At 37.2% G+C, this 72,089-nt stretch overlaps 2 protein-coding genes and 1 pseudogene across 3 annotated transcripts in view; 2 read left to right on the forward strand and 1 right to left on the reverse strand.

Annotated features, from left to right (window-relative positions):
* The first annotated feature begins 16,529 nt into the window (after positions 1–16,529).
* GCNT3 (glucosaminyl (N-acetyl) transferase 3, mucin type) lies at positions 16,530–21,192 on the forward strand. The gene has a single exon (XM_074234272.1). The coding sequence runs from the start codon at positions 16,840–16,842 to the stop codon at positions 18,154–18,156; it is 1,317 nt and encodes a 438-aa protein (XP_074090373.1). The 5' UTR covers positions 16,530–16,839; the 3' UTR covers positions 18,157–21,192.
* On the forward strand, positions 18,171–23,141 carry LOC141522738 (glyceraldehyde-3-phosphate dehydrogenase pseudogene; annotated as a pseudogene).
* A 34,123-nt stretch (positions 23,142–57,264) lies between these two features.
* Positions 57,265–72,089, reverse strand: part of GTF2A2 (general transcription factor IIA subunit 2) — a 14,950-nt gene continuing 125 nt past the window's right edge. The window contains exons 1-5 of one of the 2 annotated variants that reach the window (XM_074234273.1): positions 72,086–72,089; positions 67,019–67,165; positions 64,362–64,493; positions 60,472–60,598; positions 57,265–57,558 (exon numbers count right to left, since the gene is read on the reverse strand). The exon at positions 72,086–72,089 is cut by the window's right edge and continues 125 nt beyond it. In XM_074234273.1, the coding sequence (XP_074090374.1) occupies positions 57,533–57,558; positions 60,472–60,598; positions 64,362–64,493; positions 67,019–67,090 (357 nt within the window). In that variant the 5' untranslated portion in view covers positions 67,091–67,165; positions 72,086–72,089 and the 3' untranslated portion in view covers positions 57,265–57,532. The remainder of the gene's footprint in view (positions 57,559–60,471; positions 60,599–64,361; positions 64,494–67,018; positions 67,166–72,085) is intronic. The other variant, XM_074234274.1, reaches the window with a different exon arrangement.

Raw genomic sequence — 72,089 nt, forward strand, 5'->3', positions numbered from 1 at the left:
CACCTCTTTTGGTTATCCATGGGATATTTTTTGCCTGCCAACCTTGAGGATGCCCAAACTTGCTTGCAGATTGGTGTTAGGAGCATGAGTAAAGGGTTGTCTACCCCAAAATATGCTCTTAGTGGGGTATATTTTTTTTTAGGTTTTTGTAAGGCAGTGGGGTTAAGTGACTTGCCCAAGGCCACACAGCTAGGTGATTATTAAGTGTCTGAGGCCAGATTTGAACTCAGGTACTCTTGACTCCAGGGCCAGTGCTCCATCCACTGTGCCAGCTAGCTGCCCCCTAGGAGGGTATGTTCTGACAAATTAGGATAAATTTGGAAAGAGTAAGCTTAAACAAAAACACATGAATCTTATGTAATTCAGTTTGGCTCAAACATATATACTGGGCAATCAAGAGCAGTGGTTCATAAGCAGGTCTCTAAAAATTTAATTCTGTCTCAAGGCCTTTAGTTCCATCCATATGCAGATGGCCTCCTTCTCAGTATTTCCTTCTAGGAATTCCTTTCTGACTACAGAAAGTTTCTCTTAAAAGATACAGCTTGCCTCTGAAGTTATTACCTATCTGAATCAACCCACATTTTACTTCCCCCTCCCCTTTGCTCCCCCATCCCTGTCCTATCAAGGAAGCTACAGGGAACTGGCCCAGGCCCTCATACTTTAGCTCTTTCACAATTTAATTTGTAGCTCTAGCTATAAATTTGAAAGAAATTATCAATCCTGTAAATATGTAAATATCAATCCTGTAAGTATGTATATAATTGACAAAATTCCAAATCTAACAGAAAAGATTCTTTTCAGCACTGATAAAGTGTCTCTAACATGTGTGTATGTGTCTGTATTGTGTATAGTCATCCTCCTCTGCTGTCCTGCAAAGGGGAACACTTTCTCCTCATTGACTGTTCTTTTCGTAGCTAGAGAATAGGCTATCAGATTCCTCAGAAAAGTGGTGAGGTACTGGGTCTATACCCTGAAGAGATGATGAAAAAGGGTAAAAACATCACTTGTACAAAAATATTCATAGCAGCCCTGTTTGTGGTGGCAAAGAATTGGAAATCAAGTAAATGTCCTTCAATTGGGGAATGGCTTAGCAAACTGTGATATATTATACATACACACACACACACACACACACACACACACACACACACACACACACACACATATATATATATATATATATGTCATGGAACACTATTGTTCTATTAGAAACCAGGAGGGATGGGAATTCAAGGAAGTCTGGAGGGATTTGCATGAACTGATGCTGAGTGAGATGAGCAGAACCAGAAAAACACTGTACACCCTAACAGCAACATGGGGGTGATGATCAACCTTGATGGACTTGCTTGTTCCATCAGTGCAACAATCAGGAACAATTTTGAGCTGTTTGCAATGGAGAATACCATCTGTATCCAGATAAAGAGCCATGGAGTTTGAACAAAGTTCAAGGACTATTCCCTTTAATTTAGGGGAAAAAACCAGATATCTTTATGGTCTGATCTTATCTCTTATACTTTTTGTTTCTTCCTTAAGGATATGATTTCTCTGTCATCACACTCAATTTGGACCAATGTACAACAAGGAAATAAAGTAAAGACTGACAGATTACTTTCCATGGGGGTGGGGGGTAGGGAAGTAAGTTTTGGGGAAAAATTGTAAAACTCAAATAAAATCTTTAATAAAAGAAAAAAAAGAAAAGTGGTGAGGTTCCAATTTGTAAAGATTTGCCTGAAAGTCACTTTTTTGGAAAGGGAGAGCACTATTCCTTGCTCTAGCCTGAACCTCAATAATGAGGATTTTTTTCTGTACCCACCCCGACCCCCTTTTTTCTTCTTCTCATGGTTTTTTCCCCCTCAAAAAAAAAAAGGAAAGAAAATTTTGCTATCAGTGCAATACAATTTCTGTGTAATCTAAAGTCCATTCTATCCTGGGCACTGGACCAAGAACAGGAAAAGGTATAAATTAATTAACTTTGTTGTTTTTAAAACCATGAAAGTTAATATCAAACATTGATCACTGCAAATGTATCTTGTTAAAATTTATATATATATATATATATATATATATATATATGTATATGTATAATGTATATAAAATTTCTATGCCTAAATCTTAGAGGAATGTTCTTACCATATAATTGAGCAAACTAAGTCTGGTTTGTGGCTTTTTTTTTTTTGTAAGTTTTGTATTTGGAAGATTTTTACAGATTTTTTTAATAATGGGTTAAAAACATCTGCAAAGGATTTGTAATATCTATCTATGAGGAATATTTGAATTGTGATGAGGAAGAATGTACTGTGATAAGTAAAATCATGTACTGTTAATAAAGTCTATAAAGCTGTTAAAGAACAGTTTTAAATAAGTCAATGAACTTGGTCAAGAATAATAGGTACTAAAAATCAGAAAAAGAAAAAATTCAGTGGTGCAATGCAGTCTGAAATATAATTAAACAGTATATTGAGGGGAAATGCAAGTTGAGTAGTCTGAAAAATGAGTTTGAAAGACTTAGGAAAATAACAATGTTACAAGGAAAAATTAAAAGGTATAGAGATTTTATTTTTAACCATATGTGAAATATATAAAATTTATGGAAAATGGTAAAGCATGTAGACAGAGTCTGTGAGCAGATTTGACTTTGTATAAATAATAAGTTTGATTTTGGATCTTTGAAAAATTGATTTAAAAATCAATGAAAAAGAGAAAAGATAGATAATAGATAAGTTGTCAATCATGAGTCAAGTGATAAATTATGGAATTTCTCCTATGACTATGTACTAAATTGAGATGTGTTATTAAATGTGATTGGGGTAATTTGAAAATTTAACCTTGACTGTCCATTTTGCAATCTCTGGCATGAATTGGCTGAAAAATTATAAATTTCATAATAAGAAATATTTGTGATGTATAACATTTGTGTCATACATAACAATAAAATATTTAAATCAGAAATTGAGATTTTGTGTGATTCTAGTTGGAATATAGATTTAAGTGCATGATTTCTTATAAAACAATAGGATTCCATAGTATTCATGTACCATAACTTGTTTAGCCATTCCCCAATTGATGAGCATCCCCTCAATTTCCAATTCTTTGCCACTACAAAAAAGAGCTGTTATGAATATTTTGGAACATGTAGGACTTTTTCCTTTTTGCTATAATTTCTTCTGGGTATAGACGTAGAACTGGAATTTCTGGGTCAAAGGGTATCAACAGTTTTATTGTTCTTCAGATATAGTTCCATATTCCTCTCCAGAAAGGTTGGATTTATTGACAACTCCACCAGCAAAGCATCAATGTCCCAATCCTCCCACAACCTCCCTAACATTGATCATCTTCCCTTTTCCTCATCTTGGTCAATCTGATAGGTGTGAGGTGATACCTCATTGTTGTTTTAATTTGCATTTCTCTAATCAATAATGATTTGGAGCATTTTTTCACATGATTATTATATATATAGCTTTAATTTCTTCTTTTGAAAACTGTCTCTTTATTTCCTTTGACCATTTATCAACTAGGGAATGACTTGGGACCTTATAAATTTGATGCAATTCCTCTATATATTTTAGAAATGAGATCTTCATCAGAACTCCTAGTTGTGAAGATTGTTTCCCAGCTTTCTGCTTTCCTTCTAATTTTGGCAGCATTGATTTGATTAATGCAAAAACTTTTAAATTTAATATAGTCTGAATCTTTCATTTTTCAGTTTATAATGGACTCTTTTCTTGTTTGGTCATAAATTTATCCTCTTTCCATAGATCTGATAGAGTATTTCTTAGTCTATTAATTTATCTATGGTATCATTCTTTATGTCTAAATCCTGTAGCCATTTTGACCTTATTTTGCTATAGGGTGTAAGATGTAGATCTATGCCTAGTTTTTGCTATACTATTTTCCAGTTTTCCCAACAATTTTTGTCAAATAGTGAGTTCTTATCCCAGAAGCTGATGTCTTTGGGTTTGTTGAACAGTAGATTGCTGTATTCATTTACTGCAACTTCTTTAGAACCTATCCCAATCCAGTGACCCATTACTCTATTTCTTAACCAGTACCAGTCAGCTTTGATGAGTGCCATTTTATAGTGTAGTTTTAGAACTGGTAGAACTAGGCTACCTTCCTTTACATTTTTTTCAACAGTTCCCTTGCTATTCTTGCCCTTTTGTTGCTCCAGATGAATTTTATTACTCTTTTTTCTAGCTCAGTAAAATGGTTATTTGGTAGTTTGGTATGGCACTGAAAAAGTAATTCAATTTGGGTAGAATTGTCGTTTTTTTCATTATATTAGCTTGACCTAACCCATGAGCATTTGGAATATCTGTGATGGAAAATAGCATCTGTATCCAGAGAGAGAACTGTGGAACTTGAACAAAAACCAAGACTATTACCTTTAATTTAAAAAAACTGTTATCTCATTATGTAATTTTGCTATCTCTTATATTTTATTTTTTTTCCTTAAGGATATGATTTCTTTCTCAGCACAATCAACTTAGATCAGTGTACACTATGGAAACAATGTAAAGACTGACAGAGCCTTCTGAGGGGGTGGGGGGAGGGAAGCGAGATTAAGGAAAAAACTGTAAAATTCAAAAATAAATAAATAAATAAATATACATTAAAAAAAAAGAATATAATGCTCCTTGAGGGACAGCTAATCTCATTTTGGTATTTATATCCCAGCCCCTTAATAGACAACTAATAAGCACTTAATATTTAATTTCTCATTATTTCATTGATAAGCCAGTGCTGTCCAAAAGCAGCAATTCCATCCAGCTTTACATCCAAAGATGGAGTAGCAAAAATCACTCTTTCACCTGCTCTCCGAGACTGGTTTTCCCTCATCATAATGTCAACAATGTACAAGAATTCCAATGAGGTGAAAGGAATTTTTCATTGAGTGTCTCAGGTATATGTCTTCAGAGAAGGAAGTGATCTCTTCAGAGAACTAGAAAGGAAAGTACAGAATCCTCACCCCTATTTTCTAGGCTCTTGTGATTAAAGACAAAAAATATGTCAAAGGACTGAAGAAAAAAACATGCTGGAATGAAAGAAGGGTATGGCCCAAATTGTGATGCCAAAGTATAATCAAAGGGTTACTCTGAGATCCAGCCAGAGTTAATTGGGTGTAAAGGGCATCAGGATGGGGGTGGTTGTTACCCAGTCAGGTGGAGAGGACACACAAGAGTATGTCAGATTATACTGTGCAGGAAAAGTGGACAACAGTTTGTCTCACACAAAATCTCTGGTAAAAAATATCATTTAAATTGATAGATGATGGATTTAGGGGATAAAATAAAATGTATTTTTTGGATATGGCCAATTAGGGGGATTGTTTTGTTTGACTATGCACATGAATTTTAAGGGTCTCCTTTTTCTTTTTGTTTCTAATGACAGTGCAGTTGGGGGGGCAGGAAGGAGAGAAAATAAATCCTTGTGAACTTGGAGTAAAACAATTACAATTTTAAAAAGGAAAATAGTATCCTATTTTAAGGTCAACACATCTAGGCATGCTCCCCTGCCCTACTCCCCAACTCACATGTCACAGACCCTCAACATCATCCCCCAATTTAATTCAACAAGCAAGCACTTCAAATATGCTAGGCACTATTCTAAACACTGGAAATACCAAGAAATGCAAAGACTCAAGTACCAACAGAGACCTATTTATGTCTTGGTTCCTCAAGGAGCTTACATCCTATTGGGCGGAAAGAGGCAATGCATATAGAGATAAAGAAATAAGGATTTGGGAGCAGAAGAAACCACTAACAATCAGAAAGACCTCAAAGGAAGTAGCACTTTAATTAAACCTAGAAGGGAACTAGGGGTTTTAGGTTGTAGGAGTCACACAGAAGGCTCAACAAGAGTCAACCAGAAGTCTGAGCAGCAATCCAAAGTCAGAAGAAGCTGTCAACACAAAATAAGTTATATTATACTATGGACCCTTCTTGTAACTTGGGATAGTAGCTTGGCAGGGGGATATCATTGGTGAGAAGGACTCATCCAAGTGTAGAGCATATACACTATGTCCACTGGTTCATAAGTTCTCTCCTTAGCCCTCCACTCCTATCAGTCTACTGGGTATTGGAGGTAGCCTTACCAACTCCATGAGTGCCGGACCTCAAACATTGTATTATTCTCATCCAAATGTGATTAGTATTGGGGGGGGGGGGGAATAAAATAAAATATTAAATCAAATGTGATTAGCAAAAATGGCAGAGAATTTCCTGGCTCTAGGTAGGACTCTTTAAAAAAAAAAATTACATTTATTTAAGGTAATGGGGCTAAAAGTGACTTGGCCAAAGTCATACAACTAGGCAATTATTAAGTGTCTGAGGCTGAATCTGAACCCAGGACCTCCTGACTGCAGGGCTGGTGCTCTATCCACTGTGCCACCTAGCTGCCCCTCTAGGTAGGATTCTTTTTTTTTTAAGGTTTTTTTGCAAGGCAAATGGGGTTAAGAGGCTTGCCCAAAGCCACACAGTTAGGTAATTATTAAGTGTCTGAGACCGGATTTGAACCCAGGTACTCCTGACTCCAAGGCCGGTGCTTTATCCACTACTCCACCTAGCTGCCCCTCTAGGTAGGATTCTTACCAAAAAGATCTGACACATACCAAGCAAATACCTTGCAAGACTGGACAGCCTTGTCAGCATTGAGCTGAGAAATGAGTAACTTCTAGTGAAACACTTGATACATGGATCTACATGCTGAATTACTCATGAAAGTCTGGCTATATTTAATAAAGGGGATGAAGTTTGCTTATGTTTGTCGAATAAAACTTCTACTGTTATTGTCCAATATTTCAAAAGAACAGTATGAAATACTTGGGAATGAAATGACAGTATTATCCTTTGGGCCTGGAGTCAGAAAGATTCTAGCCTCAAACACTCAGCTGTGTCACCCTGGGAAAGTCACTTAGCCCATTTGTGTCCATTTCCTCATCTGTAAAATGAACTGGAGAAGAAAATGGCAAACCACTCTAGTATTTCTACCAAGAAAACTCCAAATGGGATCACAAAGAGTTGGACACAACCAAAGAATAACAGCAGCTCAAGAAATTAAATCAGACATCTCACAAAAGATAGGAACCCCCTACATGGATTCCCTTTTGAATTATGATTATATGTCCCAGATATTCCATTTCTTCTTCCTTAAACTGATGTTTCTCCAACATGGCAAATAGTTGTTGTTGATTCAGGAAGCCAGTGAAGAACTAATTCAATGTGCCCTTCAGGGTTCCAGAAACAATAGATGACAACATCAGTCTAGCAGGTCTTGAAATATAAAGTTAGATAACTTCAGAAAACCCAGAGGGGCTTTGCACAAATTCACTGATATTGAACTGATTAAGAAGATTAAGAACTGATCTTAACCAAAAGGCTGAGAACATTGTACACATTATAATCAACTATGATAGACCTAGCTCCTCCTCTCATCAGTTCAGTGACCAAGGACAATTCTAAAAGACTTATGATGGAAAATGCTGTCCACATTCAGAGAAAAGATTATGGAATATGAATGTAGACCAAAGCATACCATTTTCATGCTTTAAAACTTGCTAATTTTTTTCCTTTTTTCATTTTTCCCCTTTAGTTTTGATTCTTCTTTTATTACATGACTAATATGGAAATATATTAAACATGATACATATATTATCTATAACAGATAACTCACTATCATGGGAAGGGAGGGAATGAAGAAAAATGCTGAATTCAAAAGTTTACAAAAAGATGAGTGTTGAAAACTATCTTTGCATGTAATTGAAGAAATAAAATAAAATAAAATAACATTTAAAAACAGAAACAAATAACTAGATAGCCATGAAAATTATGCTGATTCTGGATGACTCACCTCCATTTTTTACCTTTCATTTTTCAGAACAGATTATATTCTACCTGGAAGTTCAATTCAATGAACAAAACTAAGCCTTCCAGATAATCCTTCAGCTCAAGTATCAACAATAAATTTCCCCAGATGGTGATATTAATGAGAGTGTATGTGTAAACATAAGGGATATTTGCGCAGGGTATGATTCTGCTTTTGACTCCTCTCAGACTCAGGGCAACATATCATAACAAGGTGAATCCTTACCTGGAAATCCAGGTTAGTTTAGTCCTGAAATGTGATATCAACTAGGGAACCATATTAGAGTTGACACTGAAAGAAAGATCACAGAGTCAGAAAATTTTCTTCAGAATAAGAAGATTGACTCAGCAGTGGCAGGCAGTCCAACATGGAAAAGGAATGTCACTATATCTGCTACCAACTGGGTGGCATTGTATTTCTAGAAGAAGGTACAGTCTGTGTTAGAATCCAGTGTTACCACTATCCAGGGACAGAGGGTATCAGTAGAGGTTTCAAGAAGCCTATATGCTATCCTGCAAGATCTTTGACCTGAGCATATAGATCAAAAAATTTGGCACAAAGACATATGTTATTTCATAGTGATCATGTGTAAAGTTTGGGATTTTTTTAGCATATATCAAAATTAATGTACGAGTTCCCTGCTGTCCACTTCTGAACTTTCTTTGCTCTCTTCTGGGTATTTTATCAACTCTTTTCTTTCTTTTCATTCTTTTAAGGGAAGATCATTATTAATTTCTCATGCCTAGAATTTCCATCTTCTTGAGTTAACATATTTCCAATTTGGTAATGAGCTAGTTCTGGCAAAGATAAGAGAGGGTAGCTTAGGCTAGCTGTATATGCTCTGCTGGGACATAATTTCAATCAACAAGTAATCATTGTCAGAGGCAACTAGGTGGTCCAAAGGATAGAGTGCCTGGCTTGGAGTTCAAATCTGGACGCAAATACTTACTTGGTCAAGTCACTTCATCCTGTTTCCTTATCTATAAAATGAATTGGGTGTGTTTGTGGGGGTGCTGTTTCTTATGAGATAGGGGTAGTTTCAGTTGGAGGCAGGAAAATCCTGCCAGGTAGAACCTTTTTTTTTTTATTTTTTTAAATTTATTTGTCTTCATCCATATGTACATGTATATTTCCAAGATACAAAATTTCCCTCCACCCTTCCTTTCCACCCCACCTCCCCTCAGCAGGGAACAATCAGATTAGCATTTTACATACATATTTTGTTAAACATGTTTACAAATTTGTAATTTTTGGCAAGAGGAATTAGGATTAAGGGAAAGAGATACCTAAGAGGTAATTTTTATAAAGTGTTTATCAGATTCTAAATGGTTGCTTTTTTTTCCTGGGTGTTTTGTTTTGTTTTGTTTTTCTTCCTCTAGTTGAGGATAATATAGTCCATAATCAGTCAAATACAGTTGTCCTAGTTCTCTGGACTGCCACAAGGAACTTCTTCCATCAAGGTTGTTCATCTAATAATGTTGCTGTTGATGTGTACATTGTTCTCTTGGTTTTACTCCCTTCATTCAGCATCAGATCCTGGAATAGTATTCATGTACCATAACTTGTTTAGCCATTCCCCAAATGATGGGCATCCCCTCAATTTTCAATTCTTTGCCACTACAAAAAGAGTTGCTTTGAATATTTTGGAACATGTAGGACTTTTAGGATTTTTTATAATTCCTTCTGGATTTAGACCTAGAATTAGAATTTCTGGGTCAAAGGGTATGAACAGTTTCATTGCTCTTTGGGCATAGTTCCATATTGCTCTCCAGAAAGATTGGATCCGTTCATAACTTCACCAGCAATGCATCAATGGCCCAGTCCTCCCACAACCTCTCCAATATTGATCATCTTCCCTTTTTCTCATCTTGGCTAATCTAATAGGTATGAGATAATGTTTCATTGTTGTTTTAATTCTGCCAGGTAGAATCTTACAAAGGCTCCTTAGGAATGGGATATAGGGAACCCTATTGATAGAGATCCATAAAAGGTTTTCATTGCACAAAAACAGAAAACTAACAAATGGCATACTTTCTTTTTCCAGTGGTTTCAACCCAAACCCTGGCCAATATTGCTCTTCTCCCTCCCTAGTGATGGTCTCCCCATCAGCAATCTCTCAACAGATCCCTCTTCTCAAAGGGGTTGATGTTCCACAGTTTTTATCGCTAACTCATGAGATAGTTGGAGTCTTTCTACCCACAAAAGTTTGTATTCAGCAGGCACTGTAAATAATACTCACTCTACTTTTCTTGGTATATCTTGTCCTGTTTATTTCAGGCACCAGAATTGCCAGTTGCTGCTTTTCTTTGCAAAAGCTAAATGCTGGAGAATTCAAAAAGCTTACATTATAGCTTGACTCACAAGATTTTCAAAAGCAACACATATCATACAGGTGAACACAAGAAGCAGGCACTTGACAAAGCCCCTCAAGCAGTCAGTCCTTAGGACTACCACATTCTGCCATGGAAAAGTCTCTTGATTACCACTCAATCAGTTCTAAAACCACAGGTTTAAAAGACACTTTAACTAAATCCACCCAAATTTCTGGGTCTTGGTTTTATCTACTGACCATACACAACCATGCAGTGTGAATTAGACAGATGTCCTCCTTATAGCTAAAGAAGCAACTGCTGTCTTCCTGCCCCTGAAGCACAACTGCCTTGACTCTCCCATCATGATAATAGGTATTTATTTTGATTTTCATATGTGAAACCAAAAATGTCAGTTCCCCAGGTTGACACGAGATTACATTTAAGACCAATTAAGAGGTTTGGAGGAAGTTAACTATGCTTTGGGGATGGGAGTGTGCATGAACCAAACTCTAGTAAATTGTAGTTCACTGTATCTAATTCTTCATGACCCTTACATTTGGGGTTTTCTTAGCAAAGACACTTGAGTGGTTTGCCATTCTCTTCTTCAACTCATTTGATAGAATGAGGAAACAGACAAACGCAGTTAAGTGACTTGTCCAGGGACACACAATTGTACCAGCCAGTTAGTAAACAAAATGCTGTATTAGTTCAACAAATCCATAAATGGAGTCATGGAATGGAGATTGGTTCCCAAAGATACAAGTCCACACAATATAGGTTTTACTGAAGAGAGACCTGCACAAGACATTGTTTACTGTCCTTTCCTTACTCACCTGAATGTTCAACACTTTGGGCTGGGCTTAAACTGTGTCTTGAGGGAAAGGGCATATTTAGAGAGAAGGGGGAAATTTTCTTCATTTAAATACAAGAGTTTCTATTTTCTGTTTTCTTTTTATTGCTGATTGGGGAAAAGCACAGGAAGGAGAAAATTTTTTTTAATTGGAAATAAAATAGTTTTGAATGCATTATTTCCATTTATTTACTTTATTTCTTATGTTTCTTTCCATGCCAAACTGAAGACATCATTCATATTGAATAGAGGATATGGTTTTACTGAGTATGAAGGCTCACATGGATCTCAAAAGATTATGAACCGGTATCATAGAGCATAAAAAATTAGGAAGAAAGCAAAGGTGAGAAAAGAGTTTTGTTCAATTAAACGAGGACAGTTGTATAAAAAATTGGTGAGAATTGGACTATCTTATCACAGTCTCGTGTGTGTACAAAGTTCAAATTAGGTACAGTGTTTGAAACTTTCTGGCAGGCCTATAGTTAAATGGGGAAGGAATCCACAAAACAGGGAAAGATTACTGGATTCTTTCTCTATCAGTCTTGTACTTTTTCATTCCTTTGATCTTATACTGACCATCTCCTGCTAGAGTCAGGCTAGTCTAACCTCTAATATATTCAGAAGCTTCAAGCTTCGAGGAACTAAGCTGGAAAAACAACAATGAAAAAGAAAACAAATACTATGGCATAATCTGCAGGCTACAATTTTAAGCTAAAGGAAAAATTACTTGGGGGGGAGTGAATGTCATTTGAGGAAACAGATAGTCCTGAGTCCAGGCCCAAGGCTAAAGGAGTTGGGTTCAACTCTTGCTTCAGATAGTATGTGTGGGACCTAAGGCAAGCCACTTAACTGCTAAGGTCTCAGGTTTCTTCATCTACAAAATGGGAATAATACAATAGAACCTTCTAGGTAAGGAGGTTTTGGACCTAAGGAAGAGAAAAAAAGCAGAATTAAGTTAAAAGCATATTTTTATTGATCGTCTACTAAAGCTAACCTGCGAGGAGAAAACTTCAGCCATATGGGCCAGAACTTTTGCAATAGAATGGACTTGACTTTGATTTAAATATTCCTATCACATCACCAAAGGCTCATCCAATCATAGAAGGGTACAATCCTTAATGAAGGATGGGGCAGGGGCCAGATCTAGAAGAGGCAGAGGGAACCTGGGAAGAAGAGGAGGGAAGAGGCACGGGAAGAAGTTGAGGAGGAGGAGGAGGAGGAGGAGGAGGAGGAGGAGGAGGAGGAGGAGGAGGAGGAGGAGGGAGATATTCAACTCAAAGGTATACCTGGAGGATCTATTGATGACTTTATAAACTGATGTTTGCAAATGTTAATTGTCTTAATTACCTTGAGATACTTTGTTATCTCGCTGTTTAGTAATTTGATCTAAAGGAGGATATTATATGAAACGGGAAATTTTCAACCAATTGTTACAGAAATATAAGATTAAGACAAATCTTTGACTTTACTTAACCTTATTTGTCTCCTTTCCTCATCTGTAAAATGATCTGGAGTCGGAAATGACAAACCATCTTTGCCAGAAAACTCCATATCGGGTTATGAAGAAACAGACGATGGAAAAAGTCTTTAGTACAGTGCCTATAATTGTTAGGTAAATATTAGCTATTGTTAATAAGGATCTCATAGTATAGATATAAAAGATGCATATAGCAGAAACTAAATCTCTTCTCTGAGGGAAGGCTCAAAGATGAACAGGGCCATTTCAGATTCAGAAGAATCCCAAGACTTGCCCAAGATCATACAGATACTAAGTAACCTAATTGGAACTCAGGCTGGGATCCCAATCCAATCCACTCTTTCCAATCTCTCTCTCTCTCTCTCTCTCTCTCTCTCTCTCCCTCTCTCTCATTTATAAGGCAATGAGGTTAAGTGGCTCACTCAAGGTCAAACAGCTAGATAGTCATTAAGTGCCTGAGGTCACATTTGAACGCAGATCCTCCTGACTCCAGAGTCAGTGCTCTATCCAACTGTGCCACCTAGCTGCCCCTATATGTTTCTTTAACATCATTGTGACTTAATTTTCTGATTGATTAAATTGGGGATAATATTTCAATTGTCTACCTCTTAAGATTACTATGACATAAAGCTCTGGAAATGCAATGGTGATGATGACAATATTTGTCTTTTGTTCTCAAAGAAGACCATGACATCAGGGAGGTGATGCCATGATAAATACTTGAATTGGATTTGAGGAAGGGGGTGCTGTGCTAAGGCATCAACCTCACCTTCTCCTTGGAGCCATTTGGGTACAGGTCCAGTAGCCAGATAGGAATCATGGCCCTAAATTTGAGAAAGGGTTAAATGACTTGTCCAAGGTCACACAGCTAGTAAGCCTCAAGTGTCTGAGGCTGGATTGGATCTCAGGATCTCCTGACTGCAAGACTGGTACTCTAGTCACTGGACCACCTAGCTGGACACAGAGTTTGTGGAATATTTACTTTGTAAAGTGAACATACCTGTGTATATCATTTTAGTCCCCATTATAAAACCTGTCTGTGGGTTTTTTTTTTTTACTAAAGTTTTGTTTTGTTTTGAAACAGAAGGTAGAGTTCAAGCCAGGTAGTCTGAACCAGCTTTCATTCATTTTTAAAAACCTAAGCAACTTTACCAAGTTCACCAGGTTTTTCTTCCTCACTGCCCAGACTTCATTCCTTTTTCACTAGAGAGAGCACATCTTCATGACCCTCCTGAGTCCAGCTACTCCTCTCTGCAGGAACAGTAAAAGGACATTATAATTCTCATAATTCTCACACCTGCTATCACTACCCATTGCCAGGCACCATGGGATAGGTTTTTGAAGAGAAGTTTCCTAGACAATGTATGAAGTTCTGACCTACTAAGAAAACAAGGTAAAAAAAGGTAGCGATAAGGTGACCTTACCAAAAGAGAGGGAATTCATTAGAAATAAAGTGGGATTTGGTTTGTCTTCTTTGACTTTTGATTTTTTATTACCCTTGGATACTGGGAAGATGTTTTTGAAAAAGAGTACACTGACAAAAAAAAATAAAAATTAAAGACTAAAGGGTTGTGTGTGTGTGTGTGTGTGTGTGTGTGTGTGTGTGTGTAGAAATCACAGTTGAAAACATTCTTGTATTACAGTCTCAACAAATGGGATGCCCAGAGAAAGTATTGAATGAAATGGTGAGAATGTTAAGGGTCACTGTTGTTGCTCACTTCCTGGCAGAGAGGTCATTGATTCAAGGTGCAGAAGAAAAATATTTTGGGCCATAACCAATGTGTGGACTTATTTTGCTTAATAAATGTTTGATATAAAACTGTGTTTTTCCTTTTTTACAGTGAGGGAGAAATTGGGGGGGTGGGGAGTAGGGAGGAGAGGAAGAGACAGCTAATGAAGATAGTTTTAATGTAGAGAATTATGAATGTAGCCTTAATTCTGTTAAGATAAAATTGATTGGGGCGGCTAGGTGGCATAGTGGATAAAGCACCGGCCTTGGAGTCAGGAGCACCTGGGTTCAAACCAGGTCTCAGACACTTAATAATTACCTAGCTGTGTGGCCTTGGGCAAGCCACTTAACCCCATTTGCCTTGCAAAAACCTAAAAAAAAAAAAGATAAAGTTGATTGTAGAGGGCTGTTTGCCCCTGAGACTTAAGCTGACCTTGATTGTTGATTGTATCCTGTTGCCCCTTGACCCTGTTGTTTTGTATCTTGTCCCTCATTTTCCCCTTCATTATAACCTTGGCCTTAGATGCTGGCTTGGCAGGAAATGACATGTTGAATTTGGGTTGTCTTGCACCTTGGGACAGGAAGGACCAGCCTATAGCTTGCCATTGGAAGATACCTGGTCCAAGATGTAAGACCCCATTTTAAACAAACATTCCAGAGAGCTGTAAATTCCTTCACCTTTTCAGTGGCCTGAAATCTTCTGTCTTCAATCTATAAATCTTTAATAATCAGCAACAGTATTAACCCCCCTCTAAAAAGTTGTTGAATTATTTTTTTTCAAGATTCACAGAAAAGAATAAAAGGAAGTTTAAGAGGAAACAGATAAGCAAGACAGCTTTGAAAATAATATGTATTTTTAAAAAATTCAAACTGCATGTAATAGAGATTCAGTTTCAAATAATCTTTTTTTCCCCTGTTCTTTGAATGTGAAAAATGTTTTTCCTTTTTCAGAGTTTTTCAGTTTCAGGCAATTATTAACTGAATTATTTAATTGTTCAATAATTGAATACTTCAATTATTAAATATTCAAAAAATTAAAATACAAAAGTCAACTATGGTTGACTGACAGAGTTCATTCAGGTGCTTTAGGTAATTAGTCATCATTTTGAAAAACATCCAGACTACCCACTACTTTTAGGAAAGTTATTTAACCAGCTCAGAAGATCCTCTTTTCTATATAATTCCTCTCATACAGTTGTGACTGTAAATAAGTAAGAACCCCAGGGTGATTTGCATAAACTTTCCTAGTGACTAAGGCTGGTGGGGCAGGGACTAAGGGCAGACAGAAAGAGAGGGATCACTGTAGAGTCCTGAGGACCTTTTTTATTATAGAGGCATGACTGGTTAGAGGATACCTGGCAAGAATGAAAATGAAAAAAAAAAGTGTGGATCCCATGGATAAAGTTAAGCTCTTGGGAGAGTAAGTTTATTCTGCAAGGAGTGGCTAAGAGATCACATTTTGAGAAAACCCTGGAGATAATCTAGGAACAGGTGGGAATTGAGAAGAAAAGGAATCATTAACTTGTTTAGGATGATAATCACCAGAAAGTCTTAGGGGAGGGGACTACCCCCATAAATACCTTCTGATTACTGGGCAACAAAGCATAGGGATTGAATGTGTCTCACTGGAACCAAACTGATTTACTTTAGGGGGAGGATTTTGTGTATTTCAAGGAAGACCAAAAAAAAAGAAAGCAAAAGGTCATTTAGGCTAATGTTTCATTGTTAATATTCTATTAAACTTTTTCTGTACCTTCAGCACATGTCTGTATGTAGGAGGAAAGTTAAATCTTACTGGGGACAAGATAGCAATCCAACATACCCAATTTTTCAAATACTTGTATGGGGCAAGAGGGAGGGGGGCAAAGGGAGAAGAGGGAGGGAGTGTGAGGAATGTGACAATTCTAAAAATGGACCTGAGTCCCTTGATGCAGGGCATCTCTGATCAAAGGGCGTAATTACATTTTTAAATATGGATGACTGAACTTATGACTATACATTACCCAAATGATTGAAGGAAAAAAAAAAACTGGAGGCAACTGTGTTTGTCCCAATGTTTTAAGAATTAAACATTTTAAAAGATTTCTAAACTGAACTAATTTCTAAAACTGAACATGGGACAAAAGGAGAAATTTCTTTGGACTTTGCCTGATTGATTTACCAGAAATTCTAGGTTACAATCTGATAAGATAAAACTATGCAATGGAAGAGGGAGGAGGAAGAGAAGAGTGAAGAATGAGGGGGTGGGGACTTCCTCTTGCTAATTACATTTATGCTTTACTAGGTAACACAGATCTGGCATTCAGCTTTTGTCCCTTGAAGAAGATGGAGGTGATGCCAAGTACTAATTCCAGGCAATGTAAATGCTTAGAGACCATTGAATTGCCCAGCCTATACCTAAATCTCCCATGGATCAACAACACAAGGGATGTTTGAAGCTTGCTTCGAGAATATTTGCCCACAAGAGAAAAGTATAAAAAAGGAAGCTCTCCTTGTCACTGGCTGGAAATAAGATTTGTTGCACTCAGAATCTGATCAGCGTTTGTGCTTCAGAGAATATTACTACCTTCTAGGGACTCAGTTTTCTGATCATTGACTTCATTTTCCCATAATGTTTATAAAGAAAAGGTACTTCTGCCAAAATCAGTATCTGTGGGCTTTTGTATGTCTCTTGTTTTTGGTCACAGCTGTTCTGAAACTGTCTAACAACTGGGAATGTGACTTCAGTGATTTGGGGATAGAGTCCCAGGACCCCTGGAAGGAATCCTGCAAGAATGAGCTCTATCAGACCCTGAAACTGCCAGCCAAGAACCCCATCAACTGCTCTCTGATCACCAGAGGGAACCCGGATGCTGTGGCCCAGGCAGCCTTGATCAATTTGGAGAAGAAACTCAAAAGGGAACCTCTGACTGAGGCTCATTATCTCAACATGACTCAAGATTGTGACCACTTTAGAATGAGTCAGAGATTCATTCAGTTTCCACTGAGTAAGGAGGAGGAAGACTTCCCCATTGCATATTCAATGGTGATCCACGAGAAGATTGAAAACTTTGAGAGACTTCTGAGGGCTGTATATGCCCCCCAGAATGTCTACTGCATCCACGTGGATAAGAAGTCTCCAGAAACCTTCAAAGAGGCAGTCAAAGCCATTAGCTCATGCTTCCCAAATGTCTTTGTGGCCAAAAATCTGGTTCAAGTGGTGTATGCTTCCTGGTCCAGAGTCCAAGCTGACTTGAACTGCATGGAGGAGTTGCTCCAGAGTTCTATGCCCTGGAAATATCTTTTGAATACCTGTGGAACTGATTTTCCCATAAAGACCAATGCTGAGATGGTGAGGTCTCTCAAAGTGTTGAATGGCAAGAATAGTATGGAATCTGAAATCCCCTCTATCTACAAAAGAGGGCGCTGGAAATATCATTATGAGGTCAAGAATCAGATATTTCAGACTAAAAAGTTAAAAGAGCCTCCACCCCATGGCTTGCCCATGTTCGTGGGGAATGCTTATTTTGTGGCTTCCCGAGCTTTTGTCCAACATCTCTTTAAGAGCCCGGAGGCTCAACAGTTGATAGAGTGGGTGAAGGACACCTATAGCCCTGATGAACATCTCTGGGCCACTCTCCAAAGAATGCCATGGATGCCTAATTCTGTACCCTACCATGAAAAGTACCATATTTCCGACCTGAATGCCATCGTCCGGTTTGTGAAGTGGCAAGGCATGGATGGGGATATCAACAAGGGGGCCCCCTATCCCCTATGCACTGGAATCTACCAGCGGGGAGTCTGTGTGTATGGGGCTGGGGACCTGCACTTTATGCTGCGAAGTCATCATCTGCTGGCCAACAAGTTTGACCCGAAAGTAGATGACAATGCCCTCCAGTGCCTGGAAGAATATCTGAGGTATAAAGCCATCTATGGGAGAGAGCTCTGAGAGAGAAAAATGCGATGCTAAGAGACTCCTTCAAGCGTAAAGAGCCTCTTAATACAATGTGAGTCAGCTGGGGAGAAATAGAACCCTGAAATTTTGTGGCACTCCCAAAGAGGAGAGTTGTTTCAGATCAGCATTTAGACTCCATGGTAAGCAGGACTGATTCCAAGAAATAATTTCTGCACTATATGATTGCTGATTAAGCTATTTCTATTTTAATCACCTGTGTGTGTGTGTGTGTGTGTGTGTGTGTGTGTGTGTGTGTGTGTGTGTGTGTGTGTGTGTGTAGGGGGGGTTTAGGAGCAGAATGTAGGGGGAGGAAGATTTGCACATGAGTTATTTCCTGGTCACTGTCCTCACCCAAATTTTCCCCAGGGGAAGATACTCTCAAGGAAGAGACATTTCTTGGGTTACTGGACTCCCTTTAGGACCGAGATAGGTCAAACAAAATTTGAATGGAGATCAGACTCAGTTACTGGCTTTGTCACCTTGGATTGGTGAAAAGAACGCTAGATTGTTGGAATGCAACAGTCCGAGTTTGAGTCTTGGTTCCAACACTTAATAGTTTTGTAACTAATAAATGACACCCTTTCTGAGCCACACGTTCTTGAGTTGTGAAATGGGGTTAATAATCCTCGCAGCTTTCCCTGCCTCAGAGGGATATTGTGAGCCAAGTGTTTTGGAAAGTCGAACAGAAAGTAAATGCAAGGACAGTCCTTCTAGGAAATCATTCCTTTCCAAACTCACCAAGGGGGCCCCCTATCCCCTATGCACTGGAATCTACCAGCAGGGAGTCTGTGTGTATGGTAGGGAGTCCTCAGACAGGGGAAGGGAAAACTCGATCCAAGATGTGGTACATGGAAAAAATTTCCCCTGTCTCTTGCCAGTCACAGAAAGCATTTCCTAATCACATAGTCTTCCCCTATCAGTCTGACAAAAAAGATAAAAGAAACAAAAGACCTACTTGGAGAAATTCCCCTCAAGTTAGACTTTAGGCTTTATTATTCTGAAATCCTTGAATTTTTGTTCTTTCCAGTCAGTCCAGGTGTGCAGGCACTTGAGAGAGAGAGACAGAGACAGAGAGAGAGAGAGAGAGAGAGAGACAGAGAGAGAGAGAGAGAGAGGGAGAGAGAGAGAGAGACAGAGAGAGACAGAGAGACAGAGAGAGAGAGAGAGAGTCAGAGACAGAGAGACAGACACAGGGACAGAAACAAAAAGAGACAGACAGACAGAGACAGAGAGAACTCATTCTTTGGGAATTGAGGTGCCTACTTGGCTCTTTTCTATGTTTACATAGCCAGTTGTATATGTCTACTCTATAGGGGAAGAGAGTTCCTTGAAGTTTGGGACTAGATTTCTTAATCAAAACATGAAAGTTTGAGATTGAAGGTCTTTTCAACTGGTATCTATTTATTTTGGTGGGCATCTGAAATGCTGCTTCATAACTATAGAATTGTCTTTCTCCTGTGGAGATAATAGTTTACATATATTTATTTTATTAAGACACCCAGAGAAATAATTTTTTTCTGAAGTGTCAGATGATATTAAAGGTATATTGGTTTCAAATCCTTCCTTAGGAATTTATTAATTTTCTTACTGGGCAGATCATTTAACCTTATCTGTTTCCTCTTCTAAAACAGGGGAAAACAACAGCTCCTACCTCAAAAGATTGATGTGGGGATCAAATGGGATAATACATGTAGATCACATATATATAAATATTTGTAAATCACTTTACAAATTTTAACATATAATATAAATGTCAATTATTGTTTCTACTAGTAATAGTTAGGCCTTTGGAAGATAATATTAATGTTGTAACATGTAAAATTTATTTTGAATTTTGTTTATGGGTATATGTTTTCTTTCCTACAGTGTCAATTTTTCTAAAAATTTGTATGCTTTTTCTATATTGAAAATTATATTCACATTGATTAAAATCATAATTGTGGAGATATTCTTATTTTCACTTTGAAATGATTTTCCATTTGGTAGTGACTCCTACCCCTTTAGTTTTAAGCTTTTCTTTCCCTTTCATGTATCCCTTAACTTGTCCCCCAATTTCTCTCCCCCACCACCTTCTGTCAAGTGCAATGAATTTTCCTATTAAAAATAACCATGCAATGAATCTTTCTGTAAATGTATCATTGCATTAACCACCCCTCTCCTCTCCCTCTCCTCCAACCCAATTTATTTGCTTGTAATATTAGGGAAGAGGGGAAAACTAGTTCTAGAATCAGGAGGACCTGATTTGAAATTCTGTTTTTGACACATACTAGCTGTGTGAGCTGGTTAAGTCATATAGCTTCTTGGGGTCTCAAGTAACTACACTAGAATATACATTGCAGAGTTCAAATTAGGTAAAACTGGGACTCCTGTGTCAGTGAAATCAAAAGTCGAGCAAAAATAAATAATGAATTAATGAATAAGAATTTATAATGGGCATTTTAAACTGGGGCCCAACTGGGGCAAAGATGATTCCCATTAGAGTAGTCATGGACATCAACAAGAACATGAACTCCAAAATGGCATACTCTGGTAGACCTTTAAAGTCAGGAAGATTGAATGGAATCCCATCTCCAACATTCACTAGCCCTGTGACCCTGAACAAGAAATTTAGCCTCTCTCAGCCTTAGTTTCATCACCTGTAAAATGGCAATGAAAATAACAGTGAAGAAATACTTCACAAGGGGGGTTGGGAAGATCAAATGAGATGGTGAATGCAAAGTGTTATATCCATTGTAAAGTACCATATTAATGTGAACTCTTATTAAAGGGGTGTGTGGGTGCAACCTAATAACTGAGAATGTGACTTCAGAAGCCCTGGAAGTGGAGTATATGCACCCTGGAAGGAATACTTACAGGATGAACTCTACCAGATCTTGGGGATCCTTTTACCAAGATCTAAGTTTTATATTGCCTGAGTACAGAGTGTTACCTAGCTGTGAAAATGTTGATATGAAATAAACCAGACTTACCCAAGTCATTTGTATTTTAATATTTTCAATTAAAAATAAGAGAAAACATCAAAATGTTTTTTGTAGTTATTTTCGGTGAACAGGTCCCACAAATTTTTCAAATGAACTTAAATCTAGAAAGTAAAAAAGAAATGCCTGTTTTTCATACAGACAGCTACCAAATCTGTATACACAGACCTAATTTCTCTCCTGCTCCTTAACTATTGGCTGCTTGGATTTCTCTTTTTAGATTTGTAATCTGCATCTCAAATTTAACTGGTCCAAAAAGAGAACTCATTGATGTTACTATCCCCCTCTCCCTCCCAAGTAACACTTCTTCCTCCAAACTTTCCTATTTCTGTTGATTCTCATTCACCCCATCAACCAGGTTTGCAATTTCAGTTATCCTTGACTCTTGGTTCTCTCTTTCCCTCCATATTCAATCCATTGACAAAGCTTGTCCAGTCTACTTCTATAATCTCCCTTCTGTCTATTCATAAAGCCCCCATTCTGCATCAGGCCATCATCATCATCTCTTGTTGAACTTTGTAATCATCTCCTAATTGGTCTCCCTGCTTCTCTCTCCTCTCCCATCTATTCTCCACATAACTGTCTAAATAAATTTCTGGTTATTTCACTCTCCTGCTCAAAAACCCTTCTATAGTTCCCTATTTTTCCAAGAAAAAAATGCAAATTCCTGAACCTGGTCTTTATTCAAAGCCTTTATGTTGAAGCTGAGAATGGAAAGTTGGTGATCAATGAAAAAATCATTGCCATCTTCCAGGAGTGGAATCCCACAAATATTAAATAGGGAGCCCTGTTGGGCTAAAGTACAGTATATTGTAGAGTCCATTGCTATCTTTACTACCATGGACAAGATTGGGACTCACTTGAATGGTGGAGCCAAAAAGGTCATTTTCTTTACTCTTTCTGATGATGTCCTAATGTTCATGATGGGAGTGAACTATGAGAAATATGATCTTTTCTTTAGTATTTCCTTAGGACTGTCAGTAATATCTTCTGTACTACCAATTGCCTGCCCCACTTGGTAAAGGTTATTGATGACAACTTCAGCATCATAGAAGAACTCATAACTATAATCCATTCCATTACTGCTAACCAGAATTCCTTTGACAATTTGTGGCATGATGGGTGTAGAGCTGCCCAAAATATCATCTCTCCTTCCACAGGTGCTAAGGCTATAAGCAAGGTCATATCTGAGCTGAATAGGAAGCTCACAGGCATGACCTTCAGAATTCCTACTCCCATTGTCTCTGCTGTGAATCTGACCTGCTGCTTGGAGAAACCTGCCAAGTATGCTAATATCAAGAAAGGGGTGAAGCAAACCTCAGTAGTATCCTTGAATGGAATCTTGGGCTACACAGGGATCCAGGTTATATCCCATTCTTCTACCTTTAATGCTGGCACTGGTGTTGCCCTCAATGTCTGTTTTGTCAAGTTCATTTCCTGGTATGACAATAAGTGATTAAAGCAATCATGAACTATATGGCCTCCAAAGAGTAAAGTGGAAAGCTAATCATCCCCAGCCAAAAAGGGAGTTCCACCACTGGAGAGCCCACATCCCTAAATTATGTTTCTATAGAGGAGATCTCATGCCCCATTCATGTCCTTGTCCCAAAGAACCTCTGTAGTCAGAGGGAGAAGCCTAGAGTCCTGTATTGTGGTTCATTAATAAAACCTTCAAATCCAGGGCAAAAGAAAAAAGAAAGAAAGTAGCCTCCCCCATCTCTTTCACACATGCATATCCCCACACATATTTAGTCTTACTCACATCCAATAACACCACAAAGATTAAGGTGAGACACAGTCATCTTTGAATGTCCTTATGTATTTATTTTTGGGGTGGGGTTGAAATGGAAGACATCTCTTAGTGGCATATGGTCCCTGAGGGGCACGAAACACTGGATCCATGAAGAGTTTTACATTTAATAGTCAATTACCATTATTTTATGCTTCAGTTTGGGGTGTAATATCTCAATCTCTTTGCATTTTTATTTTTGCTTTTTAGACAAGTTACTGTCTTACTAATAGAAATGTACACATATATGTTCACATTTACATATATGCATATTTTATATATACAGCATACATTTCTACAATACTCATACTATATCTACACATAGACATTATATACATGCTATATACACAACATACACAATATATAGACACATGCACTATGCATACATATCTACATACTATATACAAATGAACACTAAATGTTTATGTATGTTTACACATCCTCTATACTCTATATACATATACTAAATATACTATATATGGTCACACACTATACTTATATACATGTATATCTTTACATATAAACATACACATATACATTCACTATTTAACCTGGGTCTGTATGACCTTGGCAAGCCACCAGATCTCACAGAGTTTGGGGCCTTTTCAGGAATATCAGGAAGTGAGTAGTAGAGGAGCTACCAAGTGGGTATTGCCTTGGCAGTTACAGTACATAATAAAAAAGTACATATTACATATCTATTATATGACTATACAACTGAACAAAGTCTAAAGAGAAGCAGTCCAAACCCTCAAGGAATTTGCATTCTAACTGGGAAGACACCATGAACACATCAGAGCATCTCCAAAGTCTTAGTGTGGGACTAAATTCTGATTAATGCTATACAACCTATTTATAGGGGTTTAGAAAACAAACCAAAGAGATTGAAAACAACTGTGTAAGGGCCTAGCAGCTGAAGGGATCAGGAAAAAGTTAACATAAAGTTAGTGCTTGAGCTCAATTTTGAAGCAAAAGAGGGGTTCTAGGGGAGGCTTAGGTGGTGCAGTGGATAGAGCACCAGCCCTGGAGTCAGGAGTACCTGAATTCAAATCCGACCTCAGACACTTAATAATTACCTAGCTGTGTGGCCTCAGGCAAGCCACTTAACCCCCTTGCCTTGCACAAACCTAAAAAAAAAAGAGGAGTTCCAAGAGGGAGGGAGAAAGGAAGGAGCATATTTCCTCAAACTGAAGTGGGAGATAGAAGTTTGTAAGGAAGACCAGTTTGATCTATATGCAAGGAGGGAAGTAATGACTGATAAGTTAGGAAAGGAAGACTGGGACCAGGTTGTGAATGTTAAAGAGAGGAAGATTTTATTTGATCCTGTAGGTAATAGGAAACTTGCGGAGCAGGGGAGAGAAATAACCAGCACTGCCATGAAGATCACCACTTTGATGTTTATTTGGAGTAGAGAATGACTCAAGGCAGGGAGAGCAATTAGGAGATGATTTTAACAGTCTAGGTGAGAGGTGATGTGTTTGTAACAAGCTGACGGCTGTATGAGCAGAGAAAGGAATCAATGCGTGAAATACAGAAGTAGAAACCTGAGAAGCAAATCGTTGGATTTGTCAGGGACAGAGTAAGGAATAGAAGGTGATGGCAATGTCGAGAATGTGGGTGACAAGGAAGAATGGACTATCTTCAATAGAAGTAGAGAAATTCAGAGAAGGAGTGGGTTTGGGGAGAAAGATGAGTTCTGTTTTGGACATAATGAAGATGGGATGACTACAGGAAGCTAAATTTTCAAAATGTCCAATAAACAGTATAAGATGTAGAACTTTTGTAGCTCAGAGGAAAGATTAGCTCTACATTATCTATCATCTATCTACCTATCCATCTCTCTGTTTCTATCTCTGTCTCTGTCTGTCTCTCTGTCTCTGTCTCTCTGTCTCTCTATCTCTCTGTCTCTCTCTCTGTCTCTCTCTCTGTCTCTTTCTCTGTCTGTCTCTCTTTCGCTCTCCCCCCTACCTTTATATCTGGGATCCATCTGAATAAAATGTTACTGATAAGATTTCCAAGTAGAGAGGAGTTAAGAGACAATAGACGAGGGTCCAGATCAGATCTTTAGGGTATGTTATTCTTGTTTTTGTGGATATTTTATTGTTGTTTTTGTTACTGCTCCTGTTGCTGCTGCTGTGGTTCTTGTTTGAGTTGATATGAAACCCAAGTTGTGGTCAGACACATAGGAAGAGAACCGAGAGAGAATGCCATCTTCACCACCTAGAGAGGAGAGAGTAACCAGGAAGAGATGGTCAATTGTGTTAGATGCTGCTTAGAAGTCAAAAAGAGTAACAACTGTGAAAAGACTTAGATTTGGCAATTAACAGATTATTGAGAACTAAGGAGACAGCAGTCTCAGCTGAATGATGAAACTGCAAAGGGCATGGAAGAGAAAAGACCTTGCCAAATTGACTTACATCGCAATGCTGATATTTGAAATGGAAATGTCAGTAGATGCAACTGAGTCCGGGGTCCACATCTGGCCACAGGACTCAGATGGCTGGAGGGGGTGGTGGCGAAGAAAATGAGGCTGGTGGACTTCACATAGATTCACTTGCAAATCATAGTGTGTGGTATTCTTCAAGAACAAAGGACAAATCACATTGCAGCAACTAGGATAGAAAGGCAGATTTAGAGTTAGCAAGACCTGACTTTGGCCCTGGGCAAGTCATTTAATGTCTTGCCTCAGTTTCCTCCTCTATAAAATGGAGATTATTATAACACCTTCCTAGAAAAATCATTATGGTGAAATTCAAATAAAATAACCTATCAAGTGCTTTACAAATCTAAAATAACACCCCTTAAAACCTTAAAATATAAATGTTAGCTGCTATTACTTTAGGGCTTCATCTTTCATCCTAATATACATAATAAATAAATGTTGTTGAATGGAATTATATGACATTTTCATATCAGAATTATTAAATCCCTAGCTCATTCTCTCTATCTCTTAAGAGGTCTTACTATTTATTTAATCATGAACCTATGGTTTTTTTCCTTCCTATACAATATATCTTTTCTTTACTCTCCTCTTAGAGTACTCTGGTAAATGAATCAAGGGAGTGACTACATGTATTTTCTCCACATTATCTCCATTTTCTCCATTATGGACCATTTCACAGCATGTCCACAATTTCATTCATAATTCCTCTCAATGTTATCTTGGACTGAATATTTTTTTCTGATGCAAAAATAAACAAAGAAGAAAAGAAAAAGTGTCTCATAGTGGACTAACATAAAATAAAGGACTGGAACTCAAAGAACTAGGTTTTAAAAACAAAAACTCTCCAAGTCTGGGTCACACAATCTCAACACTTTACATTAGATCTTAATAATCCCTTTTAAGGTACTTTCCATTTCCTGGTGGTTCAGCATAGCCCTCGTTCCTTTTTTTTTTTCAGTTGTATGTAAAGATAATTTTCAACATTCAGCATTCAACATAAGGTTTTCTTCCTTCCTCCCACCCTAGGAGAGTAAGTAATCTGATATAGGTTATACATGAACAGTCAAGTTACATATATTTCCATATCAGTCCTGCTGTGAAAGAAGATTTAGAACAAAAAGGGAAAAAAAACTACAAGAATGGAAAAGAAAAAATTTAAAAGGTTAAAATAGTATATTTGGTCTGCATTCAGATTCCATAGTTCTTTCTCTGGATGGGGATGACATTTTCCATCACAAATCTTTTAGAATTGACTTTGATTGCTGTGTTGCTGAGAGTAGCTAAAAAAAGGGAAAGGACCCACAAGTAAAAAAAAATATTCATAGCAGCTCCTTTTGTAGTGGTAAAGAACTGGAAATTGAGGGGATGCCCATCAATAAGGGAATGACTGAACAAATTGTGGTATGTGAATATAATGGAATATTATTGCTCTATATGAAATAAGTGGGGAGATTTCAGAAAAACGTGGAAAGGCTTACATGAACTGATGCTGAGTGAAGTGAGCAGAACCAGAAGAACACTGTACACCTTAATAGCAACATTATGTGATTATCAATTATGATAGACTTAACTCTTTTCATTAATACAGTGATCCCGAACTTCATTTTTCTGGCACTTGGAAGAAATTAGAAGTTGTGATAGGAGGAGGGAAGAATATTTTGAGATTAATTGGGATTATCTGGTTGATCTCTCACCTCTTTACTCTTATGTAACATGACGATATCACAGAATTACTCAGCTCATGATTAAGTCCATTGAAATGTTTACATTCACCACACCTCTTGCAAACTTCACAGGAGGGTCACCAGAATAATGCTTTTGTTGTCTAGTCCTGTCAGACTCTTCATGGGACTACAGGGTTTTCTTGGCAAAGATACTGGAGTGATTTGCCATTTCCGTCTCCAGCTCATATGACAGAGAAGAAAACTAAGGCAAACAAGGTTAAATGTCTTGCCTAGGGTAACACAGCTAGTAAGTGTCTGAGGCCAGATTTGAACTCATGAAGATGAGTCTTCCACTGCTCCCAAGTGGAATGGGGGCACACCCCCTTTCAAAATTTTCAAGAGGAGGCTTTATGAACACTTGATCATGTTGTTATAGTGAGAATTCCTCACGAATATTAGTTGGAGTAGATGACCACTGGGTCTCTTCTGCCTCTCAAATTCTGGGATTCTTTGTTGGGTGGGAAAAGTTGAGCCCCATGCTCAGGGTCTCCTGACATAATCTGTTTTCCCCTCTATTTCTTGGAATATCACATGCTAATTTAGGTTGGATTCTCTTGAAAACTTTAGTGAACACAGCACCTCTTAGATGGAGCAATTTTACTCCTTAGTTGCAAACTGCTATGTTTAAACACTATATACTTTCAATTAAGTAGGAAAGTAAGCAGGTCCAAACTGTTCAGGACTAATCCCTATGCCAGGTTAGGAATACAAGTGAAGTAGAAGACAACATAGCCTCTGGACTCAAAGAATTAATAATCTAGGGGAAATCAAGCACAACTAATAGAAATATGAAATAATTAGAAAGAAAACCTAAAGGGATTCTAAGTATGTGATGAGTGATAAACTATAGGAATAACAGGTGTTCTGAAAAGGGAGCTATGAGTGATTCTCAGAGTGTCAAGGAAACATTTTGGGGAGAGGCATGATTTGAGATGGACATTAAAAGATAAGGTTTGGCAGCACAGAAAGAATATCAAAAGACCAGATTTCAAATCTTGGTTTTGACACTTGGGCATTAAATCATCCTGGGGACCAGTTTCTTCATCTCTAAAAGACATAGGGAGGGGAGGGGAAGGATGGACTAGTTTGACTTTTAAAGCCCTTTTAGCACTAAATCTATGATCTTATGGTTTATGTATGGGTAGCTCAGTAGATAGAGCACTAGAGAAAAAGTCAAGAAGACAAGTTCATGTCCTGTCTCAGATACTAACTCCATATTGGGAACTTTTTAACTTCTTCTGGCATGAGTTTCTCTCTTATTCTTTTTTAATTAATTTTTTTATGTTTTCTCCAATTACATATAAAAACAATTTTTAACATTTGTTCTCAAAGGTTTTTTTTGAGTTCCAAATTTCTTCCCTCCCTCCTTTCCCTTCTGCCACATACCCCCCATTGGGAAGACAAGCAGATTGTCTCCACACTATCCTAGTTGAGTCAGAGTGAAAGGAGAGAGAAAATAGAGTACATGGTAGTGGAGAAGGGAGTTGCGATCAGCAATGGCAATGGTGGAAAAATGTGGAAGTAACTTTTGCGATGGACTTATCATAAAGAATGTGATCCACCCGCGACAGAGTTGGTGGTGTTGGAACAAAGACTCAAGCACATTTATTATTATTATTATTATTATTTTGGTGGGGGGTGCGGGGCAAATGGGGCTGAGTGGCCTGCCTGGGGCCACATAGCAGGGTGATCTTTGGGTGTCTGAGGCCGGATTTGGACCCAGGTGCTCCTGGCTCAAGGGCCAATGATCTGTCCGCCACCCAGCCACCCCTACTATTATTACTATTTTATTTTATTTTGGATCTTTTTTCTGTTTATTTTTTTTGGCTTTTGCAGGGCAGTGGGGTTCGGGTGGCTTGCATGTCACATGGCTGGGTGATTGTTGGGTGTACAGGGCTGGATGTGGGCTTGGGTGCTCATGGCTCCAAGGCTGGTGCTCCATCTATTGCGCCACCTGGCCATACCTACAATCATTACTACTATTTTTTTTAATTTTAATTTTTTCTCTCCCCTTTACTTTATCGCTCAAGCAAGTCTATATTTATGGGGGGAGGGGGTATTTCATTTACTCTTAAACAAGAATATTTTATTAATGTATAAAAAACATTATTTGTACAAAATGAAAATAAATATTAAATAAAAAAAACTGTCCTTCCTAAAAACAAATTTAGGAATCTCCCTATTAGTCCTGCTGCTTCCTTCAGTCATTAGTGCTTTCTTTGCCAGTTCGAGTCTCTACTAAAGGGCAGTTTTTGATTGTTTGCTACCTGCCACCCCTTCCTAGTTATTCCAAAGCCCCTTAAAGCAAACCAAAAAAAATTAAGGATGACATCCGTTATTCCTTTCCCTGGAAACAGAACCTATAAACTAGGTTTGTAAAATGAGATTAGGATTTTAAAGTAAATTCATAGAAATTATTAAATAAACTCATAATTACAGACCAATGTCACTGAGAAGAACTTTATCTGAGACTCGATGGAAGGAAGCCAGGGAAGCCAAAGAAATGAGGAAGCAGAGAATTCCAGGCATGGGTACAGCTAATGAAAAGGTATTCAGAGGTGCAGCTGGCTAGTCTGGTGGATAGAGCACCAGCCCCCTGGAATCAGGAGAACCTGAACTCAAATCTGGCCTCAGATATTTAACACTTACTATTGTGTGACCTTGGGCAAGTCACTTTACCCTGATTCCCTCACATCCAGGGTCATCTCCTATCATCCTGATTCATATTTGGCCACTGGATCCAGGTGGCTCTGGAGGAGAAAGTGAGGCTGAGCACTTAGGACAGCCCCTCCCCCCCAACTCAAATCAAATTCTGTGCTTGTCATGGCATCACCTCCCTAATATCATGGACTTCTTTGAATATGAAGGACAAACATCAATCACCACTTTGGAGTTCTTTCACTTTACTTTACAAATCTCCATTTTCATTTCCTTTCACCTTTCCTCTAGAGTATGCTCCATATTGCCACATCTAGTTTTGTCCTTTCTTCTTGGTACTGAGTGTTCCAAAAATACTGCTTCCTTCTTCTTCTTCTTCCCCATTTTTCTCAACAAGAGAAAAACTCCCTTGATTAGAAGATTATAGTCAAGATTTAAGAGGAAAGTAAACTTACTAAATTGGTTTGCACTGATGAATTCATGATTCAAATATTTAATCTTTCGATAGGTATGTAATCTTGAAGAGGTGGATTCTCTTTTCCTTAAGTGGAAACAATGTCCAAAGGCCCCACCCCCACCCCACCCCATTCAGTTTATGCTTATTTTACTTCTGAAGGTATTGAAACTATCTTTAAGAATCAATTATCGGGGTGGCTAGGTGGCGCAGGGGATAAAGCACCAGCCCTGGAGTCAGGAGTACCTGGGTTCAAATCCAGTCTCAGACACTTAATAATTACCTAGCTGTGTGGCCTTGGGCAAGCCACTTAACCCCATTGCCTTGCAAAAACCTAAAAAAACAAACAAACAAACAAACAGTTATCTCTGGCTACTAAGGCTCAGGACATAGACATAATTTCCTGCTTACTTTGTATAAAAACACCTCCCCTACCTGCCTTCTGTATACTGTCTACCAGATGAATCTTCTTAATCAAACTTGGGAATATTTGGAACAATTAAATAAGGAAGAAGCAGTAGAGTCTGTGATGATCCTTACCCTCTTCCTACTGTTCTTTCCCTGTTACAACTAAAGAAAACATCTTTTACTAACTATGGAATGATTAGGAATGTTTAATTTCATGATAGTCTCTGACTGGAGCCACAGGATCAGCAGGGGTCTTACACTTCCAATAGCACATATCACAGCCCATTCATGCCTTCATATTCTATATGACTTATCTCTGCTTTCCAAAAAAAAAAAAAAACCTGTTCACAGTAGTTCCACCAAAGGTGGTTAAGGAGTTTCATCTATTTCTTCGAACATAATAACAAAAATGATAGTCCAAGTTTCAAAAAGGCAAGTTCTTATTTCAGAGAGAAGTTTGGTGCCATTAACAATTTCATGTAGTTTCTCAAAAGTTATCCAATTCCCTATCCTCTTCCTGTTCTCTTCTAGGTCCTGTTCATGTCCAGCTGTCTTGTCTAGCTACTTTATGTATACATATCCCCTAATTCAAGAAGTTCTCTTTGGATTTTAAACAAAACAATGTTTGTTAAACCAAACCAATTTCAGATTGGTAGACTATCAAGCAGTCTATTGGAGGAGAGGGAAAGAAGTTATTGGTGGACAAAGGGGGAATTTGCTTATCAGTAAAAAAAAGATTCTATCTTATAATTTTGAGGTTGGTCTATGGAAGTAGCTTTTCTAATAGATACACATGTAGTCACAAGGAGATTCCTTTAAGAAAGTAGCTTCTGGGCAGCTAGGTGGCGTAGTGGATAAAGCACTGGCCCTGGACTCAGGAGTACCTGGGTTCAAATCCAATCTCAGACACTTAATAATTACCTAGCTGTGTGGCCTTGGGCAAGCCACTTAACCCTGTTTGCCTTGCAAAAACCTAAAAATAAAAAAAAGTAGCTTCTTTTTATATGCTGCTAAGTATTTTTCTTTTATTTTCTTTTAAAATTTATTTTTAATTAACAAGCATTGATTTTCTTTCTTTTCCATCTCTACACAGTTAATGGGACAAGATTTGAGGGAATCTTTAACAAATATTCATAGTCAAGTAAAACAGATTGTCACATTGACCATTTGCAAAATTTGTGTCTCATTCAGCATCTCAAGTCCATTTTCTCTCTAAATTATTACAATGAATAATAGCTCAGATTAAAGCTAGAGGAGTAATCACATTAATTATAAATGACCAAAATTCATTTACCTAATGCTTTCTCATTATGAAAGTTTTTATCCACATTTATCTAACTTGATACTGCCTATATTTTTAATTGATATTTTATTTTTCCAAATACATGTTATGAAAGGTTTTTTCAACATTCACCCATATGTATATGTATATTTTTAAGTTACAAAATTTCCTTCCACCCTTCCTTCCCACCTCCTCCCCTCAGCTGCGAACAGTATTTTTGATTAGTCATTTTAGGTATGAGGAATTAGGATTAAGGGAAAGAGATGCATAAGAGATAATTTTTATAAAGTGTACATCAGATTCTGAAGGGTTTTTTTGTTGGGTTTTTTTTTGTTTTATTTTTCTTCCTCTGGGTGGGAATAGCATTGTCCAAAGCTGATCTAATAGGGTTGTCCTAGCTCTCTGAACTGATTAGTCATTTTAGGTTATGAGGAATTAGGATTAAGGGAAAGAGATACATAAGAGATAATTTTTATAAAGTGTACATCAGATGCTGAAGGATATTTTTTGCTTTTGTTTTGTTTTGTTTTTCTTCCCCTGGGTGGGAATAGCATTATCTAAAGCTGGTCTAATAGCTCTCTGGTCCTAGCTCTCTGAACTGTTGAGAGGATCTGCTTCTATCAAGGTTGTTCATCTCACAATGTTGTTGTTAATGTGTTCGTTGTTCTCTTGGTTCTGCTCCCTTCAGTCAGCATCAGATCCTGTAGCTTATCTGACCAATTATGGTTTCTTATAGAGCAATAATATTCCATAGTATTCATGTACCATAACTTGTTTAGCCATTCCCCAATTGATGGGCATCCCCTCAATTTTTCAATTCTTTGCCACTACAAATACAGCTGCTGTGAATATTAGGGAACATATGGGACTTTTCCCATTTTTTATGATTTCTTCTGGATATAGACCTAGAATTGGAATTGCATAGTTTTATTGCTCTTTGGGCATAGTTCCATATTGCTCTCCAGAAAGGTTGGATTCATTGACAACTCCACCAGCAAAGCATTAATGTTCCAATCCTTCCACAACCTCTCCAACATTGATCATCTTCCCTTTTTGTCATTTTAGCCAATCTGATACATGTGAGGTGGTACCTCATAGCTGCTTTAATTTGCATTTCTCTAATCAATAATGATTTGAAGCATTTTTTCATATGATTATATTTAGTTTTAATTTCTTCATTTGAAAACTGTCTATTCATATACTTTAACTATTTATCAATTGAGGAATGACATGTAACCTTATAAATGTGATGCAATTCTCTCTATATATTTTAGAAATGAGACCTTTATCAGAATGTCTAGTTCTGATAGTGAAGATTGTTTCCCAGCTTTCTGCTTTCCTTCTAATTTTGGCAGCATTGATTTGATTAGTGTAAAACTTTTTTTAATTTAATATAGTCAAAATCATTCATTTTTCAGTTTATAATGTACTATACTTCTTGTTTGGTCATAAATTTGTCCCCTTTCTATAGATCTGATAGAGTATTTCTTGTTCTATTAATTTATCTATGATGTCACTGTTTAAATCTAAATCCTGTACCCATTTTGACTTTATTTTGGTATAGGGTGTGAGATGTGAATCTATGCCTAGTTTTTGCCATACTATTTTCCAGTTTTCCCCAATGATTTTTGTCAGATAGTGAGTTCTTATCCCAGAAGCTGATGTTTTTGGGTTTGCAAAACTGGAGATTGTTGTAGTCATTTACTGCAGTTTCTTTTGAACCTATGCTAATGCACTGATCTATTACTCTATTTCTTAACCAGTACCAGGCAGTTTTGATGCCTATCACTTTATAGTATAGTTTTAGATCTGGTAGAGCTAGGCCACCTTTCTGAACATTTTTTTTCCCCATAGTTCTATCACTATTCTTGACCTTTTGTTGCTCCAGATGAATTTTGTTACCATTTTTTCTAGCTCGGTAAAATAGTTATTTGGTAGTTTGATTAGTATGGCACTGAATAAGTATTTTATATAATTTATAAATATATAATATATAGATATATAATTTATATATATAATTATATTTTATAAATAAGTAATTTAATTTGGGAAGTATGAGCATTTTTCCAATTATTTAGATCTGACTTTATTTGGGTGAGAAGTGCTTTATAATTGTGTTCATACAGTTTCTGGGTTTATCTTGGGAGTTAGATGCCCAAATATTTAATGTTGTCTATAGTTACTTTATTTTAATTTTTTTTAGGTTTTTTTTTGCAAGGCAAATGGGGTTAAGTGGCTTGCCCAAAGTCTCACACTAGGTAATCGATTAAGTGTCTGAGACCGGATTTGAACCCAGGTACTCCTGACTCTAGGGCCAGTATTTTATCCACTATGCCACCTAGCTGCCTCTATACACCACCTAGCTGCCCCTTATAGTTACTTTAAATGGAATTTCTCTTTCTGTCTCTTTCTCTTGTGCTTTGTTGTTCATATATAGAAATGATCATGATTTATGTGGGTTTATTTTACATCATGCTATGTTGTTGATTTTGTTAATTGTTTCAAGGTGTATTTTAGATGATTTTCTCAGTTTCTCTAGCTATATCATAATATCATTTGTAAAGAATGAAAGCTTTGCTTCCTTATTGCCAATTCTGATTCCTTCAACTTCTTTTTTTCTCTTATTTCTAAAAGTTATTGAATAGTATTGATAATAATGGGCACCCTAGTTTCACAAGAAAAGAGCTTCAAAAAAAGAAAGGAAGGAAGGAAGGAAGGAAGGAACAAACAAACAAAGAAAAGAAGGCAGCTTCTATTTATATGGTTTGAAGAAGATTTTATATGCCCAAAGATTTTATCAATGCTGTTTTTATTTTTCTTAGTATTGTTGTTTTTTCTACCTTTGGATTATATTAAGCAACCCAAATTCTGATATGGCAGATAAAGTAGAGAAACTGTTTTAGAAAAGAGTAGAAAGGATGTTGGGAGTGGGGCAGGGAGATGGTAAAGGTGAGGATAATAGAGTTCTTTCTGAATCTTGCAGTAATATAATTCATTTTACTTTTCTGTAACAAAACACTTGATCTAGAATAGTCCTGGACATTATGTAGTACAAGTCTCATAGGGAAAAGGAACAAACATTTATTTGAGAGGGTTTTCCAAATATGCTTTGCATAAATTCACTAGATGGTACAGTCGGTAGAGCATCAGCCCTGAAGTCAGGAAGACCTGAGTTCGAATCCAACTTCAGATAATTACTAGCTGTGTGATTTTGGACAAGTTATTTAACTCTCTGATTGCTTCACATCCAGGACTATCTCCAAACATCCTGATTCACATCTGATCATTGGACCCAGATGGTTCTGAGGGAGAAAAAGTGAGTCTCAAAGGGAGGCCTGGTGACTTAGTCCTGCACCACCACCACCACCACCACCACCACCACCACCACCCCCACTCAAATTCATATACATATCATCTCTTTGATGTCATGGTCTTCTCTGAAAATGAAGAACAAACATCATCATCATTTAATCCTCACAACAATCCAGGGAGGCAAGTACTCTTATTAACCTATTTTATATTTGAGGAAATTGAGACAGATAGAGAATGGTTGGGTGACTTGCCCAGGGTCACACAGCTAATAAGTGTCTGCAACTGGATTTGAATTCAGATCTTTTGGATTCCAGGCCCAGCATTCTAATTCCTGCAATGACTCACTGTTGCCTAGCTGCCTCCCTTGTTAATGGATAAAAAAAATCAAGTTTGAAGACATTAAATAATATGATCCAAAGTCAATAGCAGAACCAGGATTTGAATTCTCTACTTCCAAAGTCAAGGCTCTTTCCAGTAGACCACCCTGTTTCTCATACCATAGTATGGCTTCTTCTGTTGAAAAAGTTAAAGGGCGGCTAGGTGGAGCAATGGATAGAGCACCAGCCCTAGAGTCAGGAGTACCTGGGTTCAAATTTGACCTCAGACACTTAATAATTACCTAGCTGTGTGGCCCACTTAACCCCATTTGCCTTGCAAAATCCTAAAAAAAAAAAGTTGAGAACTAAGTTTGTATCATCACTAAAAATGGCATATTTTCTATTCTGCATAGACAACTGGATATTCACTGCCTTGATAGTGAAAACAGTATAATTTGCCCATTTGATCTAGGACCAAACCTATAAAGAGTAGCTAGGTAGTCCCATAGGGCACAGAGTATTGGGACTAGGAAGACCTGAGTTCAAATTTGGCCTCAAACATCTATTAGCTGTATGACCCTGGGCAAGTCACTTAACTGTGATTACCTCATTTTCCTCATTGGCAAAATGATCTGGTGAACCACCAAGAAATCCCCAAATGGGCTGAAATGACTTAACCCTCTAAGAATTTTATTGGCTCATTGCTGACTGTTTAGAAGCCTTTAGAAGAAAAGAGATGTAGAGGATGTAGGGGTGGACTAGTGACTCCAAGCCCCCCACTCCTCATTGTACTGTTGAGGATATCTAACCCTCAGAACAGTTCATCCAGAGTTAACTTTTGTCCCAGGTCACAAAGGGAATAAATAAGATGAGGAGATTGTGATCAATACATTCTGACTCTGAATCTAGTGCTCCAAGCTGCACTGCCCTATTCTCCTTGCTTTTGTGTTTGTTTGTTTATTTTTTAGTGAGGCAATTGGGGTTGACTTGCTCAGGATCACACTGCTAGTAAATTTCAGAGACTGGATCTGAACTCAGGTCCTCTTGAATTCAGACCCAGTGCACTATTCACTGAGCTATCTACCTTTATCTTTGTTTTTTAGATAGGAAAATGAGGTCAGGAGCTGCTCAGTGTTATATGTTAGCTATACAGGCTCTAGTTTTGAACTTTAAAATCTCAGTAGCTGCCTAGACTTTCATTCCAGTTTTGTCACTCACCAGATTATGATTTTAGAGTCATAAACTCCTCACCTGTAATGATAATTGAATGATTTCTAAGATCCTTCTGATTATGAAAACCATTTTCATAGGAGGGATAAGTAAGACATTGATGAAATCGAGATCACAAATGTTTTTTTCCTGTTCTTTCTTGTCATTTTAGAAGTTTCTCTTTGACAACTCCTGAGTCAGAAACCTCAGATTCAGGACTCATAGCAGGCTTAAACTATAACATTGTTGACAATTCCCACCTCAAGAATCTGACCCAATAAATTTTGTCCAATGTGAGTCAGTCCCAGGTCCCAGGTTCCCAGTCCAATGGGTCTAGGCATATGTAGTGTTTACTAAGGGCATGGCTATTGATATACATTTCTGTTGCTGCTGCCAAATCATTAATTAGAATATGATAGAAAAATTAATGCAAAATTTCCCTCTTATTGGACCTGTGATCCAATAAACTTAACTTATTTTTACTTCTTGTCTGTTGACTCCAAGAAAGCAAAATTGTGCTATATTTATAAAGAAGACTTCCTCCCAGGTAAGAACTATTATCTGAGTTCAATGTTTCTCTGAAATCACTTGTTTGATATATGATTTTACCACTTTGAGCACTGGAGCAGTTTGGATCATTCTCATTTCATCAAAAAGGAAACTAGACCAGCTTCACAATTTTATCTGAGGGGTTGGAAACTCAGAATCTTCTTAGTCCTGCAAGTACAGTATCTTAGGAAACAAGTAGGAAACAAGAGGCACTCTCAAATTTACTTTCTAAGAAAAAAATTTAGTTGGGGGAAGGTAACAAAATGGAAAGAGTTGCCTAGAGTCAAGAAGAACTGGCTTAAAATCTGGTCTCAGATATTCTCTAGCTTGTGACTCTGGACAAGGCATTTAATCTTATTTACCTCAGATTCCTCCTCTAAAATGAGTTGGAGAAGGAAATGGCAAACAATTCCAGTATCTTTGCCAAGAAAACCCAAGATGGGGTCATGAAGGAACAGACATGACTGAACAACAGAGAGACCACAAGAAAATATTTTTAACTTTGCTATACAAAGTCAAGAGATGGGGAAAGACTCTTGAGGCAGGTAGTAGTGTGAAATCAAAGAATTAAGGTTCGGCTGCTTTTGTCTTTCTCTGTTCTAATACATTCTCTAAACAGCTTTCAAAATGCTCTTCTTAAAGGCACCCATACCCACTTCAACAAACTCCCATCAGCGTTCTCCTATGACCTTCAGGATCAAATATAAAATCTTTTTGACTTTGAAAGTCTTTCCTGAGCTGGATAGCACAGTGGATAGAAAACCAGTCCTGAAATAAGAAGGATTTGAGTTCAAATTTGACTGCACATATTTACTACTATTTGACCCTGGACAAGTCACTTAACCTGAATTGAATAAAAAAATAATAATCTGGTATCTTCCTACTTAATGAGTCTTCCTATATTTATTCCCCTTCATGTGATTTGTAATCCAGTGATATTGCCCTCCTTGTTGCTTGCTGTTATCACACAAGATATTCTATCTGACTGCATTTCCATGGGTTATCACCCATGCCTAGAGCCTCTCCCTCCTCTTTTCTTCTTTCTGGCTTTCTTCAAATTTTAACTAAAATCCCATCTTTTGCAAAAAAAAAATCTTTCCTGGTTCCTCCTTTTGAGATTGTCTCCAAGTTGTCCTATTTCTATCTTATTTCTAGGTAATTATTTGGAGTAGCTAGATGGTGCAGTGGGTAGAGTACTGGCCCTGAAGTCAGGGGGACCTGAGTTCACATTCAGCCTTTGACACACTTACCAGTTCTGTGTGTCCTTGGATAAGTCACTTATTCCTGATTGCCTTGCATCCAGGGCCAAATCAAGTCATCCTGATCCATATCTGGCCACTGGACTCAGATGGCTCTGTAGGAGAAAGTGAGGCTAATGACTTAGCCCCCCCCTCACTTAAATCCATCTCATGTGCTTGCCATAGTATCACCTCCCTGATATCATGGTCTTCTTGGAGAATGAAGGAAAAAAAAACAACAAAGTAATTATTTACATCTTTCCATGACCATTGGATTGGGAGCTCCTTAAGGATAAGAATTGTTTTTGCCTTTGCCTTTCCATGTGCTTAATCACTGTCTCTGGCACATAGTAGGATTTTAATAAATGCTCCATGACTTGTCTTCCATTTTTTCTCCAAAAATTATTCAATGGTGATTGGCATTTGTGATAGCAATAACATCTTCTCCATATAGGCTAGTTTTACAAATGCTGGTCAGTTCTCTGACAAGTGTTTTTGTTTAGTCATTTCAGTCCTGTCCAACTCTTCATGGCCCAATTTGGGATTTTTTTTTGCAAAGATACTGAAGTGGTTTGCCATTTTCTTTTCTAGTTTATTTTACAAATGAGAAAACTGAGGCAGAGTCTGCTAGGTGGCCAGTGGATAGAGCACCACCCCTGAAGTCAGGAGGACCTGAGTTCAAATTTGATCTCAGATGCTTAATAATTACCTAGCTATGTGATTTTGGGCAAGTCACTTAACCTCATTTCCTTGCAAAAAATCCCCCCAAAACTGAGGCAAACAGAGTTAAGTGACCTGCCCAGGGTCTCACACAGCTAGTAAGTGTCTGAGGCTGAATTTGAACATAGGTCTATCTTGACTCAAGACCCAGGTTCTCTATTCACTAAGCCACCCTTCCCTGTCAAGTAGTCTAGGCTAATTTTCCCCTTAAACAGGTAATAAAAATGTCCCAAACAGGCGATAAAAATGTCATTAGACCAGATAATTTAGGTTCAAATTATTGTCTTCCTGATACACCTCAGGTTTGATAGTCTGATATTGAAGCTTACTTAACTGAGCATATTGAGTTAACTTTTCATCTTTGCCAAATATCTTTCTTAATGTTACTGTTCAGTAAGTTTCTTAATTTAAAAGGCTATAGTGTCTATAAGTGTCTCATTTCATTTCCTGGTCCTGTATAGTTGTCACATCAAAACATTTAGAGAGCGATAACTTGCCCCAGGTCCAACCTCTTACTTTGCTCCTTCAGTTCCCTTCCTTCTTAGGCAATATTGGGAATTTCCATTCCCTGACCCTGGCTAGATGCAGCATGGTGAGGCAGTGAGAGCCCTGGTGTGGGAGTCAGGAAGCCTAGATTCCAATCTCCACTCTGACTCATGCCCAACTATGTGATCTTGGCCAAGTCACTTGCCTTGTTTAGGCCTCAAGTTCTTTTTTTTTTGCAAGGCAAATGGGGCTAAGTGCCCTACCCAAGGCCACACAGCTAGGTAATTATTAAGTGTCTGAGGCCGGATTTGAATTCAGGTGCTCCTGACTCCAGGGCCGGTGCTCTATCCATTGTGCCACCTAGCCACCCCCTAGGCCTCAAGTTCTTAATCTGTAAAATGGGAGTAATATTATGTAGACTATTAACTTTGTTGTTACATGGAAAGTCAGCAGTTTATAAATTGAAAAGTGTCATATAAATACAAATTATTAGTGGAGAGATGGCAAAAAGAGAACAGATCTTAGAGTAGGAAGCCCTTGGTTTGGCTCTTAGCTCAGATACTAGTGGGGTGTGTGTCTGGACACGTCATTTTGGATCTCAGTTTCCCCTTCTGTAAAGTAACAGCATTAATACTAAAAATCCCTGAATATCATGAAGGAAATACTTTTTAAACCTAAAGGTGCTAGACAAATATAAGTTTTTGTTATCCAGCCACCAAAATCACAAACAGAAATACCCATCAAACAGAATTAAGAGCTCAATAGCTCAATCCTTCAGCTTTGGTCTTTCACATCATTAGGGTTATAGGTACAGGTCATTTAGCCTGGCTAGTAAGAATTGGAAAATGTATGTTGATTTTTATCTTCACTTGAGATTTGGCATGAAAGGGTGGGGTAAGTGCTGATTTGGAATCAGAGACTAACTTTGTCACTAGAGATAAAATCATCCCCTCTCAGGTCTTGTGTGTCTTTATCTATAAAATGATAGGTTTGAACTAGAAGATCTCCAAGGATTATAATGGCATGTAAATATCTGTAAGTGAGCCAGTCACACTCTGGGAGGCTTGACACTAAGTCAAAAGAGGTAGATTTTCTCTCTTTCCCCCATTTTGGTCTTAAGATAATATTTGATCAGTTGACTAGACTAAAAAGAAAATATAAATGGCATTTCAGATAGAATTCTGAATTTATTTCTTCATTTTCTCAAGAGAAATGTGGAGTAGCAAAAAGAACAATGAACCTTGAGAGTCTCAAAGGGTTGACTCCTGACTCTGCCACATTCTGAGACCCCAGATAAATCGATTAAGTTCTCTGCTTCAGGTATAATATGCACTGGTAGCATTTAAGTACTTCACTGGATAGAGGGCTGCATTGGAGTCAGCATGTCTCCATCTGACTGGCTATGTGACCTTGGAGAAGTCATTCTACTTCTGTGTCTCAGTTTCCTCATCTATAAAAATGGAGATTAATAATAGCACCTCCCTCAGAAGATTGTTGTGAAGACTAAATGAGATATCAAATGCAAAGTGCTATATAAACTTTAAAAAACTCTATTAATGCTAGTTAGGTATTAGTTTATAATTATTATTGTTGTTACCTACTTTGGAGGGTTGCTGTAAAGGTTTTGATGAGCTAATGTATGTGGGGTTTTTTTGTTGGTTTGGTTTTTTTTTTAGGTTTTTTGCAAGGCAATGGGGTTAAGTGGCTTGCCTAAGGTCACACAGCTAGGTAATTATTAAGCATCTGCAGTCACATTTGAACTCAGGTCCTCCTGACTCCAAGGCTTTATCCACTGCACCACCTAGCCGCTCCTTAATGTATGTGTTTTACAACAAATATAAATTGTTCTTTTTAAGCATTAGTTGTTTCTCCTTTCCATACATTCAAAACTTATTTGATTTTATTTTTAAATTATTTTTATTTATTTCATTAAATATTTCTCAGTTAATATGTAAAAAAAATTTAACAATAATTTAAAAAATTTTTGAATTCCAAATTCTCTCCCTCTCTCCTGCTCTTCCTCCATTTTTAAGAAGGCAAACAACTTAATATTGATTATGCATGTGAAATCCTGTAAAATATATTTCTATATTAGGCATGCTGCAAAAAAAACACTAACAAAATAAGACAATAAAAATAAGTTGTTTTTTTTTTAAATGTATGTTTTAACCAACATTCAGAGTTCATCAATCTTCTCTCTGGAGGCAGGTAGCATTTTTCATTATGAGATCTTTGGAATTCGACCCTGACTTTAACTGGGAGCTTTTGGTGGGGCAGATCAATGGGGAGTATCTCAAACTATAAACTGCCCTATCCTCTCTTTAAAACAAGTGGGTCTGGTAATCCCAAAAATGTTTGGGGTAACACCTACCTGTGTGGAGACTAGAAAGCAATACTTGCAATTCAGTTTCAACCCTTTAATGCTGCTAATTATAAATGATGCCAGGAAATGTCAGAATATGACAGCCACTCTCATCCTATCATCCCCGCACCCAACACCTCCACCCAGTCAAAAGAAGAAAAAAGACTCGGGTTTGGCAGGTTATTGGAATGCAGTGAACATATTAGGCATTCACTATTGTTGTGCCATACAAAGCAATCAACATCATTTTAGATCAAATGGCAAACCTTCAATCAAGGAAATCAATCTGGGTTGGTTAGCTTCCTCCTCAGCCCCCCTCAAATCCAATTCATGTGCTTGTCATGGGATCACCTCCCTGATGTCATGTCTTCTTCAAGAACAAAGAACAAACATCATTAGTTTTTGTGAAGTCAAGTAAGAGATTAATCAAGGGTCAATTCTGAATAGCTTTGGAGGACAGGAGTCAGGAAGATTCAATCAATCTGAGTTCAAATCTGAACTCAGACACTTACTTTTGACTGGTCTTGGGCAAGTCACTTAACCCTTTCTGCCTTGTTTCCTCATCTGTATAATAGATCAGAGAAGGAAATGACAAACCACTCCAGTATCTTTACCAAGAAAACCCCAAATGGGACCACAAAGAATCAGGTATAACTGAAATGATTAAACAACAACTTAATGAGCTTTAAATATGAAACAGAGAACTTAATACTGTTCTTGGAGCTTTTGTATGTATATGGTGGAGGGGAGGATGACAAGATCAGATTTACCTTTTTAAAAAACCACCTTGATAGTTGAGTGGAGGATGGATTGACTGGAATTGGAAGAAATGAAGAAGAAAGCTATTGCAAAAATTCAAGTGAGAGGGGTTGAGGGTTTGGATTATGTGATTATGTGGCAATGTGAATGGAGAATAGAGGATATATAGGAGAGATGTTTTCAACTTTTTTGTTTTTGTAAGGCAAACGGGGTTAAGTGGCTTTCCCAAGGCCACACAGCTAAGTAATTATTAAGTGTCTGAGACCAGATTTGAACCTAGGTACTCCTGACTCCAGGGCTGGTATTTTATCCACTACGCCACCTAGCCACCCCAAGAGATGTTTTCAAGGAAGAACCACAATTGTCAACAGATTGGCTACACAGAGAAGCAATTCTCAATTTATTTTGGTCTCAGGACCACTTTACATTCATGAAAATTATTGAATTAATATATTTATTAATATTGACATATTAGAAATTAAAATATCTTAGTATTATCATGAAAATGTTTTTTGAATTCATGGACCCCTTAAAAGATCTTAGGAATCCCTAAACCACACTTTGAGAACCACCAACATGGTAATGAATCAGAGGCACATGAAGAATCAGAGGCACATAAAAAGTTAAGGAGTAACTTGAGCCAGTGTCAGAGATAGGATTGGAATCCAAGTCATCCTGACCAGTCACACAACTCTTATCTACTACTACTACTCTATAATTACATCATCATTGTTCCATTATTTCAGATATTCTTTTTTTTTTTTTTGCAAGGCAATGGGGTTAAGTGTGCCCAAGGTCACACAGCTAGGAATTTATTAAGTGTCTGAGGCCGGATTTGTACTCAGGTATTCCTGACTCCAGGGTTGGTGTTCTATCCACTGTGCCACCTAGCCACCCCTATTTCAGATATTCTTACAGATGGCACAGTGGATAGAGCACTGACCTTGGAGTCAGAAAGACAGGGGTTCGAATCCAGCCTCAGACACTTATTATCTGGGTGACCTTGGGCACATTACTTAACCCTGCTTCCCTCACATCCAGGGCCATCTCCAGTCATCCTGATTTACATTTGATCACTGAACTTAGATGGCCCCTGAGGAAAAAGTGAGGCTGGTGACAGCACAGTCTCCCCTCACTCAAATCCAATTCCCACGCTTGTCATGGCATCATCTCTCTGATGTCACAATCTTCTTGGAGAATTCAGGACAAACATTATACCACTATTAGTCTAGCTCTAGAATGGATGGAATGAATTTTAATTAAAAAATATACTAAGAAGGGGCCGCTAGGTGGTGTAAGTGGATAAAGCACCGGCCCTGGAGTCAGGAGTACCTGGGTTCAAATCTGGTCTCAGACATTTAATAATTACCTAGCTGTGTGGCCTTGGGCAAGCCACTTAATCCCGTTTGCCTTGCAAAAAAAAAAACCTAAAAAAAATATACTAAGGGCAGCTATGTGGCATAGTAGATAGAGAACCAGACCTGGATCTGAGTTCAAATCCAACCTGAGACACTTAAAACTTTCTTAGCTGTGTGACCTTGGGCAAGTCATTTAATCCTAATGCCTTACCAAGAAAAAATAAATAAATGAAAAAATTAATATGTATTTATAAAAAATATATACTGATCATTGCATGGCTATTTTGATCCACTAAGTTATAGGGTGCAGGCATCTTACCATCAAGCTGGGGAGAAAAAGTTGGGGGGGGGGGTTGATGACAATCTTCAGATAAATACTCAGCTTTGGAGAAAGTTTCCCAGCCTTAGTAGGCATAATTGATGCCATATACTAATTATTGCCTAATTGCCTGGATCTTCCTGGGTAAGGAAAGACAAGACATTCCCTTATATCCTCTCCACCAGTCATCTCTTTTCCAATATGCTTTCCACCTAGCTACTGCAGCCTAAACACCTGGGGAGGTCTCTACTCTGAGGCTACACTTTTACAGATACAGATAACATTCTGTAAAAACCTATTCCTTAAAGATGAACAAATTCCCCCATCCACTGAATTGTGAATTCAGAGCTGTCATTCTCTGTGCCCATTACCCTCCCACATTCATATTCACTTCAATGGAACCTTACTTTGTCTTCCATGTTCCACTTCAATGCTACTCACCCCTTCCACTGAATCCTTTGGATAGCTTGCTCCAGTTCCCACTCCTTCCACCTTGGGCTCCCTGAGACCTGGTTTTCTCCTGATGACACTGTCCCTGGCCATTCTTTCCAACAGGGGTTGGAATACTCTTATTTTCCGTTTTTCTACTTCCACATCCCTCTTCTATCCTTATTATCACTCAATAACCTTGCCTCCTTTGAGGTTCCCTCAATTTATAGCTACAAACCAATCAAAATTCTGGCAGCTCTGCCAACTTCCAGGCCATTCTTCTTTGCTCTTTCCTGGTTCTCCTTCTATCTGACTGTTCTTCAGCCTCCTTTGCTAGATCTTTACCAAGTCACATTCACTAATATTGGGAATGCTCTGCCCTAGGCCCTCTTTTCTTATCTTTTGATAATATTTCCATTGATGATTTCATTATCTCCCTTGGATTAATTTATTGCCTCAAAGTTGCTGATTCTTTGATCTATTTATCCAGCTCTGACCTCTCTCCTGACTTCCAGTTTCCTATCTCCAACTGTCTATTGGCATCTTAAAGTAAATGTCCTTTCTATAGGTTAAACTCACCATGTGCCAAACTAAACTTGTCATACACCTTTTTGCCCTCACCAAGTCTTCCCTTCTTCCTAACTTTCATCTTACTATCAAAGGTACCTTGATCCTCCCAGTCACCCAAGCTCACAACCTACCCCACTGGGGAGGCCAAATCCTCCAAAATTCAGTTCCATCATTTTAACATGCTCCCCATCTCTGACACTGCCATCACCCTTGTTCAGTCCTTCATTACCTCATACCTGGATTATTGCAGTAGCTTTTCAGTAGATCTCTCTCTCTGTGAAAAACTTCTCCCCACTCCAGCCCATTCTTCATTTCAGCTGTCAAATTGGTCTTAAAACACATATCCGACCAAGTCAACTCCCTTATCCAGTGATTCTTTAAATGCTTGAGGATCAAAAATAAAATCCTCTCTTGGCATTCAAAGCACTTCATAACATTGAGGTGGCACAGTGGATAGAGGGCTGGGCCCGATCAGGAAGACCTGAGTTCAGATCTGCCTTCAGACACTCTGTGACCCCCGAGTAAGTCACTTAACCTCTATTTTCCTCATCTGATAGATGGGCATAATAATATCACTTATCTCGCAGGATTGGTGTGAGTTAATATTTGTAAAGAGACTGGCACTATATAAATGCTTATTCCCTCCCCTTATAACTTAATCCCCACCCTCCCTCCACTTTTCTAGTCTTCTGGAATTTTACTTTCTCTCAATCCCCCCCCCCCCCCAAAACCTTCATACTCTTTGATTCAGGGACACTGGCATCCTTGCTATCATCCACACAGGAATTTTCACTGGTTATTCCTCATTCCTGGAATTCTTCCTCCTCATCTCTCCCTCCCAGCTTCTCTGGTGTCCTTCCAGTCCCCAGATAAAAATCTCACTCTCTACAGGAAGCCTTGCAATTCTTTTTAATCCTAGTGCTTTCCAGCTGGTCATTATCTTCAAGTTATCCCATATACATATATCTATAGATAGAGATATACATAGCTTGTTTGTACATAGTTATTTACATGATATCTTCTCCATGAGACCCTGAGTTCCTTGAAAGCATGGAATTTACATTTCTAATCCTTAGTGTTTGGCAGAGCCTGAAATAGCATGTGCCTAATGAATTCTAGTTGATTTGATTTAAAGGGCTCCACATATTGAGGGAATGCATTAAATCTTCTATGCATTAGTCAGTTTAGAAAATGGGGACCTGTTAATTTAGCAGGAGAAATTGTTCTTAAAAATTGGCCAGTTTGAATTACTTGAATGATTTTTCCCTCTTCTCTAGCTTTCAATTAGGAGCCAAGTTCTGCTAACCCTGCTCCTAGATTCACTTGTATCAGTCCCATTCCATTCTCATATCTTTCCTATTCCATACTTGGACTATTAAAATAGTCCTAAACTAGTCTCTCCAAACTTCAAAATCTTCTAATATTTAGAAGAGATTAATCGTCCTGATGCACAATAGAGTAGAAAGAGTTTTAGATTTCAAGGATGACCTCAGTTTGAATCCTGTCACAGATCCTTATGACTTTGTGACCCCATGGGAGTCATTTCACTGATCTCAGTCTGTTTCCTCACATGTAAAATGGTGGTAATAAGTGAAGTATCTGTTTCACAAGGTTGTGAGGATCAAATTCAGTAAGACATGTAAAGTACTTTATTGATCTTAAAGCATTATAGAATATTAGCTATTTCCTTTTCCTTTTTTAATTTTCTCTTCCTTCCTCTTTCCTTCTTCCCTCCCTTTCTCTTCCTCCCTCCCTCCTTCCCTTCCTTCCTTTCCTTTCCTTTCTCTTCCTTCCTTCCTTCCTTCCTTCCTTCCTTCCTTCCTTCCTTCCTTCCTTCCTTCCTTCCTTCCTTCTTGGCAATCAGGATTGTGAGACTTGTCCAGGGTCACAGGGTCTATTGGCATCTTAGGGTAAGTGTCTTAGGTCATATTTGAACTCAGGTCCTCCTGACTCCAGGGCTAATGCTTTCTCTACTTCAACATCTAGTATAATCCTGCGGAAAAAAAGAACATCTGATTCAGAGCCAAGAGACTTGGGATTGAATCCCAGGTCTGCTACTATACAAACTTGGGAAGTCACTTAATCTCTCAAGGCTTCAATATCATCTTTTGTTAAAATAACCCAGTTCTATCAGATGGACCCATTTAGATCTAAATCCTATAGCTCTTACTGAAAGTCTACAAATTAACCTATCATTGAAGGCTCTTTATGTTCTGATCTCTTTCCAATTTTATTACTCATTACTCCCCCCACTTCTAGCTAAACTTTATTACTTTTTCTTCAAACACATGCCATACTTTCCAACTCCACACCTTTGGTCATATTTTTTCCTCTTCCTTGTTTGTTCTTTGATTTTGAAGAGGACCAATGACATCATGGACAATGTCTTGCCCAGTGAGTGAATTGGATTTAAGTGAGGCAGAATTTGCATAGTCGGTAGCCTCATTTTCTCTTCCAGAGTCATCATTGAAGGACAAAGTCAAGACAAAAGCCTAAGATGCAGTGGATAACCCTGACATCTTCAAAATCTGATCAAGCTGTAAATTTCCATAGTGCCTCCTTCAGCAACCTTCATGACCATTGAAACAAATTGTTCTCATGTGTCCATTGTGCTGGGGGAAGTCTTTGCATCCTTTGGGGTAGATATCCCTTAACTCATCCAGTAGTCTTGAGAGCTGTTGATTATTCTCAACAGTGTACTGGGTGTGATCACTATGCATGCTTCTTAGAAGCCAAAGGTGAGAATTGGTTGAAAGATGGACACCACATGTGTATGAGCAACTCTGAAAAGGGTTTAGCAAGCCCTCATAATGGAGGTATTAGTCTTTCTGGAATACCCTACACACCATTGTATTTAGATGGATACCCCATAGAGTGTGTGTTATATCTGGGACAGATAGTACAAATGTCTAATAGTTCATTAAGGGTATTGATTTTCTGGGGTCTGTTGATTTTCTGAGGGATGGAAGGAAAAATGAAAGTAAAGAAGAAAGAAGAGGGAGGGTAGAAGAGAAAGAGGGAAGGAGGGAAAGAAGGGTGGGAAAAGAAGGAAATGAGGGAGGGAGAAAGGGAAAAAAATGAAAGGAAAAGAGGGAAGGGAAAAGAAGAGGGAAGAATGGAGGGAAGGAGGAGAAAAAAAGAAAAGTTAGGGTGGGAAGGGAAGGGAAGAAGGAAAGGAAGGAAATGAGTATTTATTGAGGACTTACTATGTCCCAGGTACCATGCTAAGCATTTACAAATTTTATATCATTTGATCCTCACAATAACCCTGGGAGATTGATCCCCATTTTACAACTGAGGAAACTGAGTCAGAGGTTGTGACCTTGTAACCAAAGCTAAATTTGAACTCAAGTCTTCCTGACTCCAGACCCATTGCTCTATCCACAGCACCACCTAAAGACAGGTCTAACATTTGTAGAAAAGTGCCAAAATGTGTTTGTCAGATAGCATGACTGTCAGAGGTCAGAGTAGGCAAACAAGAACTCTTTGAGAAGGCTTCTTTAAGGTGAGGTTACTCTAAGATGAGTGAAATCTGTATGAGCAGAGCATGGACAAATAAATTAATAAATCTAATATATCTAGGGAAATCTTCACTAAAATGTTTATCTCAATGCTTCATCAAGAAACAGAGATGATCCTGACAAGTACAGCTGTTTGGTCATGAAACAAAAGAAAAGACAAAATAATCTTTTAGTGTTTGTTGTATGACCCCTTTTTTCCTGTCTACATCAGTTAACAAAGGCATCCTGGTCAAAGAGAGTTAAGAATCACCAAATTCTTAAACTACCTGAGAAAACTCTTTTAACTACAATTCCTCTAAATATGAGATATTTGTCCAGTGACAAAAGTGATGTTATATTGGAGAAACCGAACTACATCAATATTGACATTCTCCCATAAATGATACCAGAAGATAAAAGAATGACTCACAAGTCCTCCTAGAGAGGCAAATAAAGGAGTTTGGCAAAGTTGAATTCATTATGCACCCAAAGAAATATCATTTTATGGGACCCTTGATCTGCTTTCTTTATTATTCATAACAAGCACAAACAATGTATGTGAGAGAGGCTGCTATAATTACCAGTATCTGGTGAAGAGATAACAATATCTTACAAGAATCAAAATACTTGTTTATTCAAGGGTAAAGTTGGTTAGGGAAGGACATCACAGAATATGTTGACATGCAATGGGGTCTATGCCTAGGGAGCCACAAACAGAATCTGAATCAGGATTTGCACTGTATGAGCCTAAAAGAGGCAGCACAGATCCTCTTCAGTGAGGCAGGTGTATGGACTGTCTTACCCAGTAGTTTTTCTGATGGTTAAAATAAAAATCAGCAGTGCTAAATATCTTACACACATACATGAAATGTATCATTTAGACTACGGAAAATATGCAGTTAATAAAGGGTCTATAAACATAACATTGATGACATACAGAAAAAGAACAGGCATGCACATATTGTATGCACTCAACCCAGTTTATGAGGGATTGTGCAATCTGAGGTGAGACATAGCTCATTGCTGCCTCACCTCTCATCTTTCCCTGTAATTGAGGCTAAAATATGTATATTAAGCTGTTTTTGTCTATCAAAATGATTGGAATCATATAGAAATTACATATATGACAGATCAATGAAAAATATTAATATTTATTTTATCATTTTTAAATTTTTTTGTGATGTTAGGGGAGGTTCTGCCTCCTCTGCTTCCCCTGATCACAAGTCCCCAATGTTGAATTATATGATTTTGGATTAAAAAAATGAAAAATAAAAATTTGTTGACTACTCAGAATTGTTTCAACTGATAAGAATATTTTCTTCAAAAAGAGTCAGTAGGTGCTGTTTGGATAGGCAAATCACAAAAAAGATGAAAATGAGATCTTAATGAAAAAGGTTACTGACATGAGAAGCATCTCTTTTTAAAAAATAGTATTTTATTATTTTCCATTACATAGTTTTCAACATTCATTTTTTAAAAGATTTTGACTTTCAATTTTTTCTCCCTCCCTCCTTTCCCTTTCCCAAGACAGCAAGCAATCTATTACAGGTTATACATGTACAATCATGTTAAACACACTTCCATATTAATCAAGTTGTGGAAGAATTAGAACAAAAGAGAAAAACCACAAGAAAGTAAAAGCAAGAAACAAAAAAGTGAAAATAGTGTGCTTCTATTAGTATCCAGATTCCATAGTTCTTATGAGAAGAATTTCTATGCCTGCTTTTGGCAGATGACAAACTAGTTGAAAAGGTCAAACCCATTATCAAATTAGAAGGGTAAGGATGAGAAGTTCCAACAGAGTGGCAGCAAGTTGACCTATTCAAACAATCTGTTGTCTCTAAAAGAAACAAGAAGTGGATCAAGGTTAAAAACATTGACTATACACCATTTCTTATAGAAAGGAGGGCACAAGAACACAAATTTCACCTCAGGCAGCAAACATTTGATTTCCTCTCCAGATAGAGGCAAAGTGATCAAAAGGAACACGAGTTTATAGTTAAACTTTTAGCACTCCTGAATCACCTTCTACTCCTCACACTAGCAAGGTCAAAATTCCATTAATGAAATAATGGAGCACTCAAAAGGACAATTCTTGAGTCTCTTCCAAATATTCAGAATTGAGAATATGGATAAATGTACCCAAAAGACTTTAGTGGATTTACTAGGGAAGAAAATATTTAACTAAAGACTATTTGACTGAGGGAGAATGGGACGGGAAGTGTAAAGAAAATAAAGAAGAAATGTTTATGCTTGAGTTTAAGGTTCTCTATAGAGCTACACTTCTAAAATTGGTTACTGCATTTACCTTTGTTATTCATTTGACACAAATATACCAAAAGCAAAGGCATTTATGGAAATGGCATTAACATGTATATTCACCCCCCCTCCACAAATCTGGGTAGTCTCCTCCAGATGTATAGTGTAATGGAAAGAATGGGCACAGTCTACTCATAGTGAGACATCTATCTGGAGAACCAACATGGCCAAGGCAATTCAATCTACTACCTGTAAATTCTAAATATCTTTTCTCATCTCATGATGGTTTCATGTTGCCTCCCCTGGTTACAGCATCGATGCTAGGTAGGATAATGCTCAGCTTGGCTCTAGGGCCTGCTCCTCTCTGCAGCTCATCATGTAACTGGCCAGTGCTAGCTAACTCTCTCTGACAGAATTCCTCCTATCTCAACTGACTCCAGAGCTGGCAAGCTTACTTTGTTAAAGGCCCCCAGAGGATATGGCCGATCTGTCAGCCAGTAAATGTCTTTCTATTTTATAATCCATGAAGTGTTTTGAGGAACTTCTTCACACCTCCTAAAGGAATCAAAAAAAAAAAGAGTAAAAATTTCTTTATATTTCCTTTATGCCCCCCCTTCCACCCTCATCTCCCCCCTCCTTTACACTCTCCCTCAAATTTTTGCTCTCCCCAGTAAATCCATTGATAGCTTTTGGGCACTTTTATCCCTACTTTCAATTCTGGATTTTGGGAGACACTTAAGCATTGTCCTTTTGAATGGCTCCCTCATGCTTTGATAGTCTTAACAAAGTTCTTCTGATACGGATCTTACATAATACAGTAAATTAGGTCCTTTTTTGAGGCTCCAGGTAACATGGCTGCCTTGGTGAATGAAAAGGCCTGCCCTAACAACTGCACCCCCTCCCCCAATAAAAGGGGAATATAAAAAAATGAGCTTCTTCTTATAGCTTCATCCACTCCCAAGGAAGTTTGGTCCAAAGGAATTCTAGGTATGAAGTTGATCTTCTAACAGGGTCGTGGGACCTGAGTTCAACTGAAAGTTCATTTGTCACTTTCAGGTAAGAAATAGAAATGTGAAGAAAATACCTCTAATGGAGGTGCAATATAAAAGGCACCTAAAATTTCTCCAGATGATCCCTGAAACATTAAAAGTGGAAGAAAAGGAAAATAACTTAAAATGAAATAGAACATAGGAAAGCCACTAAGAGGTAAGGGATTAAGCCTTTGGAACTGACTACTTTCTATTTCAAGGCTAGCAGGCAAATCCTATAAGCCATAAGGATCTTAGACAGGCTGTCTAGAATCATAATAAAACAATTTAATGCTGCCTAAAAGTTTAAAGACAAAATAAAATATGGATGAGTCTCCAGTGCATATTAGATGTATTGCTAGGTATCAATATTTCAGGGATGTAACATACATTGTTAATTTATTGCTATGATCACAATAATACAGATGTACAACAAAATTAAGTACTTAAGCTATCTATCTGGCTTGTAAATGAAACACACTGGAAAACTATCTATCCGGGCTGAAAACAAAACAAAAATATTAATTTTTCTCCAATGGATCTCTGCAGTAACTAAGATAGACTCAAGAGAATTCTTTCTGGTAAAACTCTCCTCCAACTTGTACACTAGTAGGTTATCTCCAGGTTCAAGGTATCCTTTGGGTCCACACAGCTAAAATGATAACTCGTGAGTCTCCACCAATACATTCATCTCAAAGCAAAGGCAATGGTAGAAATAGCATAGAATAAAAGGTATAGACAATATTTCCCATACACTTGGGATCCACTCTCTTAACATATAAACATAACATCAGTGGGAAGGGTATGCAATCACAAGGGGCAAGGCAATGCTGATTAAGCTGGGGACAGCTGGGAGTCAGGAAGATTTGAGTTCAAATCCAGCTTCAGACACTCACTAGTTGCACAACTCTAGGCTTGACTCAACCTGTTTACCTTAGGTTTCCTTATCTATAAGATAGAGATAAATAATAATTCTAGTACCTATCTCTCAGGATTGTTGAGAATCAAATGAGATAATTATAAAGCAGTAAGAGTTACATAAATGTTAACTCTCATTAAGTTACCACTTCTCTCAAACCAGGTGCTATAGTATTACTGAAGTTGCAACTGTTATTCTTCCATTACTCAGTTCTTGATGCTTTCTTCCGCTACACTAATTCCCAGATAACTGCCTTGGATATAAAGTTCTTAAAAAACATTTGCTTATTCAAATAGTTTCAATCTATGCCATGTCTGCCAGCTTTGGGCATTAGAGAGATGGGACAAGAGAAAGCATATACCTCCTCTAAAATAAACTAGGGGTACTTATGGACATCATTAATCAATCTAATCCTACAAGTTGAGAGAGAAATGAGAAAAGAGGAAAATTAAAGGAATTTCCAACACTGACAACATTACGAGTGTTCTGACAAAAGACTCTGGAGTGTATGCTCTATATTTGGGTTCCTTGGCGACATTTTTTTTTTGCATGGAATAGTAATCATTGGAGGATAGAAGTATAATCAGGTTCTTTATTACCTTATGGTATCAATGTTTAGGTCTTCAGCACGAAGTTATTAATCAGTTTTCAGTTCTAACCAGAGATCCATTTCAATTTAACAAACGCTTAAATACTCACCACATGCAAAGTGCTGTTCTGGGGATACAAAGGCAAAAACAAATCAGTTCCTGCAATTAAGGTGCTTATATTCTACTGGGATAACAACTAAAGAGAATATCTAAAAACAGAATTACAGCAAATGCCTCTATTGCCTGATAATTCCTGACCAAAGATGAATTTTTTTTTCTGAAGCACAAAGCTCATAAACCACTGCCAATAAAACAAAATCTAGCTAAGTCAATCAATGTTAATTTACTTAAAAAGCCTTTCTCAATCATTGTATATGTGGTAGAGAAAATAGTTTTGATGTCATGAATAGGAATAGGTAGTTATGTCATCTTTTACCAGAGAATAGAACAGCAGTTCTATACATTTACTGTTAAAAAAAAACACAACAAAAAACCTCAAAAACTAGATGTTACTATAACAGGATATGATCTTACATGACTTAGGAAACCGTAAAGATGCTATTGCAGCCTAAAATTGTATTTGCCTTCAGATCCCCCGAACCCCAATCTTTCAGAAAGGAGTTAACTGTTTCCATGATCATTAAGGCTTTGGTTAGCTTTTAGACTGAAGCTGGCTAGAATTTATTCACAGAAACCTGCTGGTATACATTTAGAGTTTTAAAGATCTAAATCCATTGAACTGTTTGTGACTGATTTATCATTTTAGTTGTATCCTACTCTGTGACCTCATTTTGGGGTTTTCTTGGCTTTTTTCAGATAAGGAAACTGGAGCAAACATGGTTGAAGTCTTTTCCAGGATCACACAGCTAGTAAGTATGAGGCTGGATTTGAATTCATTAAGATTTATCTTCCTGATTTCCAAGCTCAATGCTCTCTCCATACCACCTAGCTACCCAAAAATACCTGGGGAAGGGCAAACATTTCAATCAATACCAAGAGATACTTATCAAGATAACTGCACCTAAGCCTTCTCTTTCAAGGGAGAAAAAAGTTGCTAACTCCTATTAAATATGGGGTTTATAAAAATTTGGTAAATTTCCTTAGCATGTTGTCTGCAGGCTCTTGTGTTAGATTTTATTTACTACCTCCATTCTCAGAATGAGTTCAAATAAAGCCTCAGATACTAGCTTTGTGACCTTGATTTCCTCAACTGTAAAACAGAGTTAATAATAGCAACAGCCTTTTCCACCTTTCAGGGTTGCTTGTAAACATTAAATAAGATTTCTAGAATTTTCTCCCTCCTTCCCTTCCTCTATTGAGAAACAATTTGATAAATATTATACATATGCAGTTATGCAAAACATGACAAAAAAATCCCCCCAAAGTATGCTTCGATCTGCATTCAAACTCGGACAGCATTTTTTAAAATCGTAAATCCTTGAGAACTGAAAGGAAGGTACAAGAGCTCACTGAAGAATATAATTTCTTTAAAATTAGAATTGGGCATATGGACACTTTCTTCCTATTTGCCCAAGTATGGGCAATGCAACAGTCCTGCCCCCAGTGTCAGGCAAAGGGCCCTCTGGAATCTCCTTCTGATTACTTGTCTGATCCCCTTACCTTCTGTGAGCCAAGAAGTTGGGAAACCGTAACTATTACCACTGGTTCAATCATCCCTAAGGTCTCTTGTTGATTGGGTGGAGTGAAGCTATTTTTGCTCTCAACCTGGTGCAACAGACCTTTCCTGCCAATCTTCTAAGTTGTCTTGGGCTGGAAAATTGCTTAACTCCATCCTTTTGTGAGTTCTGCCACTCCAGAATTTGAGTTTTTAAAATTGATTGGAAGGATTTTGATTAGAGCTCTGACAAGTTCCTGCCTTTTCTCTGCCATATTGGCTCCACCTTACCCCCACCCACTTTTAAAAATATTGCTTAGTGTTCTGCGCACTATGTTCACTATATGTGCATTATGACTATTTCAAAACCCCCCCCCTCCAACTCTCTCCCAAGCAGAGGAAGATCATAAGTCCATCAACTGGTAAATAGGGACAGACATAAGATTAATTAACTTGTCATTCAGCATCACTGAATTCAGTGTCACTGGCATCATCTGAATCAGGTTTTCTCTCAGGCAACATCTTTCTCATTCTACTGATCCATGCTACCTACAATTTTTTTCAAAACAAAACCACTATGATTATAAATCTCTTATGCTTCAACTACCAATAATTCAAATTTTCTATCTAATCTAGGAAAGCAATTAGGAACTAGAAGGAAACTTTTAACATTGTGTAATTATCTATTTCTTAACACTGTTTCAATACAGAACAGGAGGTATATGTGCATTCTGACTATTTCATATTTGCAGAATAAACTCCAAGTTGTTTCCAAGTGCATGGAAGTACATTATCAAATACATCACTACCAGTAATTTCACCTTAGGAATATTGACATCCAACCTCATATTCTTCAGGAGTGAAAATGAGTCTGGAAAGAACAGACAGCCTTGTGATAACAAAATATGGATGACTTTGTAGTGAAAAATGAAGTTTTGACTCACAGCAATTAACCAGCCAATCACTTTTGAAAGGTTAATATTGGAATTTGTCTATTTTACTACTTACCATAAATTTCTAGAAATATCTCACTTGTTTTATACATCTTAAGACAGACAATAAAAATTCTTTCACATCCTTTGACCTACCATTGTTATCCAGTAGCATCTGACTCTTTGTGACCCAATGGACCATAGTGCATTAATGCTGTCCAAGGGGTTTTCTTGGTAAGGATACTGGAGTGGCTGTCATTTCCTTTTCCAGTGGATTAAAGTAAACAGAAGTTAAGTCACTTCTCCAAGGTCACACAGTGAGTGTCTGAGGCCAAATTTGAACTGAGGTCTTCCTGATAACAGACCCAGCATTCTACCCTTTAAGTCAGGTTAACTGCCTCTTTGGCAACTATAAATATATAGCCTACAATTAAGTAATACTAGGATATCTGTTGCAAACAAGTATCAGCAAGGATCTTAAAACTTAAATATGGCAGTCTTCACTTCTAATTTTGTATTAATTTTGCACCTTTTAAATACTGTTGAAGACTATTTTAATTTTTAATCTCTATGTCATCTGACAACATAAGCATTTTTACTATTAAGTTTTACTTATGTGATGTTCCCAACAGTAACATTTCATCAATAGGCTGTCTGACTTGTGTACCTTTGGAGAGAAAAAGGATTTTCTCCAGAATTAAAATGAGGATTACTTTAAATTCCACCCATATTTAATTATATTAATATTGAGACTTCCAAAAGAAGTTCCAAGGTATGAAGCTAGGAGGACACTGAAGAGAATAACATTGTTATATTTCTGTAATATCATTTCAGAATGTATATATGCCCATTAATTTCCAATTGTTACATCGTCTTTAATAATTACTATTTCACACTGAGTTTTTAAATAAGTTTATTAAAGAATGTTCATAAGAAGGCAACAACTTTTGATTTGTCATTTAAAAAAGATTTTTCTTCATGCTGTATAATAAAGGTGATGTAAAACACTACAGAAATATGCTTTCTACTAGCATTCTCAGATATAGTCTAGCACAGTGTAGTCGTATCTGCATTGCTAGAATAAATTAAACAGTCTCTTCCTTGCTTCTCTTCACAAGTGCTGCATATTAACAGAAAATGGCACAGACAAACCATTTTTCTATTCATTCTGCAGTATTGGAGCCAGTGTCTAAAAAACAGAGGGGGGTGGGGTAGAAAGTACAAATACAATTTTTTTAGAATAGGAATTAAAAGAGCAACTTGATTTTCATGTTTAAATATATAACTAAGTGCAAAAAAAAAAGTTTTCTTGAAAGAACCAGGAGCTATTAAGGAAAAAGTTTCAAAGCTGTAAGAGAAGACTTAAACAATTTGTCAAAAACTACTTTCATTGCTAGGGGTGGATAAAAGGATTTGAATCTGGTCTAATGGGAACATTTCAGTAAATAGAAGTTTGGCATTTGTGAAGAACCAGCTCTTTTATATTCTCCTTCCAATGTAATATTTACATTTTTAAGGTTCTCTTCCCCACATTTTTTAACCACAAGGTTACAAAGGTAAATTCTGTTAAAATATAATAGTCCAGATTAGAAGATACATATATACATACATATACACCAACATTTACTTTTTCATCATATCTAAAAATACTAAATCTACTAACAACTCAACATTTATTAAGAAGCATCTATTTTGTGTAAGACACTGGAAATATAAAGCATGAGTGACCATTCTGGTCATAAGGGAGCTTACAGACTATTAGGAGGAAACACAGATTAACTTTAATACAAATTGGAATAGGAATAGTACAGTCAAAGTTTAGTCAAAGGTGTTGAGATATTCGAGGAGGAAAAGATCACTTTGAGCTGGAAAATGTCAGGGAAATCTTTGTAAAGGGAGGGATACAGGAGACTAGCATCAGGAAGGTATGAATTAGAACAAGGTAAGTAAGAAAAGTGCACCTAAAACTTAAGTGTGTAACCAGGAGGAGGCACTATGCTGGAAACAGGCTGTGGAGGCAGACTGTCATGCTAAAGAACTGAGACTTTCCTGAAATAATTAAAGAATTCTGAGTACAGTGATATATTTTTCTTACAGCAAGATTTTTTAAATGGAGATTTGTCACATTAACGCTTCATTTATTTTGCGTTGTCAAGGAAAGAAGCAGTCTTCAGAGAACTAAAAACATGAACTTGTTTTTCTTTAAGTTTTTTGGAATTCCTTCCAAAATGTATCATATATTTTGTTACCTTCTTGAAAAGAATATGTTAATCAAAATTTAATATTTTCTTGAATACTTAGGATCATTATGAAAATATTATGTTAACAATGAGATCCTTGGGGACTACATTAATGTATGAGGCTCTTTATTCCTATAAGAAATAGACTCAAACTATTTTAAAAAATATCTTCTTTCCTTTTATTTTTGTGTTTCTTCTTCTGCTACCAGCTATCACATATTGAGCTTAGTATACCTCTAAGCAGCCCATCCTAATCTGTTGTTTCTAGTGTGAAAAGCATAATCTTATTTTTTTGTGCGAGTATGCCTTCTCTTCTCACCTAGATTCTGTTTAAATTTACATTAGGTTCTAAGTGAAAAGAGGAGATGCACTCTGAATAAAGAACACAATCTTGAGTATATAGGTTTTGACTGCTTTTTATTTTGCTTGTTTTCTGATTCTTGAATATTTTCAAATAAGAAAATGCTGGAAAAGTCACCTTTTAAAAAATGAGATCTTATACAAACTTTCAATTGTGAAATTATTCTTGTAAGATATTACAACAATCAAATTATTCTACAAGTTAGGAAAACAAGAGATATTTTATAAGGGTAAGAGTATTATGAGTCTAAATCTGATACAAGAAACCTATATTTTTTACAAAAATTGCCTCTATCAATCTAGAAATTCTCTGATCTATCAACCAAAAGTGTTTATTCTATGCGCCAAGTGTTATGCAAGGTATTGAAGTGATAAAAAATAAAAATGAAATGTTTTCTATGCTCATAATGTCTACATTCTACTGAGATGCCTATATGGGTCATCAAAATAACAGAAGGAATAAAAAACAAATTTTAAAAATATCAGTTCCAAAGCAAACTGCTTCTTATAACAGCTAACATGTCAAGGATATAAAAACCAGAAATTAAAGGAAAACTCCCATTCCTAGGACTTTTGCAGTAATAGAACATAAATGTTCTTTCCTGTAATACTACTGAGGTCAAAAAGACCTAAGTAGTTAATCTATTCTCTTAAGACTGTAAACTTCATTCCTCTCTTCCTTTTGCTAATCAATTATGGACTTATAGGATGTTCATAATCTTTGCAATAAAATTGTAAGTCACACTTTGGCTGAGCTGCTCTTTCCTGTACCCAAAAGATTCAGATGAATAAAAATAAATGAAGAGCAGAAGGAGAGGAAACCTGACAAATAGGAGAATGCAAAGTAAAGCACTGCATGGAACATTTAATTACTAAGTTTACTATTGGGAGTAAATATACAATGAAAGAACAGATTAAATAAGCATTTTTTACTTGATAGGGAATTTAACAATATAGTAATTACTTGTATCTAACTAGTCATAAATTTTCCTTTCTCTGATTTATGGGCTCAATGGACATTAATAACCACTTACAAAAGGAAGCCTTATTTGCAACCCAAAAGCTTTCCTGTTCATAGGGGGAGTCAAGTATCATCAACTCTGAAAAACATATTGCCATACAAAAAACACAAATAAGATAAAAAGGACAATAAGTCACTGGAACTGAAGCATAAACAGAATTCAGTGACAATAATGTGGTCATACTAAAAAACACATTCGAGGTAACTATTTTCAACGTGGGCTAAAAAAAGTTGAAGGCTCAGTTGTAGTGAAGACTAGATGTTCCAACTTTAAACAATGTACATATTATATCTTCATTATCCCCCCCCTTTTCTGGACAGATAATAATCAGAAATGTATGCTGACAAAAGGGAAGCTGGATTTTTAAAGCAACAATTTTTTCTAATAATAATAATAATAAAAAGTAATAAGGCTTAGCTAAGCTAGTCATTTCTAACAAAATTGGAAAGGGTTTTTTTTTAAAGACATTTGAACACTTACTTTTACCATCACAGGCGACAATTTTCACTTTATCCACTTTAATAAGCTCTGTCACCTCTCTGAATTCAACATCATTCAATACAAAAGTCCATACATTATCGCAGAATCTGTACGTATTTAGTGAGCCCTTTAAAAGAAAATATTTACATTCACCATGAAAAGATTCACCTTCCTTTCATGAAGGCCATTTAGATGAAATCAACAAAAGTCAGAATCTGATTGGTTCAAATACAAGGCTACCCTTTGCCCCTCCAATCTACTTTGTATGAAACAAGAATATGGTTTAAAACTATGTATAATTATAAAGATGATATATATACATACATATACATATATATATATATATATATATATATATATATATATATATATATATACACACACACACACTTATATAATTTTTTTCCTTTTAAAGAAATCTTACTTTAGGGTACAGCTCATATTCAGATCAATGGAATTCTTAAAACAAAGTTAAATATCTTTTAACAAACTAAACGTTAATTAAACCTTTCATGTTTAATATGCATTGCTTTTTAAAAATTTCAGATAAAGGTCCGCTGAACAATGTTAATTGTTCTGAAACCTAGTCTTCAATAGGGGGTTAAATATTTTCTAGTTTGCAGATGATTTTAGGTGACCATAAGATCCAATCAACCAGTCATCTGATTCACTTATCCAACCTGATTATATTCTGATTGATCAGTCATATTTTGTGTTGTATTAGGAGAGAAGACATTGATGATATCTGGGGATTTAGTGAATTATGGGTGGATAAAGAGCACAGAAGTAGATCAGAATTTCCTTCAGGCCTTTAATCCTCTTTGTGATTATTCTTCCAAATGGACTGACTTTTTTTAGGCTAGAAGAAGCCTAACTGGAGGGTCCTTTAACGTCTTATTCTAGCTATTTGTAGTACATTTTTGTTTGAAATTAAAATTGGGAACAATGAATGTAGCACTTGGAGCAAACAGTTCCTTACAACTCTATTTTCTTTTTTAGTTGTTTTTTTTTTTGCAAGGTAATGGGGTTAAGTGGCTTGCCCAAGGCCACACAGCTAGGTAATTATTAAGTGTCTGAGGCCGGATTTGAACTCAGGTACTCCTGAGTCCAGGGCCAGTGCTCTATCCACTGCACCACCTAGTGGCCCCCACAATTCTATTTTCTGGAAAAAGTTTCATACCTATATAAAAATCTGAGAATTGATGCAGAATGAAACAGAGATGAACAGAAATATGAGAAGAATACTGAATAGTAATTTAATTCAGTTAGATATAAAACAAAATAGTATGTTAATTACTAAAAGTTGCCAGCTATAATTCAAAGACTTGAAATAGCAGAATTGTAAGAGTACTAGATTAAAATATGTATCTTGAATGCCCTCGTGTGGCTGAAGTATGTAAGTTCACCTGAGCACTTAAGGGTCACACACTTATGCACTTGAAGCAGGGCCCTGCAAAGAGTAGGTAATTGATTGCTTTTTTAAATGTCTTTAAGCAAGTTGTACTTACTTTCATCATTATAATGGTAAAAAAAATATTTAAAGGATTTTAGCAAACAATTTTTGAAGCATAGTGCTAATGTGAGAAAGAATCATACCTTATTTAACTTGACAATTTTTCATTTCTGTGACTGACAAATTTTCATACTGTATTTTCCAGGGAAAATTTAATGCATTCAATAGTTCCACTTTCTAAGGCAGCTGGCATAATTATAAGAAACATTTTTTAAAAAGTTTAAAGTTAGATATGTTAACTAGACTGAGGGGGTAAAGAAATTTTAGTAAAGGAACTCTTGAAGACAAACTGCAACAGGGATTATGTATCTTTATTTTAAAATTTCTTAAGAATTAATACTTATAACGTGTTTTGTGATTTTTAGTATACCAATCTGTATGTGCTCACATTTCTTCATCCTTTAAATGTGCTAATACAAGTTGAACTTAATTTGAAATTAAGTACATTTTGACATTTAAATAATTTTAATGGATAGTTTTTAAAGCAGTGTTAATTTGTAAACAATCATTTCCTTAATTTTGTCTACTGACAAAATTTTTCAAGGCATTGGTTCTGTTCTAAGGATTGTTACCACATCAAATTTTTTTCTCTAAAACACAACAATCTAGTTCCAGGTACTCGGTTAAGATTTCATGGTAGAGTAGCTACTTTCAGCAATTTTTGACAAGTAAATTATAATAATTCTGGAAAACAAACAATTCAAGAGGAATAAAACCAATCCTTTTTTAACAAGTCAAATGAATTCATTCATGTAAAATTTATAAAATTAAGATTTTTTTCCCCCTGTAAAATGGACTTGAACTATAATCAAAAGTACTAACAGGAAAGCTATGTTTACATATAACTAACTATATATACACACAGCATTAAAGTAGAATTTTAATAATGACTAAAATTGCTAAAATTACCTAGACATTAATGCCACCCCCACTTCTCTCCCCACCAGAGGTGAGAGGCATGTATATACAAATACCCTGATTTCAAAATTGATCAAGTCCTGTGGTTAGAAGAAGTCATTTTAAATTTGCCTTTTGTGTGTTTGTGGAAACACCAAATGAGACTGAGAAGCACTGTAGTATAGGAGTGTGGGAGCTCAGGAAGAAACAGGTTCAAAACTCCCGTGACACTCACTGCTTGAGTGACCAAGGTCAATAACAATTTCTCTGAGCCTCAGTTTCCTCAACTATAAAATAGAGGTCACAGTGCTTGTGGTACCTTAAATCTAAACTCAAATGAGGTAATAGATAGCAAAGTGCTTTGTGATCTTTTAAAGAGTCACATCAATGTTAGCTTTAAGGTGAATGTTTTGTTCCTCTATTCTGTGATTCATTTAACTGGTCAAAAGGAATACTTGTAAGGACTAAAAAGACTCTCTGAGCCTCAGATAACACCCTAAAGCTTAACAACTAAGTTACTGATTCCTTGTGATGTGCAAATGATATTGGAGAAAACAAAGATCCTTGTTATAGTCATATTTACACTCAAATAACACTTATGTAAGCTTTTAGGATAACATTCACATGGGGCGGGGCTAACTTGGTATGCTCTTACCATCAACAAATATTTACTGAATATCTGTATCTATATGCAGGCTGTGATTAGGTTCTTTTTCATTCACTAGGCTGGGAAATGATACATTAGTTATTCTTTGTAACAGTTTAACCAGAATTTAGATAGTAAGTTAAAATACAGATAAAGAACACTTAAACCTAATAGATATAAATTCTATAGTTATATCAATATTATCTATCAATACTATTCAATATATCATTTCAACAATATTACATTCTAGCAAATGAAGAAATACTTTCTCATGCATTCTTCATTTTGAATCAAAATGAACAGGACCATCTCTATTCAGTTGTAACTTATAATCTTAACATGTTAGTTAACATCAATACAAAAGATCAATACAAAGAACTAAACTGATGAAAGAAGGCCACCACTACCATCTGTCTGGGCCTCACAAAGTAGGTGAGTAAGGAAGCCAGAAAAAAATAGCAGTATCTACAAGTCACAATGTGACTCTCAGCCCTCTTGTACTACATAGTGTTGATGTTTGAGAATTATAATTTTTTTTTCTTAATTGAACATGAAGTAGTTTTCATTCTGCAACCACTGAAAGGTTTCTGGGCAAACAGTGACTCAGTCACAAAATAACACCATACAGAACAAGGCCCAAAATAATTGAACCTTATGTGTACTGGATGTGTACTATGCAAGCTCAACTAAAAAATAACAACAGTTACACAAGAGTTTTCAAAATGTTAAATAGCCATCATTCTGTTCTTACTGTGGATACATAAGTGTGTAAGGGTCTTAAAAATACTCCGTGTAACAATGTGCAAGAGTCTAGGTTTAGATAAGCATCCTTACCCTGAAATTGACTCTGTTCCTGACTCGCTGAGCCAATGCTGAATTTATAGCCTTGTCAAACTGAAGTAGGACTTGAAGGGCAAGCTGGGGGGTGATCTGTTGAGACTGAGTAAAAAGGCCACAATTCATTTCCTTCATTATGGACCCCAAAGAAATTAAAGTATAGGAATTAATGCTCAAGGCTTATCTGAAGTAAGTCAGTGACACCTCCCACACTGTCCCTCCTGACCACCACCCCAAGCACATTAAAGCTTCTCATTTCCGTAACAACAGCTTAAGTAAAAAGTGAAAATTGAGAAAGTTGTGCAGTATCTTCTAACAAAATATATACATTTGGACCCAACTTTTAATTCCAAAAGAAAACACAAAGGTTAAAAATACAAAAATTTTGCCTGCATCTCCTTTCCTAGAATCTTTTTTTTCTAATTTGCATGACATTAATTACCCAGCTATCATATTTAGTTGTCAATATGGTCATATACATATTGTATAATGGAAATCATCTAAAAAGTATAAGTGGTTACTATGTGCTAGATGCCAAGGATACAAAGACAAAAATCCAAGTTACTGCCCTCAAAGAGCTTACATTCTATCAGAGAAGACAAGTTACATATTTTTAAAGACAAAATGATTTTGAGGGGAAGACATCAGTAGTTGAAAGGGTATGGAAGGGAAGTCAGGAAAGGCTCAAGTTGAGTTGACTTTTGAAGTGATTATGGATTTTACAAGATGGAGATGAAGAGGAAAACTTTCTAACTAAAAGGGATTTCCAATGAAAAGGTATGGAGACGGGAGATGGAATGGTGTGTAGAAGAAATAACAAGGCTAACTTGACTTGCAAACTGACTTTACAATTTGATAATACCAAAAAGGGAGTGTAATATGTAGCAAAGTTGAAAAGGTAGATGAGGATCAAAGAGAGGGGTTCATAAATACGATCCTAAATGTAATAGTCTTTGGAGAATTAATAGAGCATTATGGTCAGGCCTTCACTTTGGGGAAATCAAATTACAATTTTGTGGAGAATATTAAGAGGGGAAGATGTGATACACTGAAAGGGGGAACTGATTCTAGAGTAAGAGGACCCAAATTCAAATGCTACTCCTGATAATATTTGTGTGAATGCAGGCAAAGTACTTAACTTCCTTGGATTTCAGTTTCTTCATCTATGAAATCAGGAGTGGGGATTGATGAACTAAATCAGATGGCTCTAAGGCTCCTTCCAGCTCTAGACAGAAGATCCTATGACTAAGGTAGTCTACTGTAACAGTCCAGGGTAGAGGTAGATGAGAAGGGCCTGAACAAAGATGGTGATTGCATGAGTAGAAAGAAGACTGAAACAAGATCTCACAATAGAATCCAATAGGTGGAGTGAGAAAGTGAAAAGGTAACAATTATCATGATTGAGAAGTTCAGTTACCTAGAAGGACACTGGTGTCTTCAACAGAAATAAGAAGTTCTGAGGAAAGGTGATGAGTCCAGTTTTATACATGTTAAATTTCAAATATTTACAGATCATTTAGTTTGAAACATCCCATTAGCTATTAATAGTAGATATAAGATTAGAACTCAGAGACTAGGGCTGTATTCATCTAAGAGGTGCCTGCACAGTGCTGACAATTGGGAATTGTTGAGAACAGCATGTGAGGGAATTAGAATATCCAGGTTCTAGTCTTCTGTCTCCCACTAAAAGTTTAAATTATTTAATTTCTTTGGATCCCAATTTGTTATCAGAAAATAAGATGATGGTTATCTTTAATATTATTGATAATCCTATGATTCTATGATAGTGATTCTATACAAAAGTTACTTAAGGATGCACAACTTAGGAAAATTCAGATTTATAAAAAAAAGTTACGTCAGGGTATGACTGTTGATTATATATGGGATCTCTTTAAATTCCATAGGAAATTTCACCTTCAGTAGTAAACATTTTTAAAACATCCATTCTAATTCAACTCTGTAAATTTGATTTATAACAAACTTTTCAGTGACATGATTATTCTAAATTGAATTACTCATATTTTGTACTACCTGAAAATTCACTCCAATAAGTTATAGATAAGATTGAGATCAACATTTGATAAGCTTGCATCAAAACTCAAAATAAAGTCTGAAGTACATAAAAGACAAATAGTTTATCATGTATATATTATCTAGGCTAAGCTTTTCATCATTTTACTGAAGTCCAGGGAGGTAGTGATTTTCCTAGGATCACAAAGTTTACTAGTGAAATATCAAGGCAAGAACTTAGGTCTTCCTGATACAAAGTCTAGTACTCTAGCTATTAAATCAATCCTACTAACATAGCTGGTGTGATACAAAGTTGAAGTGTTATTGGGGCAACGTGTATGCAAAAATGGAATAAAAGGTATCATCTACAAAATGCATTAGAAAAGGAGATGTGCTAATCTTGTAATGAAAATTCAGGTTAAGAATGAGCTCAATTCTCTTTACAGGATTTTGAGAGGACAAGAATTGCACAGAAAAGGCATGGATCAACAGCTTGAGGGAATACCCACATCAATAAGATCAAAGATGAATTAAAATACTGAAACTACTGACTTGCTAGATAAAATTGTGCCAGGTGCTTTACCAATGAGATATGAGCTGCTGTAAAACTAACTAAATAGAAGTGTTTGATACTTATTTCTCACCTGTATGAGCTCATCTAGGCTTTCCTGAAGGCTATTTCCCAGAGTGGTATTTCTATATAACTGATATGCCATGGCTTAAGAAGAGTTCAGTTTTTCTTATCATCCAGCTGTGAAACTGCCCACAGATTTCAGGTTTTCATGGATGTCCTAAAGAATATAAAAATTAGGATTAATTAGAAATAATATAAGACATATAACAATGGAGTAGTATGGCTTAGTGAATTAGAAGCAAACATCAGGTCATGAAGCTTTTGGTCCAAGAGTGCTTCTGACACATGCAGCAGTTTTAAATTTTTATTTTATTTTTGAAATGATTTCTTCATCTTGCTCATGTTTTGGCCATTCACTATCTAATCCTATTGCTGATCAGCACAGAAGCTTTGACCTGGGTTAGTTTGCTGCTCCTTAGGCAGAGTTTTAGAGGCTGACTTCATGTGGACACTGAATCAGTTTTAGCCCAACTAGAGGTCAGAACAACTAAGGCAATGCAATCCACCAGGTTCAGCCTCCCCTAGAAGCAAAGATTATAGACATATGCCATTATGCCTAGTACCTCTACAGGTCAGAAGTTCCCCAAATCAATTATAGGACAATTCTCCCTCCCTATAACAAAAAATTAAATGAAGCCAATAATAAACAGTATACATTTAAGTAGTCACTTTATCAGACACTAAAGATATATTTTATGTTTTGGATACATTGGTTACCTAAATGTTTGCTGAAAAATGCTACTGAGATTTGGTGGGGGGTTTTAAGAATTTGATCACAGATTGAGAGTTGGAAGGGATCTTGGATGTTAGGTTTAATCTGATTAATTTTACAGAAGAGGTAACTGAGGCTTTAAGATTATGACTCACTCCAAATCACACAAGTAATAAATGCAGGTTTCAATTCCAAATCTTTTTTTCCATACCACATTGTCTCCTGCTCCAACTTTTAAAATCTCAGGGAGTATGGATAGAGGGGAAACTTATTTACAAATAATGTGCCACAGAGGAGACCGAAAGTCAGTGTCAATTACATAGTAAGCACTTAAATGTCTACAAAATTCATTCTGAATAGAAAATTTGAGATAAATAAACATGATGTGTTTAAAAGTTTTGCTTCCTTTCTTTGAGGAGTATGCAGAATCATATACTTTGAAATTCTTCTAGAAGCTGCAGCAAATTGAAGGGTGGAGGTGGAAGGAAGTGTTGAGGTAGTCTTGAGACAGAGCTTTATGTGAGCTAAGGAAGATCTGGGAAACTAGGCTTTTCCAATTTAGGGTAGAAATGATGACTCAATGGAATAAGGATTTATTAAGTGCCTATTTGCAACAACTGTTAAAACGATGTGCCCAGATTCACAGAGTAAGTGTCTGAGGATGGTTTTGAACTTAGGTATATGTGACTCCACATCCAGCAGTCTATCCACTTCATTACCTACCTGTTTCTGACTCCAAGACATAATAAATTTAATAAGACAGAGAAAGACTGAACTAGAGATCTACAGATAATAGCATCAAGGCTCTGGACAAGATGTGATGAACTCTAAAGAGATAGAGGTTGTTATTGAGTGACAGTAGGAGAATCATGGAAAAAACTTTTCTCCTGGCTCTATGTATCTGAAGTGATACATAGAGAAGCTCCAGCTAGCCTTGGAAAGTGTCAATAAATATCCTACAAGAGAGAAGAAATGAGAGGAAGAAATCCAGGATAAAATGGAATTTGGTTAAAATAAACTAAGGTTCTAGAAGACAGAGTGAAAAGGGTGAACAATGGAAGGTAAGGATATAGGAAAAGCTAGGTCAAAGTTTAATATTTGGATTGGAGGTGTGAAGGAAGAGGGAGGAGACAAGAAGCTGGTGTCATTTTTGTTCATCTCCACCCTTCTCCACCTATGCCCATGTTTTGGGTGTTCTTCACAATTTAAGTTTTCCAGGTTAAGAGTTAGACTGTCCACCTGGGTTAGAAAACTGACCTAGCAAAGAACAGCCATGGTACCCTGAAGGGTAGCAGCCTAGGTGCTAGGCAAGGGAGTTCCCCAATCAAGAGTTTTTAAAGGAGATAAACTTCATCCTATGAATCTCAGATTTAAAATTTTAAGTGAGGTAATATAACATGGAGAAATGATCATCAAAGATGACTGCCTGCATCATTAAAAATGTTCAGTACAAAGTCCAAATTGGAAAGTCCCTATATGGTGGGATATTGCTCTCTGTGAATCTCGGTACATCATGTTTTTTGTAAATGACATTGTGCCTACTACACAATTATTAGGTCTCCTAAATTGTGGTGCTTCCTAAATAACATCAATGATTTCTTAAGAACTGTGCCTACCAGAGGGGAAGAATTTATGACCAAACAAGAGACAGGAAACATTATAAAATGCAAAATGGATAATTCTGATTATATTAAATTAAAAAGGGTTTGTACAAACAAAATCACTGCACCAAGATTAGAAGAAAAACAGAAAGCTGGGAAACAAATTTTTATAGCCAGTGTTCTGATAAAAGCCTCATAGAGAACTGAGTCAAATTTATAAGAACATTAAGCCATTGTCCAATTGATAAATAGTCAAAGAATATGACTAGGCAATTTTCAGATAAAGAAATCAAAACTATCTATATGGAAAAAAAAGCTTTAAATAAGGGCTGTGCAATCTCATTTTTAAAAAAAGTTTTCATTGAAACAACAGAATATATTTTGATTTGTCAGTTTAGTGAGAGCTCTGCTGTAACTAGGGTTCCTTTACTAAAACATCTGGTAAACCCACAAGGGCTACATAAAAATTGTACTGTAGGCTACTCTAAAATCACTGATACAGATAAATGATAATTAAACAACTCTGGGGTACCACCTCACACCTATTAGGGTGGCTAATATGACAGAAAAGGAAAATGATCAATGTCGGAGGGAATTTGGCAAAACTGAGATTTAATTCACCGTTGATGGAGCTGTGAACTGATCCAATCATTTTGTGGAGCAATTTGGAGCTATGTCCAAAAGACTATAAAACTGCATACTCTTTGATTCAGTCATACCACTATTAAGTCTGTATCTAAAAGATATCACAAAAAAGGGGGAAAGGCTCCCATACATAAAAATATTTTAAACAGTTCTTTTTATGGTAGCAATGAACTGGAAATTGAGGGGCTGCCCATCAATCAGGGAATGGCTGAACAAGTGATGATATATGAATGTGATGGAATACTATTTTTTTTTTTAGGTTTTTGCAAGGCAAATGGGGTCAAGTGGCTTGCTCAAGGGCACAGCTGGGTAATTATTAAGTGTCTGAGACTGGATTTGAACTCAGGTACTCCTGACTCCAGGGCTGGTGATTTATTCACTGCACCACCTAGCCATCCCTGGAATACTACTGTTATATAAAGTCATGAGCAGGTGGATTTCAGAAAAACCTGGGAAGACTTACATGAACTGATGCTGAGTGAAATGAAAAGAATAAGGAGTAATTGCATATATTATCAGCAACATTATAAAATAATCAACTACAATAGACTTGGCTCTTCTTAGAAACAGTGATCAAAAACAATTCTAAAAGACCTGTGGATGAAAAACGCCATCCACATCCAGAAAAAAACAAAACATGGACTCCGAATATAGACCAAAACAGGCCATTTTTCACTTTTAAAAATCTGGTTTTTCTTTCTTACCCCCCCTTTGCTCTGATTCTTCCTTCACAGAATAACTAATTATGGAAATGTTTAATATGATGGAACATGTATAGCATATATCAGATTATCTGTTGTCTTGGGGGGGTAGGGAAGGGAGAAAAAAATCTGTAACTCAAAATCTTAGGAAAATGAAAATTGAAAACTATTTTTACATATAATTGCGGAAAATACTATTAAATGGAAAAAAAAAAACTTGGGCCTATCTACCTTGGAAAAACCCCCAAGTAAACCAAAAAAGGCCTGTAATTCAAACTACAGTATGTAGCTTATGCCCAAGTCCATAGAACTGGTCCATAAGGATAATAAAACTTGGACATTTCAGATGAAAAATGAAGTAGGCCAAGAATAGAAGAGGGGGAGAGGGCTGGACTTCACCTGGAAAGTTACAATGCTTTTAAAGATCTTATACTTCTTGAAAAAAAAACTATTTTTTTTAGGTTTTTGCAAGGCAAATGGGGTTAAGTGGCTTGCCCAAGGCCACGCAGCTCAGTGATAATTAAGTGTCTGAGGGCATGTGAACTCAGGTCCACTGGACTCCAGGGCCGGTGCTGTCTCCACTGCACCACCTAGACGCCCCTAAGACTCTTCTTTTGAAGTGAATCCTTTTAAGAGAATTTGCTGAGATGAAATGCTGCTCTTTGTACAGTTAGAGTCCTTAAGATTGAGGTCCAAATCTTGCTCCTGCCATTTCATTTACTCTAGCTGTGCCATCGTTGGCCACGCAACATCTCAGTGACCCAGCTCTCTAAGAGCACAAGTTGACAAGGGAGTGCCTAATAGGTAGCGGTGGACGCTTTTTCCACAGTTGAACAGAATTCTTCCTACTTACGAAATCATCCCTTTCCCTCCCCCCATGCCCCCCAATTCTTTCGGTGATGCCATTCGGCCCAAAGCACGTAATGTCAGTCTCCAAAGAAATAAAGTTTCAGGTCACCCATAAAACGCCATAGGGAAATGCACGACAGTAAAAAAACCCCAGGAAAACACGGCAAAAGAAATGAGGGCTGGTTATGAAAATAGGGTGACCCCCGAATAGCTCCCACGTTCCTCTGACCGCCACCCGGGGCACTGGGGGCGCGGGCTCTGCCCGGGGCGCACGCTGCCGCGGGGCTGCCCCGCCTCGCCTCCGCGCGTCTCGGGGCCTCCTCCCCGCAAGGCGCCCCTCCAGCCCCTCGCGCCCGGGTGTAGGGGGCGCCGGAGGCTCGGCCCCCACGGAGGAGAGGCGGGCCAGCCGCAGCCAAGCCGCCGCCCGGCCGGGCGCCCCGCACCCTCCCGCCGCAGGCCCGGGGCTAACGGGCCGGGCCGCGCCCGAGCGGCGGGCCGCTGCGAGCCGGGCCGCGCCGCCCCCTCCGCGCTCCTCGCCCCGGCCCGGCCCGGCCCGGCTCCTCCGGTACCTGC

Source organism: Macrotis lagotis, chromosome 4 (genome assembly GCF_037893015.1).
Source record: "Macrotis lagotis isolate mMagLag1 chromosome 4, bilby.v1.9.chrom.fasta, whole genome shotgun sequence".
Classification (NCBI taxonomy): domain Eukaryota; kingdom Metazoa; phylum Chordata; class Mammalia; order Peramelemorphia; family Peramelidae; genus Macrotis; species Macrotis lagotis.

Coding starts and splice junctions, on each gene's coding strand:
- GCNT3 (XM_074234272.1), top strand. CDS start 16,840: ATGTTTATAAAGAAAAGGTACTTCTGCCAAAATCAGTATCTGTGGGCT.